The 72,089-nt window shown below is 36.4% G+C and overlaps 2 protein-coding genes across 5 annotated transcripts in view; one reads left to right on the top strand and one right to left on the bottom strand.

The window, feature by feature from the left end:
• Nucleotides 1-21,251: 21,251 nt before the first annotated feature.
• leo1 (LEO1 homolog, Paf1/RNA polymerase II complex component) lies at nt 21,252-50,349 on the bottom strand. The gene is given in 11 exon segments (NM_207067.1): nt 21,252-21,676; nt 26,187-26,284; nt 31,335-31,527; nt 35,885-36,020; nt 40,467-40,601; nt 42,041-42,220; nt 42,304-42,452; nt 45,116-45,210; nt 45,296-45,397; nt 47,693-48,382; nt 50,290-50,349. Coding segments are annotated over 11 exon segments (2,091 nt in total). The 5' UTR covers nt 50,348-50,349; the 3' UTR covers nt 21,252-21,421.
• A 5,525-nt stretch (nt 50,350-55,874) lies between these two features.
• Nucleotides 55,875-72,089, top strand: part of tmod2 (tropomodulin 2) — a 63,470-nt gene continuing 47,255 nt past the window's right edge. For 3 of the 4 annotated variants that reach the window (XR_012393650.1, XR_012393651.1, XM_068214761.2), the window contains exons 1-2: nt 55,875-55,975; nt 70,353-70,528. Coding sequence is in view for 2 of the 4 variants with exons in the window: in XM_068214761.2 (XP_068070862.2) it covers nt 70,403-70,528 (126 nt within the window). In the remaining 2 variants the exon portion in view is untranslated. 4 annotated transcript variants of the gene reach the window in all.

A 72,089-nucleotide genomic window follows, 5' to 3' on the forward strand; every position in this document is an offset into this window, starting at 1 on the left:
TTTAGAAACGGGAAAACATGTTTTATTAACAGTTTATTATTAACAGTATTTGTCATTTTTACTTTGTAATATTTCTCTAATTTTATCCATTTTGTTAAATGACTGCAGTAAAATATTATTTATTTTTAAGTCTTGGTGAATTTTTTAGGATGTATCTGTCGGTACTTGTTTATTTTTACAAATGAATACAAATTAATTATAATTCCTAAAATTGTATTATAGTTCCTAAAAACTTGGGTCGCGGCTTAATGACCATGTAAAAATATGGGTCCCATGGCCAAACCAGCTGAGAACCCCTGCTTTAAGGCATGTAAATGATAATTAACCCCTGTTGCCCTCACTGGCAACTCTAGTTGACAAAGCTCATTGTTGCCATTTATAAGTTATTTTACATGTTATACATGTTTAAATTCTCAATGCCATGCAAGAAACCAAATAAAAGATTTCAAGAAATTAAAAAGGAATTGATTGAACTCCTGTCGCGTGAGGCTTTCAACTTCCTACCTCTAATTCCAGGATGCAAAATAGAGGTAAACACTCCTAAATAAAGGCAACTTTCATATTTATAAAGGTTTTTTTGTTTTTGTTTACAAATATCAACATAATCATCATCCAAACAAAACAAATCTTACAAAAATCTATAGTTTTTCTACACTTTGTCAAAAGTTCATGTGGCAACCAGTAGTATTTTCAAAAGCACAGATTGACTCACCCTAACCACTCCCCTAAACCCTACCAAGAGATTTAAAAAGCCATCCAGAAAAAGAAAAGCCCTCGCCTGTTTTTAACCATGTTTTCAGAATTAACCACATTCCCACCCTGTTATTTACTTTTTTATTTGAATTTTTTTGGCTTCTGTTTTTGTAGTAGCCTTTCTGGAACCATTCTCTCCCTCTCATCATGGTCAACTCCTCTCTGCATCTAAAGTCTGCCGACATACATGGCGAGCTACTGGTCAAACTGGTAACAGCAGAAAAGCCATCCACATTGAGGTAAGTGTGCAGCTGTCAAAAGTTCATGTGGCAACTATAGTTGTCGTTGGGCAAATACCTTGTAAGTACATAAATCATGGGAAATTGGGCAATAATTTGTTAATAACTTAATAAATAAACATTATTGGTTTTGTTTAATGTAATGCTTTCAAAATACCCCATCTAAAAATAACTTAACCCTGATATCTTTACATTAAAGTTACATTTTTGATACACAGCAAAATCCTCAGAGTAAAAAGAACTTCTCCCAATGGTCCCACTCACACAAAGAGAGTTAAAGTAACACTGAAGCAGAGTTAAAGTGCTGATTGAACAGAACTTTACTGAAGAAAACACAAAACTAAAACTGAATTCAGTCACAACCTTAAGCCTTGCTGTACCCACAAACATGGATATTGACTAAATTAAAGCTTTTTCTGCACAGTTTGACTATTCATCCACATAAAAGCACAAACTGCACCCAAATTTTTGAATCTCTTGTAAGGGTGATGATTTCAAAATCGCCAGGGTCTGTGTTTTTTAGAAAATGGAGAAAAATAAACTTTTTTGTTTTCAAAAATAACATGTGGACACGACCTTAGAGGAACTAAACTGAAAACTCATTACATCTCTCAAAATCTCAGCTCATAAGGATCATTAAACAACTCCACAAACAACATCAGCAGCTTCACTTATTACTAACTTGTTTGACTATTTCTGTCATAGGGAGATTTACTAAAGTATTCATTTTGTTTAGACGTCACCATTGTGGAGAGCAGTATTTACTCAGGCTCTTTGAGTCATTATTTGTTATGTTTTTTTTTTTCATATTGAATGCTTTTCTAGTTTAATGAACATAATAAATGTGTTTTGGAATATTAATTAATCTGTTGAAAGCAGTTGTTTTAAGTAAGAATGCCAAATGTTCTCATTCATTCATTCATTTATTCATTCATTTTCATGTCGGCTTAGTCCTTTTATTAATCCGGGGTCGCCACAGCGGAATCCACACACACACTCATACACTACAGACATTTAGCCTACCCAATTCACCTGTACCGCATGTCTTTGGACTGTGGGGGAAACCGGAGCACCCAGAGGAAACCCACACTAACGCAGGGAGAACATGCAAACTCCACACAGAAATGCCAACTGAGCTGAGGATCGAACCAGCGACCCAGCAACCTTCTTGCTGTGAGGCGGCAGCACTACCTATTGCGCCACTGCGTCGCCCCCAAATGTTCTCCTCTTATGCAAATTATACAACTATATAATTATAATAATAAACTATACAAATAATTTGCATTAAACAACTATAGTTGCCACATATTCAAATACAATTTTCTAGAAAATTAGAAAGGTAATAGAGAACATTAATAACAAAGCGACATGCATGAAACCATTTAGAAAAATATGGGCACAAATGGGTTAAAAAATTTATTTTATTTTGACACTATTATAAATTGCATATAAAAATATGTAATACCTTAAGGAAGACACAAATATTCACTTTAATGGGGTTGATTAGGCAAATTTTTATCTCTGTCATGATTTACTCACCCATTACTTGTTCTGAACCTATTTGAGTTTCTTTCTACTGTTGAACACAAAAGATGATATTTTAAAGAATGCTGGTTGATGGTACTCATTGACTTCTTTAGTATGTTTTTCCCTAAAATGGAAGTCAATGAACGGCATTTTTCAAAATATCTTCTTTTGTGTTCAACAGAAAGAAAGAAACTCCTTTATGATTAAAAAATTGAGTAAATAGTGAGGCCATTGTAATTTTGGGTGAACTATCCCTTTAAATAGGCCTATGTGGACTTTTATTTCATTAAAATTATAATATCTGCAAGTATCTTTTTATTTAAAATAATATTTGAAGTACACTATAAATGCGCATTCAATAAAGTTAATCATCCTACTTTTTCACAAGGGTAGTCATGATTAATAACAAACATTGAGCTAATAAAATGCACGATAATAAAACCTGTTCCGCAAATATTTGCAGTGACCGGTGTGTAAAAAACGGTTAATAATTTCTGCTGATAATTGTATGCCTGCAGAACCAATGCTAGCACAGCATTCTTTATCCTCCACAGTCCAAAGGGATAAAGAAATACGTATAAACTTAAATTAAAAATTGACATGGCAGGTTCAGGTAAGTGAAGTTTATTTATAAACTAATTTCCAAAGGATCACGTTTTTATGATTGCTTGCGTCTGGTCCCACGTTATTTAATTTATGATTCACCAATCAAATGATTTCTAAGACACTATAAATATCCTAAGTTCCATATAACAGCCATCTTCATTTTGAAGAATCCCCTCTCCCACCCCTACTCCTCCTTCTTTCGTAGATGGGTGGCACGGTGGCCCAGTGGTTAGCACTGTTGTCTCACAGAAAAAAATGTCACTGGTTCTAGTCCCTACCAAAAGCCAGCCAACGTTATGCTCCTAGTAAATAGTTATCTCTTAAGAGCAATCACTATCTGTTCATTAGCTACTACAGCAGGGGGAGTTTTCGAGATCTACCTGAGCTCAAACTCCCCTCTCCCCTTGTAAACAGAATGGAGCCCTGGGCTCGAGGATCTTATAAGCTTAGGGCTCTCTCCCAGCACAGTATGCCAAACAAGCTTTATAATCAATCAACAGCTAAGTGTGAATTCTTGAAATAAATGTTGGTGGGAATTTCCCACATTTAAAAACCCGAATCTTGGAAAATTTGTGCAATTTAAATGCCCACAACCTTGTGCCAAATGTCTTCATAACTGAGAAGATGAGGACTCATTCAAACAGTATGCGATTTTCCAATCCAATGTGCCACTTTTTCATAGTTTTTCAATGTAAAAACACACTTGTCGGACCTGCATGACCCCTGCACTCACGTCTTCCATCTTTTGAAGCTCCGTGCACATGAAGAACTGGGAGGCCGGGCAAGATTTGAAAGTTTTAGTTTACAGGCACTCAGCCCAAATAGCATACAAATGTGGGCCACTTTATGCAGCTATGAAGTGGCCCACCTGTACAATGGCAAAGGGGGGGCAAAGATTAAATTTTCTATATAGATTTATAGATTTATATAAAGTTGTGGCACTTATGGCAAAATGTAATCTGAATGTGAGCCTAATGTGTTTTGCCACAGTTGGCAAAATTGTGGCATAGTAAGGGTAATCTGGGTCTAATCCTAAAGTGGTTCACACGTGTAGGTGCAAATGTGGCCCAGTTATCTTAAGACATATGTTGCCCACTTTTGGCAAATTTTTGGCACAGTAAGCTCTGGTTATTGCGGCTGTGAGCCTAATGTGGCAGAGAGAAAATATGGCAAATGTGGTCTAGTTATTTTAAAAACATATGTGGGCTACTTTTGACAAATATTTGGCACAGTAAACTCTGGCTAATGTAGCTGTTAGGCTAAAGTGGCCCAGAGAAGATATGCAAATGTGGCCCAGTTATCTTAAAACATATGTGGGAAATCTTGTGGCGAATATTAAGCACAGTAAACTCTGGCTAATGTGAATTTGAGCCTATAGTGGCCGAGAGAAGATATGGCAAATGGGGCCCAGTTACCTTAAAACAAATGTGGGCCATTTTTGGCAAATATTTGGCACAGTTGACTCTGGCTAATGTGGCTGTCAGCCTAACGGCAAATGTGGCCCAGTTTTTTTTAAACATATTTGGACCACATGGACTAAAGTCACCATCATGAAGAAAAGCGTTTGCTTTAGTTGGGCTCATAGCCCTGAACCTCTTAATATAAATTTTCTTTTGGGCTTCTGTAACTTCTTTTAGAACTTTTCTTGAAAAGTTTATACATTACAGCAAACAAAATGAAGTGAGGCACAACCTGTGGTGAAATTATATAATTCACTGATGTTTACCAATGTTTAATCTATTATTAGAAGTAATAGGCCAGATCTGGGCCAGAACAAAAACAAACTGTGGCCTGGAATATGGTCAGTTCTGCTTCATTTGGTTGAATTCTGGCTAATATGTGGTATTGCTATGGCTTAATTGTGGCCCAGATCTGACAAACAGGAGCGGACTGCCCTAGAGCCATCAATCCATTTAGTATGCGGTCCAGATGTAAGTATCTGGTGTGGGCCGGATCTGGGCCGGAATAAAAGCAAACTGTGACCTAGAATAGGGTCAGTTTATGTTCATTTGGTTGAATTCTGGCTAATATGTGGTATTGCTATGGCTTAATTGTGGCCCAGATCTGAAAAACAGGAGCGGACTGCCCTAGAGCCATCAATCCATTTAGTATGCTGTCCAGATGTAAGTATCTGGTGTGGGCCGGATCTGGGCCAGAATAAAAGCAAACTGTGACCTAGAATAGGGTCAGTTCTGGTTCATTTGGTTGAATTCTGGCTGATATGTGATATTGGTGTGGCTTAATTGTGGCCCAGATCTGGCAAACAGGAGTGGACCGCCCAAGTGCCATCATTCCTTGTGGTAAGTGTGCCGGATGTAAGTGTCTGGTCTGGGCCTAATTTGAGCCACATGAATTTTGCCAGCGTAGAGTGGCCGTGTCTGGATACTATCGTGCTCTATGCTGCACTTAAAAAACATTCCTTAGCACTTTTTAAATGTAAAGATGGATTCTGTATAAATATTTCCTAAAACTGGGTGCTATTCATGCAATCAACGACAGTGACACCGCAGATCTACAAATAAGAGCGTTAACCCGGGGTTTAGAAATGTAGAGTGTGAAACTTCTGTTAATGAATACCCAGGATTATTTGTTAAACCCAGGTACTAACTATTTCAAGATGATGACCCAGGAGTAACAATTTCAAGTGTGAAAAGCCCTCTTCAGAGTATTTGTAGTTACTTCACACCCCGGCAGTTTGGTTGCTACAACATGAACAGCCGCATTGCGATTTGGTTTCTTTAAATCCTCATCTTCGAAATGTGAGGTAATGTAATGCCTTGATGGCTGCAAAGTAGAAATGTCTCATATTTGACTTTGAATGGAAAGCAGCAGAAAACCCTTGAAAGTTTCCAGCATTGACGGGTTCTGGTTCCTGATTATACTTTCCTCAGAAGCTTAAAGGGGAACACATGGAAAACAAGACAGATGAGGAAAGCCTGTGCATATACAAAGCTCATATGACTTTCCAAGAAAGCCTGACAGCAGATGACTACTCCGAATCATTATGATGGGAACCTCTAATAGGCACCACAGGGGAGCAGGTCCAATTATAAACATCTGAGAGAAAACAAATACGTGGAAATGTTTTAGGCTCTTGCACATAAGACTGAAGACAGATGCTGGATCAAACCTAGTTTTTTCTTTCTTTCTGCATGTTGTTGCAGCACATTTTTAAGTAAATATTTTTAAAAATGTAAATATTAATAAAAATATGGATATTAAAAATGTTATTTTAGACAGAAAGCCCTTCAGAGATCATGATAAGGAAAAAAGAAGCAAAAGACTAAGCTTTGCTAATGAGCACATTTTGTTGATGGAGAATTGTTGCAAAGCTTACTTTACCCACATAGCAAAATTTCTCTGGCTCAGCTCTGGCCCACACAATAAGGTTTTGCTTGGCCCACATGCCGCAGTGAATTACGGTACATGACTAGACCAAATCTGGCTTCCAGACAAGGGCCAAACACGGACCATATCTGGGCCAAGTCTCAGCCAAGTTTAATATTATTATTAATAACTCATAACTGGGCCTGAACCATGGAGTGATGCGCTTTAGGCACACTATGGGCACGCTTTTTCTCAAAATTACCTAATTGGTAGAATTTTTTTCTTTACTTAAAAATTATTTTAGTGTATTTTAAATGTGGGTCAAGACTGGCCAAACTCACATGGCCCACTTTCAAATTTTTAAATCTGGGCCAAATACTACGTTTTTCATCTGGCCCAAATCTTGTGTGCCCCCTTAAAGACGGTGCCACCTCTGCCAAACCCGGGCCATGTTTGGCCCACATGCTGTATGCCAGTGCCGGATGAATACCTGCTGTGCCAGCTTTATGCCAAATCTGGGCCAGAATTCTTTGCTACTAGGGTAGTGATGAAAACAAGTTTACTCTATTTGGTTAGATAGAAAACATGTTTCCTGGTGGGGAAAGGCTCATTGAAAATTGTTCCACTAAAGACACCCACTATAGTCAGTGAACTGTAAAAGAAAAAATAAATCAAGACAGGTAAAAAAAATAAAATAAAAGAATAGGCTAAGGGGCCGATCATACCGAGCGCGCTTTTAAATTTAAAAAACGCAAGGTGCCCCACACTGCCTTTTTTTTTTGTTGACAAGAAAAAAAGAAGTGTGGTACGCTTTTTATGTCACTAGGAAATGACTAAATCAGCTGCGTATTGTGGGAGAGTGTTTCTGTTGATATTTTTAGAACTGTAATTTTTAAAACATTGTGATATTAAAGATTTCTAAAGTAATACAGCTCTGGATAACTTGAAAAAGCAACCATTAGTCTCTCCTCCATCTTTAAAAGTCTCTGTAGTCATCTTGACAACACAAACACTACTGTCGCCTCAATGGAAACCCCGCCTCTGCTTTCATTTGATTGGAGAAAGAAAGAGAAGCGACTGACGCAACAAGATTTTTTCGTTCAGAGTTTACTTGTTTTCAACTACAAGATCACAGGCAAACGGCAAAAAAGCGAGGCGCAGCAAGTGGTTAAAAAAAGAGGCGCGCAGGGTAAAACAATCACTGCCATTAATAAATCATTCAAAAGAGGTGCCTCTCAATGCAGAAAGCACTACATTTACCGTGCAAGGCTTAAGGTTTTTTTCACACAATAAAAAATAAATACGACCTCATGTTGTGTCAAACTTATTCACACTCTGCCTCCAAAACTTCTGTCTGTCATAAACAATATTGAATTACTTTAGTTTTTTAGTTTTTTTTAATTCCAATAATGCATTTTGAGAGATGTTTTGACAATTCATGGCCACCGTACAAGCAAAAGGCAATAAATTAATGCGCATCGTACTCAGTGTGCAAGGTTTGTGTGTGTGACGCATCTTTCAGATTTGAATACAAAAAAAAGCAAACAAAAATTTCAGACCTCAGTGTGCAAATCCATTTAAGATTTTGTTTTTCGCATCTGAAAATATGATTTTAAAGAGAGATGTTTTGACAATTCAGGGCCGCCGTGCAAACAAAACATTAGAAACCATTTAACGCACATACATTTTTTTTTTTACCTTACATTGTGTCAAACGTTTTGACACACTGCCTCCGAAACCTTCGTCCATCATAACATTTCTTTTATCTTGTTTCTTTTATTTTTTTTTCAGTTTTTTGGCACCTGAAAATGCGTTTTGAGAGATGTTTAAATGCCAAGTAAAGAGCGAGCAATGAACAGGCATCGAACTCTTTGTGCAAGGCTTGCATGCATTATGTATTTTTTGGATTTGAATATGAATAAAATGCATACGAAAAGTTCAGACTTCAGTCTGCAAAGACCTTTAGAGTTCAAATCTGATTTTTTCGCAGATCTTAGAAAAGCATAGCTGCTTGTTTTAAATGTGGCCAATATCAGAGTTTTATTATTGTCAGTAGCCTAGTCAGTGAAGGGGACCTGATATCGAGACCTGACTCCAAGACCTATCACAAATCCTGTCCTGCTCCCACCTCTCTCTCCCTCTCTCTCTCTCTCTCTCTCTCTCTTCAAAGTCACATTCTGTCAGTGTCTATTGTATTATCATGATAAAGGCAAACTTAAAACATACAAATTATTAAATCACACACATACACACACACACACACACACACACACACACACACACTACCCACTCCTACAGGCACATGTACTCTGAAATAAACATGTGCAAAATGATAATACTTTATTTGTCAAAAATGTATTTAAACAAACTGTGTAGATCCCTTGTTAAATCATTTCAACTGAAGTGATAGAGAGGTTTGATTTAGCTAGCTATCTTTATTCCACCAGAAAAAAAAGGTGGGGCTAAAATACAGGCAAAACTATAATAATATTTGACAAATGGTACTGACAACGATCTATTTAGAATTGTAACATATATGAAAATACAGCAAGGAATTAATTTCAACCTCTGGATAAACAGATGAATTTAAATAGAGTGTATTGATGTTCTTTCACTCATGACAAAATGATAGTAAGTGTGCATTAAACACTTCTCAAAAGTCTACATATATGTTTCTTCTCTCACTACAAACATATATAACATATACAAACCGAAGATGCAGTTAAACAGACGTTATGTCTCTTCGTTGTGGCACTGAACAAATGTATAATCCGTATATCCTGCATTTTGAGTTCTGATGGCTGTAAAGAGATTGCCGGCATTTGTTGTATGTCCTTGTTTCTTAGCATTGTATTAATACTGACTCCCATTTTCAAAATAAGAGACCCCATACAGAGAAAGTAAACATAGATACACTTAAAAATAAGATTATCATTGTTGTAATCTCACTAAAAACATTGTGGCCAATCAAACACAACCTCACGTGTGCATATTAATGATTCTGTGTGCAGAGCAACAGTCTGTGTTATGGCTGCCAAACCTCTGCTTCTTGTGCAGGTCCAGCTGATGTAGAATGTGATAGGCTACAAGTTAAATGTAAATGTTGAGGGTGTGCTAATTAATGTGAAACATATCAGTCTGTGTTTTGTTCCAATAGGCCTGATTTATTTTTGGGATTTTACACTAGCTGTATTTAAATAAGATCAATGGAAACAATGATGTTTGAGGCTGATGATATGGCTATTTCCATGTACTGAGCTCTTATTATACAGCTGTGACAGCTATGCTATGCTAATTATGCCTAGGTTTATTTACATTTTTATTACATGGCACCTTTAAAGTTGTATGAAATCCAACATAACTGTTACACATCAGACCTGTGTCAGATGTAATACTGCCAACATAGGCTCATTCTGAAAATGTAGCCCTATATACAATTCTGGAGATCGCGAATTTTGTAGCCAGAGGTACGTATGGCTGCATTTCATCTTAAAAACTAACGCTACGAAGTGGTATGACATTGTTCCTTTTTGCACTTACCAGCTAACTGCTTACTTCTGTATGGGCGGCTTTCCCACAGTTACCAGTTTGTCCAATTAGCTTGCCATGTACGTCAGAAGACTTGAGACGCAGAGAGGAATTGACGTGGTTTGAGTCAGGCAAAGAACAATTCCAGAAAGCTGGTATAAGAAAAACAAAAGCCAAAAAATAAAATAAACAAGTAAATAACGGGGTGAGACTGTGGTAAAATCTGAAAAATGGTAAAAATCAGGGGAAGGCTTTTCTTTTTCAAAAGCAAATCAGTGCTTTTGAAAACACTATTGGTTGGGTTTAGGGAAGGAGGAGGGTTTGTTAGTCTATCGGTCCTTCAGTCAGTGAGTGAGTCGACAACAGTCTCTAGTGTATTTAAATTTGAGATCTGAAAAGGCATACACAGTGGCTTCTGGTGGATTCACAAAAACTGCAAAAAAAAAAAAAAAAGCGTAGCTTCTGGGACATATTTGGCACTCTCCAGAAATGTATATAGACGTACATTTTCAGAATGAGTCTGGGATGAATACTGAACATGAAAGTTGCAGAAATCAGAACTGAAGAGATCAGTTTGTGCTGTTCACACTGTCATAACAAAACAGATCTGTCACTCACATATAGGCCACACTGCAGTGTGAACATAGTCTAAGATCACAGGAGAGCAGTATCAGAGAGATAAGCTGTATAACCCTAATTTAGACCAAGAGTGTACTTGAATTAGCTTGTGCAGCAGTTTATTCCCATCAAAAGTTGCCAAGTTTTGTGACGGTCTGGTGGGAAACTGTAAAATCAATACGCAGCTGAATTTGAGTTCATTAAGTTAAAGCCCTAATTAGTCTGTGGGCCAAATTATAGACCTGGGAATAAATTAATTACACAGTTAAGACACTTTAGTTCACATTTCACCGTATAACCATCTAATTCACAATCCACCCACAGTCCATCTCAACCAAGTCTCATACACACACACTCAAGCTCACACAGGTATATTAAATTAGCCTCAATGCAAATGAGACTTTTTATAGATCATACCTTTCCACAAATGCCTAGGCAATTTGCCTGCCACAAATAGCACGGTGCTATTATTACCATAGCCCACAAAAAGCATAAATACACTGCAAAAAATGCTTTTCTTACTTAGATTTTTTGTCTTGTTTCTAGTCCAAATATCTAACAATTCCTAAATCGAGAAGAATTTTCTAGACAAGCAAAACATACTGTCTTGTTTTGAGAAATAATATGCCAAAATGAAGTGAGTTTTTCCATATCAAGCAAAATAATCTGCCAATGGGGTAAGCAAAATAATCTTACGTCAAAAGAAAAAACAAGATTAATTTGCTTACCCCATTGGCAGATTATTTTGCTTGTTTTACGGAAAAACTCACTTCATTTTGGCATATTATTTCTCAAAACAAGACAACATGTTTTGCTTGTCCAGAAAATGCTTCTTGATATAATAAATTTTAGATATTTAGACTAGAAATAAGACAAAAAATCTAAGCAAGAAAAGCATTTTTTACAGTGTATGATTTTAATTAGGTGATGTTGAAATGATAATCCAAGCATATCAGCAGATATACACTCGCTGGCCACTTTATTAGGTACAACTTACTAGTACAAGGTTAGACCCCCCCCCTTTGCCTCTAGAATTGCCTTAATCCCCCTGCTGAAAAATCCAGCTTAAACCAACCTAGGCTGGTTGGCTGGTTTTAGCTAGTCAACCAGGCTGGTTTTAGCGGGGTTTTGTCCACTTCCAGGCTGGTTTCCAGCCATTTCCAGCCTGGTCTTAGCTGGTCAGGCTGGGAGATGACTAGCTAAAACCAGCTGGTTTTAGCTGGATTTGGCTGGTCATTTTTCAGCCTATCCATCTTCACACCATAGACCATAGCAGTCCATAGTACCATAGCAGTGTTGCTATCAGTGTGTGAATAGTGAGAGAAGAGGGTTGCATGGACAATTCAACACTATGGGCAGCACATTGAACACATTTTAAAAGTGGCCAGAAACTTGTAAATAACTAAGGAAAGAATAAAAAACTAAGCACACCAGTGTTTTTCTTGTGAAATTCCCAATTAGTTTGATATGTCAAATGACCCTCTTTCTATTGAAAAAACAAAAGTTGTATCCAAGATGACCGACTTTAAAATGGCCACCATGGTCACCATACATCTTGAAAAGTTTGCCCCCTCATATATACTGTGCACAAACAGGACGTTAATATCACCAACCATTCTCATTTTATTAGGATGTCTCCATATAAATGCCCCACCCTGTATGTCAATCCAGGAACCTTCTTGGTGAAATCCGGTTGACAAACCCATTAACAAACCCAGTAATCATTCTGATTGCACAACAAATTGGCAATTGTGCTTGTGGAGATACATATTTGTGGGGTTTCCCAATCTCCCTGAATTGAAAATAGCAGACTAGCTTACTACATAAGCATCTCATCTTTTTATTGCAACAGTGAGAGTGCTGTGCTAAAGTTATTCTGAACCAAGCCATTCATTATGGGTAATGGAGCCTTTAATTAGCTGATTAATTGTGTCCTGGTCTGTTAGATTATGCCGACAAAATACTCGATTGCATATTTTAAGTGGGTTTGGTTGACATCTACCCTTTACCCCCTGCTGGTAGATGCCATAACTGTGTTCAAATAATCCAATACGTCTTAAATACAAACTAAATAAATAAATAAAAATCTTGTGCTGATTTGTTTTTAGAGTTTTCCTAAGGTTTGCAATTATGTTGTGGTATTTAGTATCATTTAGATTGTTTAAAAGTGCAAAGATTCAGCAGTCTTTTTCCTGTAGTCTTTAGCCCGATGTTCATAAAAAGATACCTCTGCCAGATTTACAGAGCTAAACATACTTTTCTAGGGTGACCAGCTGTCCTGCTTCTTCTGGGACAGTTTTCATTTTCAATGGACTGTCCCACTTGGACTTGTCCTTCCTTTGTAACGTCCCAGTTTTTTGTTTGTGCACTGAAAAGTTCCTACAAAGTGTAATATATCTAATGTGCTAGATATTGTACAAAATATAATAAACATGTTTTCATGTTGGGGCGGCAAGGTGGCGCATTGGGTAGCACTCTCGCCTCACAGCAAGAAAGTCGCTGATTCGAGTCCTCACTGGGTCCGTTGGCATTTCTGTGTGGAGTTTGCATGTTCGCAAGACGATCTGCTGCAGTTCAAACAGAGCACCAACAAATCTGTAGCAACTGCGTGATGCTATCATGTCAATATGGCGTCAACGTAGAATTATAACGTTCTATCTGACATTTTTGTCAAAATTGAGTTATTGACATATTCTTATTAAATGACAACTTATTTACATTATAGGATGTTTTTTTTATAAGTTGCTTGCATTTTAAGATGTTTTATTTAATAAACAAATGTTATACACATACACATCCACATTTAAATAATGCAAAAACTTTGACGCTCAATATCTCAGTCATTCAGATAGAACCTTATAATTCCAAAGTGACTGTCACAATCACCAGCGATCACTAAATCATAGATCGCTGGATCTCCCTAACAATAACTCATGGACTACAATTCCGCCATTTCTGGACTACATATTCATACATGCACTTCGCCCCGACACACATGCTTTCTCATCTAAACTGATTACATTCACTCCACCTGAGGATTGTCAGAGACTGATTGCACACACTATTTAAACCACACACTCACCCATTCAGTTAGTCGAGTCTTGTTTTCTGTAAAGTAACACTACAAAGTGTTTCCTAGTCTTGTTTTACTGTGTTTTGACCCTAGCCTTGTTAGCCCATTTGTCTTAGTCTGCCGCCTGCCTTTTGACCTCTCGCCTGTTTACAGATTACGATTCTGGACTGTCTCCATATACCTGTTTGCAACTGTATTGACCATTGCTTGCCTAACCACTGATTAAACCTGCACGTGAAACTACATCTCAGTTGTTTGTGTCACTCCCCGTGGTTACAGTGACGATGGACTAAAATTCTCTGGGGGAGATTTCCAGTACATTGTTAAATCTATGCCACAAAGGATTAAGGCAGTTCTGATGGCAAAAAGGGGTCCAACCTGGTACTAATAAGGTGTACCCCATAAAGTTGTGTGTAAGGATATTAAGTATATTTACTTTAGAAAAAAATCCTATATGTCTCTTTTATTTAAGTTTATTCTGTGTATTCTGCAGTGCTATTTTTGATATATAGAGCAGTTTTTCAACTTTGTTTTGGGTTCAAACATTGAGCAAATAGTCAGTTTATTATAAATTCCACAAATCTTTTAATATTGTTAATATTATTACCGTAAGATTTAACTAACCATAACCAAGGTTAGTTCATTTGTTAGGGTTTAAAAAATTTTTTTATTCATTCATTCATTTTCCTTTGCCTTAGTTCCTTATTTTTCAGAGGTTGCCACAGCGGAATGAACCGACAACTGTTTCGGAATGTGTACAGCTGAAACCCAGTACTGGGAAACATGTTTTTTAATTATGTTATATTAATATTGTTGTTTTTGTTGTTATTATTACTTAAGAAAAGCCTTTCCAAGGAGTTTTTAGCTTATTGCTGATAACATTTTTAGGCACTTTCACTTTCTAAATTAACCAGTAAAGTAATAAATGTTCTATTTTAATTAATTTTTTGTTGAAACTGAAATCCCATGATTGATTATGAAATATTATCCACGGAAATGTTTTATTCTGACTGGTCAGTTGTGGCATATCTGCAGTCAAATGTTTATATAATGATCATCAAACCACATGTTTGTGTGAGATGTCTCATCGTGTCTCTTTGCACTCATACTTCACATACATATGCCTATATGTCTATTATGTAATAAAGGAAAAACACATTTCTAAAAGGTTGGTCACTGTAAAGTGCACTGCAGTTTTTAATGATAAGATCATATATATAGTTATGAGGAAAGAGACCACTTTGATGATGATATGAAATATAATGTTAATATTTGTTTAATTCTAAAGGTCCGATTATTTCCAAATTTAAAATAAAAAAGTTACATTTAACTATTTATTTTACATTTGTTGTGATTTAAAGTCTGGGTTATTGCATCAAATATTAATTTCTTAACCTTTAAGTTATGAAACACTGGTAAATGTTTATATAATATTAATATAAATATTTACATAAATATGACTGAAAACATGTTTTTTGTTACACATTTATTTTATTTAGTTTATTTTTTATCAGTAGTTTACAGAATAAAACAAAAAATACACCACACTCAAACACAACTATAAATTTTAAATCACTGTCGTTTTTATTGTGTTGCAAAAATATAATACTTGTATAAACTTTTGAATTTATGGATTTTTATTGTTGTAGAAATTCAACTAAAATAATCTTCTTTAAACATACTTTTTTTGTGTGGGAAAAAATTATATATAAAACAGTCCTGTCTGGTTCTTAAATCTGATTGGCTGATGGCCGTGCAATATTCTGCAATTACAACACTCGTACAGCCTCTTCACCCTTCTCCCTTGTGTATAACTCCACGCAAATACAGCAACAAGCAGAGGACACTCTACAGTTTGACAAATATTGCAGCTGTTGGACAACATAATGTACTTCTGAGGCTTTTCAAGAATGTAGTTGTTTAGATTGCAACTATGCAGTTTATTGATAAGGACAATGCCTATTTGAAAATATTTATAATTTCGTAGATTCAATGCATCGGCCACCATCAGCCTGTCTTAGCAGACCAAAGAATGTGACGGTTGTCATTCCAACACAAGATGGCGACAGAGACCGCTTAATAAGTCCTCAGAGGGAGAAAAACTTAGTGTTTTCTCAATGTACGTTTCAAACTAGAGCTGAACAAATCATTATAAATCAGGTAAGTAATATTCTAAGTCGATCTCTCTGTCTTGTATTTTGTTGAGCTGTATTTATACCACAGAAACTGGTGGTGTTTGCTTTGGCTTTTTCAAGGTTAATTATTGCGGTACACCGATTGCAACAGAAAAATACTGGGTAATGTCTCTAGACTGATGGCATTTCATGCCGTTCAGCCTTATAATCTTAAAATGTGAGCAAAATCACCAGTTTTGTCATCACTTTAGATATTATGCTAGAGAATCATTCAAATACTAGCGCTAAAGTGATGTTGGTGAAGTAGCCAAGATGTCCTTGCTGCAGTCTGCAACCATAATGGAGTACTGGACTAGGTCCACTATGTAATGGATGATCACCTACACCTCACTCTACCTTAGCCCAACCTTCACCGTAGCAAGGAGGTTACCTTAGTGGGCGGTACAGTGTCTACTATGTGGTTGACCTGGTTCAATACGACATCAAGCTGCAGGCTGCAGTGAGGACTGTCTCAAAGTAGCAACGGTTTCTGCTGTTCTGACAGTCAGCTGCAGACGTAAACGAGTGGCTGAAGAAAGTAGTTCCTCATACAAAGGGGTTTTTGATATTCTCCGTGTTCGATTTTCTTTTTTATGCACACGATTATGCAGTCGAACTGTTGTACAAATGCAACATCACACTCGTAGCAGCGCAATATGGCTGTCTATTGTCACTGGTGGAACACTAAGACACTGCCTCGAGGTGATGCCTCTCACCAGTGCTGATATACAGCCACATTGCAGTGCTACTCGTTTGATGTTGCTTATATATATATATATATATATATATATATATATATATATATATATATATATATATATATATATATATATATGCCTTATTGATTTTTTGTTTGTGTAAATATTTTTTTGCAGTTCATGAAAAATGAACAGATTTTGCCATCTATAATGTATTATTAGGGTCTTTAAAACATAACTATAAATCATAAACACACAGACATTTTTAAGCGGTCTCTAAATTTCTCAAACTGTATGCATACTGTGTCACAGTATAAAAACAGGCCTTACATTCACGCACTCTGCGGTAAATTATTCCATCCTGAACACTGCTAACAACTGCAGCACTGTCCATGGGAGATACAGTGGGCCGAAAGATGGAGGGATTGAAGAGTGAGCTAAACACTGCAGAGGTCCAAACCCCCCCTCTGTGTCCCCAGCCTACAAACACTGGCACGCCATTACATAACACTACTGCAGAGAGAGAGAGAGAGAGAGAGAGAGAGAGAGATATGGAGGGAGAAAGAGAGAGAGAGAGGGGTAATAAATCATACAGACTCACTGCAGGATCCTCCACACCTTCATCTGCAGCACAAGCACCCATTTCACACTGCAATCCCCACAGCAAGCGCAGACTACAGTACACTCAGCAGTCTCAAACTGATCATTTATGAGACGCAGCTGCTGACTAAGGCTGTATTGAGTGTGTGAGCGCTGCACTCAAAACAAAAATTATCACAATGAAGTTTATCATTACCTGTTTGTAGCCTTTTAATATTATTTAGTTTGTCAGATTTAAAAAAATAATAATTTGTCAGGTTCCTTAAACTCAGTGGGGGAAATAAGTATTGAATATCTCACTTATTTTCTCAGAAAAAAAATAAATAAAATTCTAAAGGCTTTGATGTTTTCTGACATTTTCAGTCAAAACAATGAAAGAAATCCATATATGCAAAGAAAACTAGTTTACGAATGAAGGCATGTGTGATAAAATGAAATGAAACAGGGAAAAAAGTATTGAACACATGAAGAAAATGTGGTGAAATCAGCTGAAATCTCTCAGTAATCATTCAGCAATCCTCTGCCCTTCCTCATTGTAAATTAATATTAGCTTCTTCAGTCCAACATGGATGATGAAGATGAAACCAAGATGGAGATTTCATCAAGACGATGATCCAAAACACAGCCAGGGAAACTCTCAAATGCTTTCAGAGAAAGAAAATCAAGCTAGAGAATGACCCAGCCAATCACCTGACTTGAATCCAATGTAAAATATGAAATAAAGCTTAGATTTGACAGACAAGACTCATCTAAACAAGTCATGTGACTTCATTCTTCATATGAGAAATGTCTTTAAGCTGACATCACCAAAAAAAGCCTTTTATATAAAGTATTTAACACATTTCAGTAGTTCAGTAGTTTATCCTTGTGTCATTTCATTGTTATTAATACTGTAGATTCTACAGGAAATTCTTAAGTGTATTTGTTCGGACTAGGTTTTTTTTTTTTTTTTTTTTTTTGGAGTGTAGGGCACACCTGAACAACAGCTAAATCCATTCATTTGAAAAATAAAAGTCTAGTCAGCACATGCAGTTTCTGACCACTTGGAAATTGACAGTTTCTCTTGATATATTAGGTAAAACTATTGAACCAGATTTGACCAAGGAGTAATTAAAAACTATTTCTAATAAATCGAGATTAAGGTTGTGAACTGGAAGTTGCTGTCACTTTTAATTTTAGTATGTTGATGTACTTGCAACTGATTAGTGAGTAGGGGGCATGGCTTTCTTTTTGTGTATCATAACCTAATAGCAAACTAACGGTAGGAGCGGCGTGGTTAAGAATATTGTTTCTAAAAACGTCAAATTGACATTAACAGAGAAAAAAAAAGGTCAGACTTTGATTGAAGATTACCAACTCTAATTAATTATTAAGGAGTATAATTGTTTCCTAAATATACCAAAGTGCTTAAGGAAAGTAATCATTAATTTTGATTTTACACTGACTTTGAAGTCACTATTTTGTGAGATTTTAATCAACTGAATCAAACTTATTTAAATAAATTAAATTTTAATTAATTTTATCTCATATTATAATCACTATTTTGCGAGAAAATTAATTATTAATTTTAATTTCACACTGACTTTAAAGTCACTGTTTAGTGAGATGAAACTCCTTAAATTTCAAGAAAATGTATGAAACTCAATTGAAAAGATATATAAAAAAAATTCCTTAAGTGTAAAAATCTTAATATAATAACCTTGATTTTTCTCGAAACATATCAACCTTTAATCTCAGAATTTATTAGGTTAATTCTCAACATTTAATTTTGACTTGTTTTTTTTCTAAATTTAACTAGTTTTTTTTTCTCAAAACAGTCAAAAAGCTGATTTTTGCTGTTTGTTTAAACTACTAATTTAGAATGAGTTGAAACAACACAATTCAGCAGTTTTCTTTCAAATAACTTAATTGTTTTATGTTTAATTCACTTCAATGACAAAGTAAAAAACTATTAATTTAACATAATTTGTGTTGGGACATTTTATTTAACTTTTACTTTCAATTCAACAAGTTTTTTTCTTAAATCGCTCATTTTTTTTTTTTTTTTGTTTAGTCCCTGATTTATCAGGGGTTGCCACAGTGGAACGGACCCCAAATTTCTCTAGTATATGTTTTATCCGTCAGATGGCCTTCCACCAGTATTCTCAAACACAAATTTCTCAATTTAATGACTTAATTCTTAACATTTTACTTTGTATTTTTTATTGAAATAAATATTTAATCACATTATAATTACTTAAATCTAAAATCTTTTTTATTGAGTGGCCTTAATCTTCCCCATGAGTAAGATTTTGAGTAAAATATTAATGTTTGCTATATATATAAATGTATTTTACTTAGAGAATTTTATTTTATTCAGAATAGCTAATGTTTTAGTTGTTTCTACAAACACTCAAGAAAATGACATTTGCGGTTTGTTCAAACTACCTAAAATAAGCTTAAGGTTTTTGCTATTTTTGTGACTTATTTTTTTTATGCCCAATCCTCTTATATTTGTAAAAACTAATCAGTTAACTTAATTCCTTTAAGTTGTCCCAACACAAAACGATTGTGTGAAACCCAGCATTTTTTACAGTGAATGAAAACCACGATTATTTCACTAAAAATTGCCTTATTAACTCTTTTTAGTGCAAAACATTAATATTGTGTCTAAAAATTAACATAAACATCTGAAACATGACACGAAACCCACCCGTCACATTGCGAGTGTGTTTACAGATGAAGAAGCAGGTCTTGAATGTGTGTGACAGCCACAGCGTGCGATTACGTGTTTATTTGATTTCGTAACTCCAGCCAGAACAACCCTGAGGCGAAATGAAGATGAAAAGGGGAATCCTCCGTGTGCTGATGAGAGTGTTGTGGAATGAATTACAAGTGAAGTCATTTACGCAACACTGCCTGGATGCCGAGTTGAAGCATGCGTAAAAATAGAAAAAGGGATTAAGTCTGTCGATTTTCTGAAAACATACATCTCACCATGGATGAAGAGTAGTGGGAGGTTGGCAGGACATTTATATGCTGTTGCTAAGGTAGTTTATTTTTAGGCTGCATTTGATTAAACGTATATATCCAAGAAAGAAAATTGTTCTATTTTAAAGCCCTTTTAACGACAGTCAACCCTGTGACGTCTAGCATATAAACATTAATTAGATTTGTGTAATACTGATTTTTTTTTATTTGTAAATTAGCATAGAGTACACCAAATTTTATTAGCAGTTTTGAAAATAAATTTAGGGACATTTTTTTTATTAATTACCAAATATTTATATATAACCTATTGCTATAAATCTGAACACTAATTACTATATAAAACTGTATTCATTAAAAAAAAATTAAATTACATATGTATATAATTACACACACACACACACTCACCGGCCACTTTATTAGGTACAGCTTATTAATACCAGGTTGGACCCACTTTTGCCTTCAGAACTGCCTTAATCCTTCATAGCATAGATTCAACAAGGTACTGGAAATATTTCTTAGGTATTTTGGTCCATATTGACATGATAGCATCATGCAGTTGTTGCAGATTTTTCAGCTAAACATCCATAATGTGAATCTCCCATTCAACCACGTCCCAAAGGTGCTCTACTAGATTGAGAACTGGTGACTCTGGAGATCATTTGAGTACTGTGAACTCATTGTCATGTTCAAGAAACCAGTCTGAGATCATTTGAGCTGTATGACACGGCACATTATCACGTTGCTGGAAGTAGCCATCAGAAGATGGGTATGCTGTGGTCATAAAGAGATGGACATGGTCAGCAACAATTCTCAGGTAGGCTGAGGCATTGGTTGACACGATGCTCAATTGGTACTACTGGGCCCAAACTGTGCCAAGAAAATATCCCCCATACCATTACACCACCAGCACCAGCCTGAACCATTAATACAAGGGAGGATGGATCCATGCTTTTATGCTGTTGACACCAATTTTTGACCCTACCATCCTAATATCGCAACAGAAATCGAGACATCATTTTACCAAGACGTAATTTAAAGTGCTGTTCAAAAAAGATCGCCCACACGCACGCACGCACACACACACTCACACACAGTCTTATCTTTCAAGATACACATTTTAAAAACACACACACAGGTCTTACTGAGGTTATTGCTCTTTATTAACCTGTTGAATGATGAGCATCTTCTGACATTATAAAATATACAATCAGTTAACTGCACAATTGATTTTCTGGACTAAACACGTACTTAACCAACAATTAGCCGATCAAAACATTATGTAAAAAAAAAAAAATAAGAAAAAAAAAATTACTCGTCTTCCTCTCCGTCTCCCTCTCCATCGCCATCTCCATCTCCATCCATATCTCCGTCTCTGTCCACATCTCCATCTCCTTCCATATCTCCATCTCCGTCTCCATCCATATCCCCGCCTCTCTCTCGGTCTCCATCGCGTTCTCCATCTCCGTCCTCGTCTTCTTCATCACTAATGACATACTTTTTGGGCTTTTTTGAAGCAGATTCCTCATCTTCCTCTGCCTTCCTCTTTCCAGAGTTCTCTCCCTCCTGAAATACAAGACAAATATTAATCCCAAGTATATGTTAGTTCCCTAATGTCCACCTATGATGTTAATCAAAGTGTCTTACACAAAAAAACAATCAGAGTTTAGTTTATCTTGAATATTTCCAGCCCCTCAGACCATCATTTTTTTTTAGCTCTGTAACAGTATTCTTGAATGACTATATGGAAATGGTCTCCTTCATGAGTTGAGAGTCTATTAAACAACTAAAGAGAACAACTCTCATTTATTTTGTCTCTTTACAAATTATGGACATCGATATCAAAAAGGTAACAAGCAGTAATTTGCACAGTCACGCCAAGAATCTCAGAGTAATTTTTGATCCACTTTTGCAGTTTGACAAGCATGTAAATGCAGTTGTGAAGAGAAGCTTTTTCCAACTTAGATTGGTGGCAAAAGTTAAACCGTTTCTTTCTAAAAAAAAATAAATAAATAAATAAAATTTAGAAACTGTAACCCACGGTTTAATTTCCTCTAGGTTAAACTCTGTTAGGTCCCATGATTAAAATCTTTTGTCGATCCCTCTGTTTGCAAATCAAAAGGTGATCGAGCTTTCCGTGTTGCGGCCCCAAGGCTCTAGTCTCCTGTTGAACATCAGGAATTCTCCATCCTTGGATACTTTTAAATCTAACTCAAAGACTTATTTCTACTCCCTTGCCTTTGTCTGTATTTTAGTATTACATATATACATATTTCCTTTTCTTACATTTTTAATGCAAGGGTTATTTTATTTTAATAAATATTTTGTTTCATTGTAAAGCACTTTGGATCAACTAAGGTTGTATAAAATTGTGCTCTATAAATAAAGTGTGCCTTGCCTTGCCTAACATCAGGACCATTATATTTTAATAAAGAAACCGAAATCAAGACTAAAGTCAGATGTTGTAATTCATCCTAATGGTGTTTTTCATCCAAAAAAGAAACCCGTGCGACTTTCATTAACCTTCAGAATATAAAGAGACTTCCAATTTGCCCATCAAGTCAAAGTCAACCAGATCTTTCAATTTCAAACATTTCCAAATAAATTAAAAGCTGTCGTCAAAGACAGTAAGTCTTCAGAAGAAAAACATTGGGTCTCATTGACTAACAATTTCTAAGCACAACTGAACTTCTCGCTTGCTCTTCAACTCGTTCTTCCGTTTATAAATTTGGAGTCTTCTAGAGCACAATTTGCATAATACACACCCAAACCACCCTCATATAATGCTTTCCACAAAAGCAGCACTTGTTTTGACAAAGACTATGATGGCAATTACACAACCATGTCATCGATCACAGTTCGATAGAGCAACAAATAACAACATAACTTCTAGTTGATCATATGGAAATATGGCAGAAGGTAGATTTCTCAGATGAATAATCTGTTGAGCTGCATCCCAATCATCACAAATACTGCAGAAGACAAATTGGAACGTACATGGCCCCAAGATTCTCATAGAAATCAGTCAAGTTTGGTGAAGGAAAAGTCGTGGTTTTGGGTTTTACATCAGTATGGGGGCCTGTGAGAAATCTGCAGAGTGGATGGCAACATCAACAGCCTTAGGTATTAGACATTTGTGCTGCCCATTACATTACAAACCGCAGGAGAGGGCAAATTCTCCAGCAGGATAGCGCTCCTTCTCATACTTCAGCCTCCATATCAAAGTTCCTGAAAGCAAAGATGGTCAAGGTGCCTTAGGATTGTCCAGCCCAGTCACCAGAGATGAACATTATTGAGCATGTCTGGAGTAAGATGGAGTAGGAGGCATTGAAGATGAAAACAAAGAATCTTGAACTTTGGGAGTCCTGCAAGAATGCTTTCTTGGTCATTCCAGATGACTTTATTAATAAGGTATTTGAGTTGTTGCATAGGTGTATGGATGCAGTCCTCCAAGCTCATAGGAGTCATACACAATATTATTTATTGTTTCACTGCACCATGACTTTATATTCTATACCAGTGGTCACCAAACTTGTTCCTGGAGGGCCAGTGTCCTGGGGCCTCATGTATCAACGCTGCGTACGCACAAAAACTTTGCGTACGCCAGGTTTCACGCTCAGAATCGCTCACGTTTGGATTTACTAACAATGAACTGAACGTGGGAATGTGCGCAGCTTCACGGCAGCTTTCTGGCTGGCGTACACACATTTTTTGTGCGTGTCTGTTTTATTTCCATTGGCGACTCCTAGAGGCAGTTGTGTTAAATTGCTCTCTACAAAGTGTCTGAGCCTTGCAATGGCAGCTGTATGAGACGGGTTCAGCAGGTATATGAGGTTTCCATACCATACATTTGACCAGCTAAACATTAAAGCACAATTTGCAGCAGTCGCCTGTTTTCCCAATGTAATCTGAGCGATCTACCGCACGCACATTGCTATAAAGACACTATCTGAAGATGAATTTGCATGCGTGAATCAGAAACATTTCCATTCAATAAATGTGCAAATAAAATATGATGCTTATTGATAGGAACTTATTGATGATTCCTACTTGTCTTTCTCGTGACAAATAGTTGGCAAAATCTGATATGTAGCGGGGGAAAAAACAAGAAAGAGTTCATCAGACGCTGGATTCGAGCCGAGATCATGCTTGAACGTATCAATTCATGATCACAAGCGTCTTACGAGTAGCGCCACTGAGACTGTTAAGCGTCCTGCAACATTTTACAGATATAAACCACACTATTTCTTTTTTTTAATGCACTCAGTGCGATGTTCAAACCCAACTGTGTTAACCGCATCAGCTAAACTCTCCCATTCTATTTTTTTCTTTTGTTGTTAATTCCGGAGAACAAACTTGCAAATAACACTGCTTTTCTCCGGTCTACCTCCGAAAGCAGCACCTCCAATTCACATTCTGTTCAAAGTTTCTCTTTTTGCTTGCTTTTGCAATTGCTTTTTCGTTGGGTTTTGCCATTAGCATAGTCATTAGCATATTCATACGGGGGAGGAGGCAGGGAGGGGTTTTGTGCTCGTGCATGTTGCCCTCAGTTTCACGTTCATTCAGATGTACAAAAGAATATGCGTGAGATTCGGTGTACGCAGTGTTTCATACATCTGAATTTTTTTCTGCGTACGCACATTTACAGCTTTGTGCGTACGCAATGTTTTAGTAAGATTTCCACGCAAGTCTTCGTACATGAGGCCCCTGGAGATTTTAGCTCCAACCCTAATCAAACATACCTGAACAAGCTAATCAAGGTCTTACTAGGTATAGTTGAAACATTCAGGCAGGTGTGTTGAGGCAAGTTGGAGTTAAATCCTGCAGGGACACCGGCCCTCCAGAACCGAGATTGGTGATCCCTGTTCTATACTGTACATTATTTCTGTTAAGTTAGACCTTTCTGTTCTTATTAAATCATTAAAAATCAATGATCATATTTTATTTTGGTAAAATAAACAATCTTGAGGCCTTTCATAAAAGCCACTTCCACTATTAAATAATCAATTAGAAGTCAAGTTTTTATTTGTTGTTTGTAATCGGATCGGCAACAAGACTTTCGTCAGGTAGTGTATATCGCAGAATAACAGAATATCGTATTGGAGGAAAATTAAAGAAAATCATATATACACCTTATGCTATTCATATTAATCTCAAAGACATTATATACGCCTTATGTTACTCACATTAATCTCTTCATATTTTTGGAACATATACATATATTAATCATGGACTAATACACTAATACATTGAGAGTGTTCATTAGAAAAAAAGGGTTTGACTAGCAACTGATTAACCAATCTTTTTCTCGTTATGTGATATGTTATACTAACTGAAGTTCTTCTTTTATTATGGGGTCATGTACTGGAACATTTTGTTCAAGTTCTGCTGATGAGGGAAATTGGCTGCAAGATATTGCAAGAGGGGGGCCTTGGTCTAGACTTCCTCTCTACCAAAAAAGATGTACAGGGTCACCAGAAGAGTATGGTGGTCACAAGTGAGAAATATGTTAAAGGTGCATTTAACTATACAAATTTTCTTTTCAGAAAGAGAATGGTAAAGGAGGAAATACCAAATATGCAGAGGAGCAGTCCGGAACTCACCCCTCTTTACTCCTTCTGTCTATAAAACTGGGTTTCTAGACACCGGGTAGTGCAGAGCACCTTGACGTTAGTCCCGGTTAGCATTGTATAACGGCTGGACTATCTTGGTGTATGCCCAGAGCTCTGAACATCGAATTATTCATTTGTATTCAATAAATTACTAATCTTTTAGACATTTAACAATTTCTCCTGAGTTTGAATTGAACATGCATGAAATAGAGATAGATATTCCAACAATCGCAATGTTAGCTTTTTCCAATATCATGCAGCCCTACTTTGAAGTCCTTTAGTTTGTGTGTTTGTTCACATATAAAACCTTTATACCGAAAATAAACACAAGACAATGAATTAGAAAAAAACCTTTTGTAGATAAGGCTGCTGAAAAAGCTGGCGGTCACAATCGTGCATATGATATCACAACCATTACATTCTTTATTTCCCAATAATTGGTCTGTTTGGACCGAAAGTTTCACCTCATCGCTGTCCAGTCTCTTGGCCTTCATCAGTCGCTGGGCCTTGTCTTCATCAGAACCTTCATCGCTGTCTGACGAATAGATCCTGGCTCGTTCCTCTATGACCCACAAACAAACAAAACAACATTTAAGCACAGCTCAGAATTCAGCACTCCTTTCCAAGCATTCCAGAGAGATGTTCTTTCAGTAAATAAATACCTCTTACTGGCACAAACAAATCAAACTGAGCAAACTAATCTAAATCTCAGTCGGACTCCGGCATAATGCAGTATTAAGGAGCCGGCAGGTAATCGGCTAACGGGCTGTAACAGTTACTGTCAGCGAGAAAGTGTGTGCGTGAGACGTGCTGTTTTGGGAACACAAGCTGTTGTTGAAGGGCAGAATGTTCTGGCTGATCGCAGCAGGTCCCAACCTCACTCAAAGAAATCCGTTGTGCAGAAACATTGACCCAAGAGGGAGAGAGGGAATACAAAATAAACGACAGACACAGCACCCCACCGCAGTTCAGAGGCCATTTCGACTGACCTACTTCCTGTAGAGACCATCCTTTTTGTGTTTATCATCACAGCTATTAGTGCAGATGAGATTTGGATTGGTGTCAGAGTTCAGTTCTATTGGTTTTAAGGGGGATTTTCAAAAAACGAAGTACTGAGGTTCTGATTCCACCTTTTGTTAATCTGACTAAAATAGCTCAAATATTTTGAGCTTATCAACTTTCGACCACTAAAAAACACACTTTTGTTGACTAGACGCTTACATTTTTTAATTCATTCTCTTTCCCAATGGGCCCAGTAGTCATAGCGTAATGGGTAGAGAGTTGGACTCAAAACCCGAAGGTTGCTGGTTCGTGTTTTAGGTCCAGCAGGTATTGTAGGTAACTACCATTTTTTTCCACTCTTAAGCCTGCTTTATACTACTGCGTTCAGCAATTGGCGAGACCCACGGTGTATGTTGTATATATGTATGTATGTTGCCCTTTTATTATACTTCTGCATGCTGTTTGTGTTGCTCTGCATTTACACTTCCGAAAGCTAGATGGCAGTGAGGTTTATTTGTTCTTCTGTGTCGATTTCTTCGCTGGTGTTTTGTTTTTTCTGAACGCTACCTTAATGTACAAGTGGTTTAAACCCGCTCATTTTGAGCAGGAACCAGCAGACGTGCAACAACTTTAATCATAAAGTAAACACAAGACAACAGTTTCCATTTGGGGCTCCTACACAGGATTCGATAATTGTAAACACTCACTCCAACGGCATTGCATGGCTCTCGGTTCCATCCACACTTGTTAAAGCTACCAAGTCGACCTATCACAGAGCTTGCACTATTCATCATTGCGACATTTTTTGAGAGGTGTGCGTCAGCGTCAGCCAAAGCAAGGGCTATGCGACCACGCGAAGGGTGCGCCGGAGCAAAAGTGTGCGCTTGACGCAGAAGTATATATCAGCCTTTAGGCCCAATGCCAATTCTACCCCTTAGCCCTTACCCCTCGTTACATCTATTCATGTGTAGGAGTAGGGGTGTCCCAATCCATTTTAGCTTTTGGGCCATATAGCCCTTAAAACGATGATAAAGATAAAGATTTTTCAGGACCATACAACAAACGAAGAAGTATTTTCTCTGACTACACCACAGCAACAGCAACATGGCTGCAAAACCGAGCAAGGACAAATGTTAAAAAAAATGTAAGAAGTGCATTAATAAGGATTTATTACATTCATAACGTTATCTTTAAAGAAATGTTTTGAAAGAATAAAAGTTAAATACTACATTTCAACATGGCTAGCCCATTAATAACCGCTGCAAAATATTGCACAACATATTAAAAATTCTGGCAACCCTAACCGATGACTTAGAATAGTCCAGTCTGTTAGAAAAGTCTGGTGGCAGTAAAATAGCTTTTTACAGCATGTCTGATTTAATGTTAATGTTGTTTCCTTGTGGTTACATCCATGAATATGAGCACGATATAAATGCACAGAATAGTTTTGTGCTTCTTGCAACACTCTGAGGTTCATATGCGAGACGCACTGCACTGCTCTTTTGTTGATGTGCGCTTTTTGTTTTACTCTGCAATCAACGGTCTCGGTGCTGACATTAAAAACACAAGTTTTTCAGTTCATTAATGCAGAAGATTAGCGTCAACACTCCTAAATTATTTATTTATGAATGAATCAAAAACATTTGCTCCATGGAGCTCGCAATCTGTGCAAATGACGACATGATAAAGTGTGCGTGTATAGTAGTGGTGTCCCAATCCATATTTCCACCTCTTACCCTTAACATTCTGTTTCTAGAAACAAAGGGTTTAAAATAGAATTAGAATTGGGCTTTAATACCACAACTGAGAAGAGACTCTTACCTGCTCCCTGGACACAGTCTGGATCCCTTGTTCAGTAATTAGGGCACTGATTAGGGCGTCAGCCATTTTAAGGGCTGTCTCAATAGCTATTTTTTTTTCAGTGCATCGAAACAATCACTCCATGAAAAACAGGAAACATCGAGGTTTACTTAGTCCCCTTAACGGAAGTTCTGACATGTGAAACATAAATGACATGTAGAAACTCACCAAATAAAACGATAAATTAGAGACTTAAAATAAAATTTAACTATTATCTATTAATGGGGCCATTTTTAATATTTTAACCGTTTTGCCTGTCCGTTTAGATGACAATGATGAATTGATTTTAATTGCATTTGATAATGCTATGAGCAAAGTATGGATTTACTTAACATTTCAACCTGACAAAATTATACATGCACACCAGCTCTGAGTGACCGCCAATTCATCTTCACTTCCTAACAGGTACTGCTTATTATCAAAGTGACAGTGCCAAATACTGGCCGGGCACGTGTAATACATCGTTTTTAACTGTTTTCGTAAATGTGTAAATGCATAGGGTAAAAATCTTTTTCATTTTTGACTACATGGTCAATTAAATGCAGCCTACATCCAACCATAAATTAACATTTGTTATACAAGTACAGAACAGTCTGGCAAACATTTATAAATGGTAAATTGTTGAAATGCTGCTGGTATATCTAATTATTTATCTATCATGGAGTTTTTTAACACTTTATAACATTAATATGTGAAAAACAACAGTTATGTGTTGATGTTGTATAGCAAGTACGTCCTCATATGTCACCATCAGTGTCCCAATGTGTAGTGAACCAAGCTCCTTACTGTCCTTACCAGTGGCCAAATCTGTTTACATGACCTACTGATTCATGACCTCGGGAGCTGACTTAGATGCACCAAGTGTGTGTGAGTGTGTGTGTATGTGTGTATGTGTTAAGTTATGTGTGCATGCACAAATGCGCAGTATGGGTCACCACGTGTAACTTAACTTTTCACTTTCATAAGTCACATTACATCTGTTCTATAGTATTAGTGCTCCTGTAAAAGTGATGTACAGAGTAACGCAATAAAAGAGATGGTCAATCCAAACACAAGTGGTCAAAAGAGGCACATCTTAACCTATGCTAACGGCAGGTGGGGTGGAGGGAAGGGGGTGGGTGTGAGGAAGGAAGGAAAAAGGAAAAAAGTAACAAAAGTAGGAGCGAATGAATGAAGGAAGAAACAAAGGAAGAAAGGAAGGAACTAACGAAGGAAGGAACAAAGGAAGGAAGGGGTGAACGAAGGAAGGAACGAACAAAGGAAGAAATGAACAAAGGAAGGAATGAAGGAATGAGCGAAGGAAGCAAGGATTGAAGGAACGAATAAACGAAGGAAGGAACAAAGGAATGAACAAACGAAGGAAGGACCAAAGGAACGTATGAACGAAGGAAGGAATGAAGGAACGAAGGAAGGAATAAACGAAGGAATGAACGAAAAAATGAAGGAATGAATGAAAGAAGGAAGGAACGAGCAAACGAGCGAAGAAACAAGCAAACGATGGAATGAGCAAGGGTGCTAACAAATGAGCAGGCAAAGGAATCAGCAAAGGAAAGAATGAACGAACGAGCAACAGACAAACGAGTGAACATGTGAAGGAGCGAGCGCGCAAACGAAGTAACGAACAAATGCACAAACGAACGCTAAAACAAAGGAACGCATGCACGAATGAACGAAAGAACGCACGCATGAACGAACGAAGGAACGCTTGCATGCATGAGTGTCTGTGACGGAACGATTAAAAAAACAATATAATTCGGCAAACAAAAATGGTTCCAGAGGGATGAAATCTTTAACAGAAACAGTGACATTTTGTATAGCGTTATTTCTGCAAGTAATGTGGATGAAGAAACAACAAGTACACGATTAGCATGTCTCAAAATGCGCAATATACTGACACTGAGAAGAAGAAACTGTTGAATAAAGGAGCGTTTTTTGTTTCTTGTGCTCACAAAAGTATTCTCGTAGCTTCAAAATATTCCGATTGAACCATGGCAGGACTGATTTGAGGATTTTTTTAGGTAACTTTCTGAACTTTAAATGAGTCATTACTGACTATGGAGGATCAGTGACCTCTTAGATATCTCCTAAAAGATTTTCATTTATACTCCTTAATTTTAATGAACAAAGGTCTGGGATTTGTTGGAAATAAACTTCAACAGTTTGTTTGAGAGCGCACAAGAAAAACTACGCTTGAGCAGTGTATATTTGAGGATGTGCAAGAAGTTTTGTGCAGAACCAAAGGAAATCGACATGCAAACAAAGAGATTTGCATTGTTGTATTACATAAATGCGATCTCTACTTGTGATACTGTGCTAACGACATTTGTCATAGGTAGTTGGTAAATCTGTGTAAAAGGCCTGCCGCCACAGCTGGAAAAAAATACTGTATGAAACACTGTTATAAATAAGAAAAAAGCATATCTCTAACATTCAATGGAATTAAATTGGATATATAAAGTTATATACAAAATCGGTTATTACAACCAGTGTTTAAAAGCTTTATTTCAACACTGAACTAGTAAAAACTGGTAAATGTATTAAAATAGTAGTATTTTGGGGGTTTCATTAAGAAATTTGTTTTTAATAATTACTAAATAAGTAAAAAAAAACACATCTCAGACATTCATTTAAGCTAAATATAAAGTGATCATTCTTCGGAATGAAAAACCTATTACATATTGAATCTGAAGATTTCCTGTCTTCATTCGTGACTCTCAATGGCTGTATGTATGCTTTTGCACATCCCTTACCCCTTAGACCTCCTCCACCCTTATATTTGCTCTTGATTGCAGCCAGGCTGATGGACTCTTCACCCTCTTCGTCCTCATCGTAGCGGTCAGGCTCCAGGTAGCCGGCGTTCAGACCTCGCTGATGCTGTTTCTCTCTCATGCGCCTCTGCTGGGACTCGCGCCGGATGGACGCACGTAACCTCTCCTCTTCTTTCTGCACAGAGACAAAAACAAATTAATAAGCTTTGATGTCGCTGCATGATTACACCGAATGAACGCATCCACATCCTAGTTTGCCAGCCAACGTGGAGATAAATATAGATGCATTAAATCTGAGCAATGAAAAAGGACCCAGAAACTAAACCTTATTGGATTTAATAAATCACCTCATTTATTACATTTTAATCCAGGATTTATGACTTTCCCAGGACTTTTTTTCCCATCAATCAAGATTACGAGGCTGTAAAAGGTTTCTATTTTTATTAAAACAATTTTACAGGGATTGCTGAATACTGTGCCGTACATACTCTACCGTGCTAAATACATTTCTTATGATCACTAAAAGGCTAGTTTATACTTTTGCGTCAAATGATCGGCATGACCCATGGCGCAAGCCTTGTGCGTTGCCGTGCATTTATACTTCTGAATGCTGTTTGTGTTCCTCTGTAATAACACTTCTGAAACACTAGCTGGCAGTGAGGTGTTTATAGCCCCTTTCACACAGTGATACCGGTAAATATCCGGAAAATTTCCGGAAAGACTTTACCGGTATATTCAAAACAGCGCTGTTCACACAGGCGAGGACGTTACGGAAATTTTCCGGAAAAGAGCATTCACACATCCATTCCAAAATACCGGTAAATTCTGACATCATTCACCACAAATGAGCTTTAAACGGCTGCGCTTGTATTTGTAAACATTTGACTAAATTACAAACTCTGTAGATGATCAATATTGTGAACAACTTTCTCAGGATCACTTTCGCATGTCGAGATGTTCATAATATGTACGTCTGCTGGCGCTCACAGGCTGTTTCACAGGCACACGAACGTAAACAAACAACGGCTTATCATAAGCATCTCATCGATGATTATTTACACAGTTGGCATTATGAAGAACATATAAACGTGATCTGACTAACTTCTAGCAGCTAAATGTGTCTGGAAAAATATTCAAAGGCTTTTATCTTCACAAACCGAGCGGACGTAAATGCGTCTGACTGTTGTGATTGGCTAAAGCAGACGTCTCACGTCAGCACGTTCTAGACGTGCACGCGCTTATTACGGGAATCTTCCTTCTGCGTTCACACAGCGCAGCATTCCGGCAAATTGCCGGTAATGTTACAACTTCTCTTTCCGGAAAATAGCCAGAACGAATTTACCGGTATTTTCAAAAAGGACCTGTTCACACATACAACCTTTCCGGAAAATTGCCGGCAATTTTCCAGAAAGGTCTGTATGTGTGAAAGGGGCTATTGTTCCTCTGTGTCGAGTTTCTTCTGAATGCTTCCTTGTGTACAAGTGGCTCAAATTCGCTCATTTTGAGGCAGGAACCGGCAGACATGCAACAACGTTACCATAAGGTAAACACAGAACAAAACTTTCCATCTGGAGCTCCTTCACGGGACTCAACACTTGTAATTACTCACTCCAGCGGACTTTCACGGCTCTCGGCCCTGCACACACTCATCAGCACTACCAAGTCCACCAATCACAGATCTTGTGCTATGCGTCGTTGCAACGTGTAGTTACATTTTTTGGGAGGTGTGAGTAAAAAAAAAAAAAAAATTGGTGAATTTTCTTCCTATTTCAGGCTGGATTTCAAAAAGTTGGTTTTCTGAGCACTGATCCCTTTCTCCAACTAGTCAAAAGCGGTTTCGAAAATTGCTTATAGTGTTTGTACTATAGGCAGTTCATTATATCAAAAACAGGTTGTTTATTTTATAAATAGCTTTTTAATTTTTTTTATTTTATTAGTATTTGGGGGGGGGGCACTTTTTGACTTTTTGATGGCCGTACTCACACTAGGTACAGTTGCCTCGAACCGGGCCAAAGCACGCTTGTCCCCCCTCCCGTCTCCCCCGACGGCCCTCGCTCACACCACAAACGGGCTTCAGGACGCTTACGTCATTGACGATGCTGTGCTGTTCAGTGAGAATCACTCTCTCACTCAGCAGCACAGTGGAGATTTCTCTAGTTATATCGTTTCAGTCGTTTGATATGCCGTCAAATATTTCGCCAAACAGTCCTTAGGGATGCGGGGACACGCAGTCAGATATTTCGCCGAACAGATCCGCCACTTTTGGTGCTCATAAACAATCATAAAGCCCTCGTGCTGCAGGAATGAGGAGGTCTGCTGAAGGAGCGCAGCTGTCATGCAGTGAGGGGTTTGCGTCTTTAATAAACTACGGCAGTTTGCGTTCACTGAACAGTAAGAATTATTAATAAATCCATATGAAACAGTGCCTTAAAAGTCAAGTCTCGCTTTCAGTTTCGGTCTTTGGCGCGTTTTGCACTCACACACAAGCGTACCACGCCAAAGCCCAAGTGAACCGCGCTCAGGCACACCTCTTCCAACCGGAACCAGGGCCGGCCAAGTGAACCGTGCTTGAGCCCGATTCAGCGCACTCACACTTCTCAAACGATCCGGGAAACGGGCCTGGGCACGGTACGGATGGCATAGTGTGAGTAGGCCCTAAGTGTATGGTATTGTTTGTATTGTTTTTGAAAGTATATAGCATTTAAAAGAACTTTTGAAAAATATTTGTAATAAAAGTCCTTCCAGAATAAAATTATTATTTTCTTTTTCTCTTTAAAAATAATAAAAATCCTCCTGACGCCACACATTTGAACTCCAGTGTATATACACAGTAAATTGAAGCACAGTTAAATCATAAATGGGTCCAGACAGCATAAACATGCATTTATGGATGATAACTACCTCTATAAAACACTTTCAGGAAAACTTGTGAAATAATTGAATAGCTTTTCATTTACAGCAGTTATTATCCAGAACAATTCAATTCAATTCAGCTTTATTTGTATAGCGCTTTTACAATGTAGATTGTGTCAAAGCAGCTTCACATAAATGGTCATAGTAACTGGAACAGTGTGGCTCAGTAACTGGAACAGTGTGGTTCAGGTTTTAGTGTTTAAGTTCAGTTCAGTTCAGTTTAGCTCAGTTCAGTGTGATTTAATCTTTACTGAGAGTTCAAACACTGAAGAGCCAATTCATGGATGCGTAGCTCTACCAATCCTGAACCATGCGAGGCAGTGGCGACAGCGGAGAGGGAAAAAAAAAAAAAGAACACTATCACCACTCCAACTCTAGCAGGGCTGTCTAATGGTGTCTGTGTCTGACTTATGGCTGTTCATCTGATATCAAATCTGGCTCTTTGGACATTAGACTTCTGGTCAGATAAACGAGAGAGAAGAAATTGATAAAAAAAAAACACACACATTTACAGTACTTCAGTTTTCAGACAATCTGTTTAGATAACAGGGCTCAAATCATAGGAAAAACTGCAGCCAAGATCTACTCTGTGTGTATGTGTGTATGAAAGTGCTGTGAACCGAGATGGCCTGATCTTCAGACTCTGATAAGTCTGTTATATGCCTGCTGTCTTATGCAATAAATTATCAGGGCCCGTGTTCACAAAACATCTTAAGCTTAAAGTAGCTCCTAACTTGCTGGTTTAGGGATTTAGGAAAAAACAATCTTTAAAATAGCGACCATGTCAATCCTAAATTTAGGACTCCTATATTTTGCTTTAAGAGTATTTCACAAAATATTATAGTGCTAAAACTAGCTCCTAAATCTGTGAAACATCAGAGTGAGAGCAATGTCATGCGTTATGGGCATAAATCACGTCATGGAAATGTCATTAAAATACAGACTGGTTTAAAACAGCCTTGATTTAGATTGAATCTAGATTAAAAGAAGATGGCCAAATAAAAACGTTTCCGCCATAAACTATAGCAAAACAACTTTTAAAAAAATGAAACCCTGCGAACAGATTAAATAGAGGAATGAAAAAAAAGAGCGCTCGTATTATTAGCCGTCAATCAGCGCCCGCTCTTTATTTCCCTGGTCATTGCATCTTTGTTGCGTACAGTGTAAATGCAGTCAATTGAATAGGAGTCATGTTTAAAGATGACGTAAGTGGGTCGTCAAAAAATCAGATATAGACACAAAATTGGAATTGACTGTCAAGATCTGCAGAGTAAATGCAGCCCAAGATAAAGTTTTACTACTAGTTAGGAGAACTCTTAGTGGTATGATAAACTTGTGAATGCAGTTTCAGATTTTTACAAGAGTATTTTCAGAAATGAAATGACTAGAGCTGAGTGTGTATGCCTGTATGCAAGGTTTTCTTTGAAGTTTCAAAACATACTGCTTAAAATCCTTCCCAGGACATCTTTATGACCTAGTTCCTACCCTAAATCTCCAGCTTCTCAGGAAGGAGATTATTATTAAGGAGAATATAGTCTTACAGCGTTTCTATATCTGTGTTTCCATCAGTCTTGCGGTAAGCTCCAATGAGAAAAAGGAAAAGAGTGTGTGTGTTTTACCTTGATCATCTCATTTCTCTGGGACTCTGGGTCTCTGCCAGCCATGGGCAAAATTCGGATCTTCTGTGTCTTTGAGCAGCGGTCGGCAAGAGAGAGCGTCATCTTCCTGTGTGTGGCGCTGTCTGTGGAGTGAGGTCTACAAACACACAACAAGCAGGTCAGAGACACACAATCGCAATAGAAATACACAATCTTGAATAATTTAGAATTTTAAAAAAATGTTAGAATTACCACAATGTGTATTATTTGTATGCTTCATGTATTTTCTTGTAATTCTGAAAAACTGAAAAATATGTACTTTCCATTCAACACACAAAAGAGCCCTAAACTCAAATCCTGATGCTCATGTTGTAGGAAATGGTGATGTCCATGTTATTTGTGGATCCTGAGAGACCTCTGCTGGCAGATTTGTGGCTGTTCAACAACTCACCTGACTTAAGTAATCCATCGGGATATATCCAGCTGCAGAACCACACACGTTTTAGACACACACAATCTAGCACACACCATTTAGGCGAACCATATATGATAACTAACTAACTCCTATAGCATTATCACCACCTATTGAATTTTACAAATTCCATTTCAGTCATTATTATTATTATTATACCGTAAAGATCATTTTAACATCTCTGCCGTTTCTGAACTCAAATATGTAAATAAAAATAATTGGTTAAAGACACTTATGACTTTATTCATGTGTCCACATAAACAAAGAACACATAATAGACTGTCTAATTGTAGCATTAAGCGTAATAAACTAATTCAGGATCTTAATCTGATCATACTTGGTTAAAATCACTTTGTTGTAAAATATAAAAAAAACAATAATGTCACATTAAAATGAATTAGCCTACTATAGTTAATCATTTAAACAATATATAACATAGTTAAAAACTGATTATCTTAACTGATTATCTGATTATAATCTATTATCTTATACTAAACTGTCACAGCAGTTAGTTATATATACACATTTACTTTTTTATTAATTATTAATAGTTAATTTGTTTCTATTGCTAAATTTTGGTTTAAAAACAATATATTGCTTACTATAAACTACTACAGTGTTTAATGTGGGAAATCATTAATTAAAAAGTTATTAGAAAATTAAGCAAATAAACACTATTAAATCGCTTGAGTAAAATATTAATATAGTGTTATGCATGTTACATGTAAAAAGATGTTTATTACATATAAAATGTATTATTGCCTATATTAACTTGCTATTATTTCATTCACTATAAATGAATACATTATATAAATTAAACCTGTTCAATTTAGATCATTCAGCAAGGCCAGCAAACGAGTACCTGCCATATTATTGTCAGACAATGACTGATCGTCTATTATGACTGATAGAAAACTGTTCAGTCAATTATATTGAATGTCGTTCGGAAACAACGCTTCCCATTCACCCGTCTCAATCGCTATATTTGTGAAATAAAGTGAAGTAAACACTATTGTTTATTGTTTACACTATCTATTAACCATATGTATCAAAAATATATCAATGACGATGTTCATTTTATTTATTTTCTTGTCGGCTTAGTCCCTTTATTAATCCGTGGTCGACACAGCGGAATGAACCGCCAATTTATCCAGCAAGTTTTTACGCAGCAGATGCCCTTCCAGCCACAACCCATCTATGGGAAACATCCAAACACATAATCACACACACACTCATACACTATGGACAATTTAGCCTACCCAATTTACCTGTACCGCATGTCTGACTGTGGGGAAAACCAGAACACCCGGAGGAAACCCACGCGAACGCAGGGAGAACATGCAAACTCCACACAGAAACGCCAACTGAGCCGAGGCTCCAACCAGCGACCCAGCGACCTTCTTGCTGTGAGGCGACAGCACTACCTACGGCGCCACTGCTTCGCCCATGACAATGTTCAAAAAGACTTTAATAACATTAACAACCGTCGTAACCATATATGGTTTGCCTAGATTGTGTGTGCCAGATTGTGTGTGCCAGATTGTGTGTGCCTAAAACGTGTGTGGTTCTGCGGGCCTGCAGCTGGATATTATTGAATCCCATCAGCTACAAACTGGATTTAAAGCAGGTTTTAAAGAGACAGTTCAACCAAAACTGAAATGTTTTCCCACCCTTTCACGCACACTCATGTGGTTCTAAACTTTTATGATTTTTGTTCTTCTGTTGAACAGAAAACAATATATTCTGATGAATGTTAGAAAAAGCAAGCCATGGACATCCATAATAGGAACAAAAATACTATGGAGGGAAATAGCTGCATTTCCCAGCATCCTTCAGAATTCAGTTTTCTGTTCAACAAAACCTCACACAGCCTAATGTAATTTAGTAAGTAAATTCAAATTTAAACCAAGTACCTATTCAAGTACTACGTGATTTTTACCAGAGCTGTTCTGTTTCCGTTTCATTTGAATTAAAATAATAATAAGTGCTGACAAAGAGTTATTCATGATTAACTGCACTAGGGGTCTGTTCTTCATACCTCGCTTGTTGTGATGAACAGATCTATTGTTCCTCAAAATCATGACCAGCAATCCAACAATTGGCTGATGGCACAGCAGCGTAATGACATCATCTGATTAATATTCAATTATCCATGTCAGCAAAATTACATAAAATTGTTAAATATGAAACACAATAACTTTACACATTTGTTATGGGCTGCAGGGTTTAACTTAAAATTTGTTATGGGCTGCAGGCTTTACACTTTCATGTGTCAAGAGTATTTAGCAACTTTTTAAATTTTATATTTAGAGCGGATTTTCTGTATAATAGTAGCCTATTAAAATTTCTTAATCGGCGTAAGAATTAACAGGATGTTTAAATTAATGATGCATTACAAAAGCATTTTGATATCGGTAAAGGTGTCTGCAACTTTTGTCAAGCATCAAATCACAGGCATATTAGCTGTCATAACACGTGCATGACTGCATAAATTATTATTCTTTAAAAAATAAAGGTCGAATATGCACACTATTATCATACACAAATTGTACTAAAGCTGGGACAGTATCTAAAAATAGTTTGTAACTAAAAAGTCCATATTAATAAATGTTATCTTTGAACCCTATGGGGAGAACAACCCTGTGACAGTTGTTGTACTTTAATTGCAGACTGCAGATTGCATAGGTTGTAAGTATATACATATATATATATTTTACTTTATAACTTAAGCTGAAACTATATTTAACTACTATAGTAAGAAAATATCAGCATTTGGTGCATAGTTTCAGTATTACCTTTGCTTGAAAAGACCTGATCTAATCCTGTTTATAGAAAATAAGCCAGCTCCTGAGCAGGTTTGAGCTACCAGAACTGTTGATATGACATCAACTCTATGATGAGTGTCAAATCGTCAGCTAATTGAGTAATCTACGTACAAAGAACGGCCCCCTAAAATTAAAGTTTGTTTTTACATAATATAAGTGTGTGCGCTGTGTATATTTATTATGCATATATACATACAAACATACTTAAAATACAAAATTGTACAAAATTAAAATTATGACATTTATATTTATATATAATTTGTTTAGATAAAAATGTTTTACACTACCGGTCAAAAGTTTGGGGTCAGTTGTTTTATTATTAATTTGATTTAATGATTTAAATAAAATTATTCTGTTCATCAAGGCAGCATTTATTAAATGTAAAAAAAAAAGAAAGATAAATTAATAAATACTTATTTATGAAATATTTATTTATTACTTATTGTATGTAGTTTCAAATAAATTACTCCAGTCATTATTGCTTTTATTACTATTATCATTAATAATAATAATAATAATAATAATAATAACAACAACAACAATAATAATTTATATTAGAGTGATTTCTGAAGGATCATGTGACTCTAAAGACTAAAGTAATGAAGCTGAAAATTCATCATTAAAATCAATTAAATAAATGATTAAATTAAATTAAAAACTATTTTTAACAGTTATTTATTTTATAGTGCAATAACATTTCACAATTTTACCATATGTACTGAATTTTTGATTAAATAAATGCTGCCTTGGTGAGTAGGATAATCTTATTTTAAAACATTTAAAAATCCTACTGACCCCAAACTGTTGACCGGTAGTGTATATATAAAATACAGAGTGTGTTTATTTATTATTTTTGGATGCAATTAATCACGATTAAATGTTTGACAGCACTCATAAAAGAAAAAGGCAAAACAGCATTTCTGTGCAACAAACTGCTGCCTAGTAAAAAATTACCCAACAGCCCCATCTAACGTCCAACTACTGATACATGACTTTTACCAATACTATACACTGTTGATAGTAGTCCAACAGCTGCAGAAAAAGAGGAAGTGTGAAGTTTGTGTGTGTCTGTGCAGTGAAAAACTGAATCCACACAGACTCGTGTGTACTCGTGTGAACCTAAATTGCTAAGAAATCATACAAAATATTGTTTTTTAATTAAATATGCAGATGTGTCCTGTGAGAGCTGAGTTTAGGGGTTGGGAAAAGAATATACAACTTGTACATTAGAAACATCATTACTATGTATGAAAGTCCCCACCGGGATATAACAACACACTTGTGGATATGTGTATGTGTGTCGCACCTGAAGGTGAGTTTAGTCTTGAACACAGCCTGACCCTGCAGTCCTGTGCCCTGGCGGATGAACAGGTGATTGTGGTCACCCTGTAGTGGAGCTTTATACACATCAAACACTTCGTTCCCCAGGTGCAGAGACATGCTGTGAAACACAAAAGTGATGCTGATTTCCACAGTTCTGTTAATTTTTTTTTTAAATCATTAGAGCATTTTGAGGCTGATCACACAGATTATCAGATCCATTCTGAAAACGCAAGGCACACTGCACTGCCTTTATTTTTGGTTGACAAGAAAAGAAAAAAAAAAAAAAGAAGTGTGCTGCGCTTTTTTTTGTCGCTAGGCAACGCAGGCCCGGATAAGGAATTTAAAGGCCCCTGGGCACAATGTCCTTTAGGCCCCTACCTGACTGCTATAGTTGAATGGACAAATAAGATGAATATAATATTGTTTTAAAATAAAATTAATCTACAACATATTGCCCAGATTTTTTAAATAAATGATATACAGTACATATATTTCTAATCCACAAAGATTTAACTTATTTTAAAAGCTTTAAAGCAAACTTAAAAAAAAATACCAATACAACTAGTGAAAATTAATGGATTTTAATATACTAGTTTAAGTTCACTGAAGCAGCACTAAAAACGGATATTTAAGGGTATTGTTTAATGTATAACTTCTACAAACTTATAATGCATATGATTTGGATATAACACCTCTCCAATCCAGTTCTATGAATCTGAGTCTTCTATAATACACACACTTATTCATGATTCCTACTTGTCTTCCTCGTGAGGAAGAGTAGGCAAAATCTGATATGTAGTGGGGAAAAAAATAATAACGTGTTAATCAGACGCCGGATTTGAACCAGGTTCATGATTGATCGTGTAAAAAACGTTGCCATGCGCTTTACGAGCTACGCCACTCATGCTGCTGTCTATTGTGCTCTTTAGTTATGTTGTCTCTGTCAATCAAACGGTGATGGGCATGAATCACTTAACTAGTTTATTCCAACAAGGTGTGCTATTTGCACTTAGCCTAAATAGACACTCCAAAATCTGCATTTTCCCCCCCTCCACCTCGCAGGGGCCCCAAGTGCGCACGGGCCCCTGGGCCTGTGTCCATAATGCCTGCTGGTTAATCCGGCCCTGAGGCAACGACTATATCTGCTGCGTATTGGGTGCGAGCGTTGCTATTAATATTGTTATAATTTTAATGTTACATAATATTGTTAAGAATGAAAGTTTTGGGAAGTCATACAGCTCCGGATAACTGAAAACAACGACCACTAGTCTCTTCTCCATCTTTAAATGTCTCCTTAGTCATCTAAACAACACAAACACTGCTGTCACCTCAACGAAAACCCCGCCTCTGCTTTCATTTAATTGGAGAATGAAAAAGACGCAACTGGCGTAGTGCGCTTTTTCCTCTCAGAGTTTACTTTTTTTCAACTGCTTACACAGAGCGCTCAAAACACTAATTTCCATTAGCAAACCATTCAAAAGAGGCGCCTCCCAACATTAAAAAGCACATTTGGTGCGATCAAGGCCTTAATCAGCATCTGCCCAGAGGTTTCCTCACCTGCCGTCAGACCATTTAACAATCCTAGCATTGCTCTCCTTGACTTCATTGCCCTCCTCATCCCGTCGAGAGCGCCACCTGATGGTGTTCTCCACCTTCAGCTTTAGACGAGTTCTTCCTTCCTCGTCTAACATCTCCTCATCCTCAAACTCATCCTCATAGTACTGAGGGTCGAACGGCCTGTGAAGATACAGATGCTTGATTTACTGTTTGTTTAGAGAAGTTAGTGACTGCCTCCAGCTCTTAGGTAGATTTTCGCTCACCTGGGCTCCACACTGAGAAAGTTGGGTAATTTGACGAAATAGAGATCGCTGCCCAGGTCTGTGCTGACTTTAGGTATCTCCACTTCAATCCTCGTCTCTGGAGCTGGCTCTTCCTCAGGCTGATCTCCCTCCATTCCGTCATCTGCATCCTGTGCAATCAGTTCAGCAGATTCATTTAAGGGACATTTCAGCCCAATATTAACATTTCTCATTATTTACTCACGCTCAAGTGGCTCTAAACTTTTATTCATTTAATTCTTCAGTTGAACGCCAAAAAAAAACAAAACAAGATGTTCTGAATATGGTTGGATTTCAGCAGCCATAAACATCATTGTGAAAATACTATGGACGTCAATGGCTGTTTGTCTTTTCCAAAACATTGTTTAGTATATCTTCATTATAAACTATAATGTATAACAGATGAAAGAAACTCAAACTGGTTAAAAATAAGTGGCACTTGTAAGTGATAAAATAATATAAATATTAGGGTGAAATATCTCTGTAAATTAATGTATAATGTAATTAATGTGCATTGTAATGTATAACTGCAAATTGAAGGATTATGTTACTTATGCTGTGTTCTCACCACACGCGGATGAAGCGTCAAGCACGAGTGACTTAAATCTTAAGTCAATGAAAAAATGCGTTTAGAAAGCCTGCGTCACGATTTGCGAGAATGATGCAATTTGCGCGAATTAAGCTGCGCAAGTTGACCATTTTGTGCGGATGAAGCGACGCGAGTTGACCGTTTTGTACGAATGAGGTGCCGTGAGTTGAGCATTTTGTACGAATGAAGCGGCGTGAGTTGAGCGTTTTGTACATATAAAGCGCCGCAAGTTGAGCATTTTGTGCAAATGAAGTGGCACGAGTTGAGCTGTTTGCGCAAATGAAGCGATGCGAGTTGAGCGTTTTGTGCGAATGAAGCACCGCAAGTTGAGCGTTTTGTGCTAATGAAGCGCCGCAAGTTGAGCGTTTTGTGCAAATAAAGTGGCGCGAGTTGAGCGTTTTGTGCGGTTGAAGCGCCGCAAGTTGAGCGTTTTGTGCAAATGAAGTGGCGCGAGTTGAGCATTTTGTGCAAATAAAGCAGCGCCAGTTCATCGTTTTGTGCGAATGAAGGGCACGAGTTGAGCATTTTGTGCGAATGAAGGGCACGAGTTGAGCATTTTGTGCGAATGAAGGGCACGAGTTGAGCATTTTGTACGAATGAAGCAGCACGAGTTAAGCGTTTTGTGCGACTGAAGGGCGCGAGTTGAGCGTTTTGTGCAAAAGAAGCGTCGCAAGTAGAACATTTTTACGACCGAAGCAGCAGGAGTTCAGGGTTTTGTGCAAATGAAGTGGCACGAGTTGAGCGTTTTGTGCAAATGAAGCAGCGCCAGTTCAGTGTTTTGTGCGAATGAAGGGCTCGAGTTGAGTGTTTTGTATGAATGAAGCGGCGCTAGTTCAGCGTTTTGTACGAATGAAGCAGCACGAGTTGAGCGTTTTGTGCAAATGAAACGGCACGAGTTGAGCGTTTTGTGTAAATGAAGCGGCGCGAGTTGAACGTTTTGTGCGAATGAAGTGGCACATAAACCACAGCTACTCTCTCAGTAAAATCCATGTTAGCCATTTATCATCAAAGCTAGAGTCACTGGGCACTAGTCTATTGTAAAGTGAATTTGATGCAGGAATTAAACAAATTTGACATGCAAATGAATTGAGTAAAGTCAAAATGTTTACGCATCTATTGATTCAATTTATTCGCGCGTGCGGCAGGATGAATGCTAATACTTAGGTAAACCAAGTTTTATACCAAGATATTTCATTTATTAAAATATCTGTGTAAATCTAAAGCGCGTGTTAGGAGCAGGAATTATTATTGTTGTTGTTATTGTTATTATTAAAAATATTTGTATTAATCAATTACTAATCAAGATGCATTTCTATAGTCATAAAACTACTGTGCGGTAAAGTTACAAAAAAAGCAATTTAGACAAACCATTGGATGGCACAATTTGCACAGGGGAAAAATCTATTCACACAGAAATTATTTTGGCTGGAAATTCAATAATATTTACATATTACATATTGTATAATAAGATATAGTGCTTGAATATACAATTTGCTAAATCGTTATGGTCCTGCACTTTGGTCATACAAGACCAAAACAACCACTTTTCACCCAAAATCTTAGTATTGTTGTAAAATTCATTCACATTACACAATAGTTTTAGGGCAGAGTATTTTTCTGTATAGGCCAGGGGTGTCCACACTCAGTCCTGGAGGGCCGGCGTCCTGGAGAGTTTAGCTCCAACCCTAATCAAACACACCAGAAGCAGCTAATCAAGCTCTTACTAGATATACTAGAAACTTCCTGGCAATTGTGCTGAAGCAAGTTGGAGCTAAACTCAGCAGGACACACAGCTGACAAATACAATGTTTGAAGCGTCTGTCACTGCAGGAACATGTTTCAACACACTTTTCTTGTCATATTGTGTCTTGATTTCCAATTATAAAATAAATCATATTACAATCTATCTACTACATAAGATGGTTTAGTTAGGGCTTGAGCTACACTAAAAATTGACATTTGCTGTTTTTTCAAACTACTTCTTTAAATGGAGCTGAAGCAACACAATTCTTGAGTTGTGTTAAATGTTTGATCCACTGAAATTCGTAAAAACTAATAAGTTAACTTAATTCCTTTATGTTGCCCTAACACAAACCGATTGTGTGGAACCCAGCATTTTTTACAGTGTAAATCTTAAAAAAATGTATCAAATTTGCTTTCCAGCAGATTAAATTGAATCAGAAGTTAAGCATGTAAATGTCTCACCAATGGTTGGCCAGGTGTGAGAGGTTTCTCTGCATCGCTGTCTGACGAAATATCATCTGCCTCCCCAAAAAGATCATTTGCTGCAGGCTTCTTGCCTACAAACACACAAACAGTTCAACAGAGCTGCTGTGTGTAGTGTATGACACTGCGTTTTAATCATAGCGAGCGTCTGTCACTCACCACCCTGTGTTTCAGCATCAGAGTCTGAGTCCGAGTCCGAAGCAATTTTTTTCTTTTTCTTGCGCGTGAAATCATCCTCGCTGTCACTGCCCTTAATCGACTCTGAAATAAAAAACAACTTATGGCTTTTACATTATTAATACAAGCCTAAATCAGAAAAGTTGGGAAAGTATGGAAATTTCTAATAAAAAAAGAAAGCAGGGATTCCTTAATGTACTTTGACTTGTATTTCATAGCAAACAATATGAACACAAAATATAAACAATATGAACACAAAATTTTTCATGTTTTGTCTGGTCAACTTTGCTGCCAGTTAAAAAAGTTGGGACAAGAGCAATTTAGGGCTAGTAATCAGGTAAATTAGTTAAATGCCCCAACTTTTTCTGATTTGGGGTTGTATCTCTTTCTCAGGTTTAGCCGTGTTTTCGTTTTTAATAACTAGATGAGAGCATTTGAGGTGCAAATCTGTGAAGTTTGTTCCGTTGTGTTGTTCTGTCACAATTTTGTTATGTTGTAGAACAAAATGTCCAAGTATTGTCACATTGTTTACCACAGATTTTATTTTAATTAACTATAATAACTAATAGCCCTCATTATGAAAGCACATAGGAAAATCTCAAAGGGACATCAAAGCAAATACGTCTTCTAGGTTTTGGTGTCAATCCTGCACCACTTTTAGGGTGCTTTTTTACGAATTGATTCAGTTGGTCCAAAACAGGGATTAAAAGTGTTGCATTGTTGCTCTTGGTGCGGTTCGCTTTCACACAACAAAGTTTCTAAACGGACCAAAAGAGCTTAAACAAGTCACGTGTGAGTAAACTCTTCTTACATTCGTCAGAGTGTCAGGGTTTATTTTGCAGAGTCTCGTTTAGCTTTTAGGTTAGGTGGTGGTTTGGTGGTGTTTAACAAGGTGTGCGCGACGTGTCTGAAGAGCGAGGAGAGATGCGATGGGGAGGGGTGAGAAGGGTGTGCGACGTACTTGAGGACCGGGAGGGAGATGCGATATTATCAGGAGATTATCACTCATTTGCGGGCATCCGGGAGACTCCCGAAACTTCCCGTCCTACTCATAATTCTCTTTTCATATAGCCATATGCCTATTACATATCCATAAAACATTGTGATGTAACTGCACTCGGATCATATTGTTTTCTCACTGCAATCAATCCGCTCCAGAGTTTGTTTAATCGAGCCAAGACCACCTCATTTAAGCGAACTCGGATCGATTGATTTGGCATGGATCCTAGCGGGATTGCTGGTTTCACATATGCCAAACGAACCGCTCTAACTGGGCAAACGAGACAAACGAAACAAAAGTGTAGGTGTGAAAGCACCCTTATTCTACAAATTTATATCCCACTTTATGTATTGTGGAAGTCAAACATTTACAGATAAAGGTGATTCAATAAATCAGAAAGTTTATTATTTTAGTTATAATATTGTGTAAAAGCCAGGTGTGATGAAATATTGCACAAAATTGGTCGTAAAGCTGTAAAATAATTACTATCATCTAAAATAAGTGCTTTAGCTAGCAGCTACATGACATTTTAAAACAGAAATAAATCTATGTTAAATGTAAAACAATATTAAAAAATTATCATTTATATTACTGTTGTATTATTTATATATTACAGCCCATAACATTATGCAACTTAAAATACATAATAAAATATATATTATATAAAACCACATAAAATTAAAAATTCACCTAAAACATAAAAGCAAAACTATCTTTGCACTCTATGTATATTTGCATCTAGCACTGATCCTGATACTTGGATGTCTTGAGCATTTAATTTTTTTTCCTCTGAGCTGATGTGCTTTCATTTTCTCCATCTCACAGCGAGTTTGGGCAAGGGAATGTTCATTAGGTAAACTGGCCTAGTTTATTAAAATATTAGGCTTTGCTAAAAGGATCTTTTTTTTTACTAACGATTAGGGTCAATAGTGGTAGCCTACTAAAGATTTCAAAGAAAAATCTTAATAATAAAAAAAGAAACATAAGCTGGACCACAACATATCATATCAATGTCATAACGGATGCTCAAATAATGTAGCCTAGTTTACAGCAAGCATCATGTTTTTAGTTAGATTGTGCCGTCTGACATTTAAAGTAGGCCTATAGGTCTGTTATTGTTACTAAAGAAGCTAAATTATTTGATTATTATGTTATCAACAGAACTTTAGAAACTGTATTATGTCAAAAAATGTAAAAATATTGCAGTATCAGGATCGGATCTATATCGGTCGATAACCATAATGTTGGTTTCGAGATTGGATTGGTAAACAAATGGTATCAGTGCATGCCAACTAGTATCGGTACAACTGTATAAATAGCCTTGCATTTACTAACACAGACTATATTTGAATTATTTGGATCATTTTAATAGACCTCACCTGATTTCTGCCTCTCCCCTTCTTCATCAGATCGCTCCCTCTCATCATCAGAGTTCTGCTGTTTGTCCTCGTCCTCCGACTGGTCACTTTTTCCATCTCCACCCCACTTCTCATCTCCAGAATGGGCATCTTTCCCTGACCCCTCTCCATCTGTATGTGGGGTTCCAGGATCCGAATGACCACTTCCAGCTTCTGAGCGTGGACTTCCCGCCTCTGACCCTGGACTTCCACTTCCTCTGTCCGACCTGCGGCTTCCTGCTCCTGAGGCTGGACTGCCTACGTCTGACCTGTGGCCTCTGTCATCATCATCCTCATCATCCTGCTCACCACGATGGGCCTCAGACCCGCTGTGTTCATTGTCAGAGTGCATGGTGGCGTCTGATTGGTTGCCCGATCGCTCTGATTGGCTCCCGCTGTGCTGGCTGCCACTGTGCCTGCTGCCGCTGTGCCTGCTGCCGCTGTGCCGGCTGCCGCTGTGCCGGCTGCCGCTGTGCTGGCTCCCGCTGTGCTGGCTGCCGTGCTCATCTTCACTGTCGTCTCCAAACAGCTCTTTATTGCTAGGCTTTCCGCCATCTTCATCTTCATCCTCATCATGATCTTGGTCACTTTGAGCACTCTCACTTCCAGAAGCGTTACTGGCAGATCTTGGTCTCTCATGATCCGAATCAGAGCCAGAACCAGAGCCGGAATCTGGAGAAAACACATGAATGGATGTAATAATTTACTAACGTGTTACTTTGTTTAGTTATACACAGAACGCAGACCAAAAAAAAAGTTTTTACTAAAATGAACATTTCCTCACTATTTAATCTCCCTCAAGTGGTTCTAAACCATTAGAGTTGCACGTTTTACCGGTACTTCGGTAGCACCGCGACACTATGGGTCCAAAATACAAGTGGTGCCTCTGTAGTTTGTAAACAATAGTATCGTCATTAACGATTTTACAATAGTTAATAATGCATGGGGAAAAGTCACTAAATGCTCTCACATTTGTGCCGGCAAATAATCAGTAGACCATCATTATCATCATCATCATCATTATTATTTTCATTCGCTTATCCGGGGCCGGGTCTCGGGGGCAGCAGTCTTAGGAGAGAACACCAGACTTCCCTTTCCCCAGACACTTCCTCCAACACCTCCGGCATAAGACATAGTCCCTTCTAGCATGTCCTGGGTCTTCCTCGATGCATCCTGCCGGCGAGAGATGCCTGGAACACCTCCCTAGGTTGGCGTCCTAGAGGCATCTGGAACAAATCCCCAAGCCACCTCAGCTGACTTTTCTCGATGTAGAGGAGCTCCAAGCTCCTCCCGGATGACAGAGCTCCTCACCTAGTCTATAAGGGTGTGCCCTGCCTGCCACCCTGCGAAGTAAACTCATTTCAGCTGCTTATATCCGAAATCTTGTCCTTTCGGTCATGACCCAAAGCTCATGACTATAGGTGAGAGTAGGAACGTAGATTGACTGGTAAATTGAAAGGTTTGCCTTTTGGCTCAGCTCCTTCTTCACCACAACAGACTGGTAGATCGAAAGCATTACTGCTGCCGCTGCACCAATCCGCCTGTCCATCTCACACTCCATCCTTCCCTCACTCGTGAACTCCTCCACCTGGGGTAACGACTTTCCTTCAACCTGGAGATGGCAAACCACCTTATGTTGGTGGAGCACCATGGCCTCGGACTTGGAGATGCTGATTCACATCAGCAGACCACTTAATTTTAAATTAATCTTAACAGTCCGACACTTCAAACACTGATCTGAATCAGTTCATTTTCATTCCTGTGAATATGATTTAGCTACAACTACCGCACCACAATCTCTTAAAAAAAAAAACAACTCACTAAAATGACATTTGAAATTAGAACAGGAAACAATAAATACCTTATTTGTTTTTACTTCATATTTGTCACAAACAGTAATAAATAAATAAATAAAACTAAAATAAATAATAATTTTATATATATATATATATATATATATATATATATATATATATATATATATATATATATATATATATATTAAAAAAGTATCTACATTATAATAGTAAGAATAGATTATGTTACATATGTGTGAGTTAAATCACTGATAGTTAATGATTTATTTGATTACTTATTTATATATTTTCTGCCATTGGTAGAACTGTATGTCTTTAAATAAGAAACCATATGTTTATCAAATATCAGTTTTAACAATAAATGTTGTTAATGTTTGTTAAAACGTGATATTAATAATACAATAACGTTACAACGCAAGGTAACATTAGATCTATGACGTTACATTAAATAAAAAATAATAATTACACGAACGTATCTAGACTACAACGTAGCAATTTTATAATAGACACTGTAATAATTATTGCTACTGCTGTACGTTACAGTAACAAATACTGATTATCTGGAGTGATAACTTTCCATACCAACGTTAATCTGGTAACGTTAAGAACTAACGTATTTACCAGATGTGATGGCATTGCTAAAGGCCGACAGTTACATCTAACGTTCACGATTAAACGCAAAACGAACAACCTATTCATAGAAACATACTAAAAACACACAAAAGTAAAGCTTTTCTAATGCCAAGTGTTATATGAATGTACCTCGTTGCTCATTGTCGCTATCGCCATCGCTCCCGAACAGTTCGTCCATATCCGCCATTTTCACCGGCTGTAAAAATATGATAAACATCCGGGTGAAGGCTTTTAAAACTTTACAAAATAAAAGCCATTGTAGTTTTTTTATATACAAAAATTTATAAAGTAAAAGCCCTTGAAATATATATATTTTTTTTTAAAATAGACCCTTAAATGTGACTCATGATTTTGAGATCCATTTTTACACTGATGACAGAGAGACTAAAGACTGAAAGACAAAGGTATATTACAAAAACTGACAATAATTTACTGATCCCCAAGAAGGAAAAGCAAAGTATACTGTATCCAGGAGGTGTACTGTACACCGTTTGTATTGGATGACTGAGGTTAAACTGTAGCCTACTTATTTTGTCTTTTCCAAAACAAATATTTCTGCTGGGCAATACTGAAAAAGCATTATATGCAACAAGAAAGGCACATATCATTATCATTCATTCAATCATATTCTTTTCGGCTTAGTCCCTTTATTAATCTGGGGTTGCCACAGCGGAATGAACCTTCCAGCGACAACCCATCTCTGGGAAACATCCATACACACTCATTCACACACACATACACTAAGGACAGTTTAGCTTATTTAATTCACCTATACCCCATGTCTTTGGACTGTAAGGAAAACCGGAGCACCTAGAGGAAACCCACGCGAACACGGAGAACATGCAAACTCCACACAGAAACGCCAACTGACCCAGGCAAAGCTCGATCCAGAGACCTTCTTGCTGTTAGGCGCTACCCACTGCGCCACCGTGCGGCCTACAAAGTATAAATCTTAGAGCTGTATTTAATTGATTAGTCCAAGTCTCTGGATTTGTGGTAACTTACAGGTTTAATAATGTAATCCTGAAAGTATTTTGGCTGTTTCAATTTTTGTACAGTTGAAGGACTTGAGGTTTCAGCTCGTAGGGGGAACAGATGGGCGCAGGTTTTCCTTGAGAGGGATTGGCAGGCACAAGTGATCCCTGTGTGAATTCAGTGGGTACAGGTACAATATTTCCTGTGGGCATGAAAGCTCAGGTTTTGGTTGAGAACAGGTGGTCACAGGTACTCCCTGGGAGGATTTTGGAGAAGACATGATTCTCCTTCTGTCAGAAGTGACAGAAGAACAGCCACACCTCCCCTTGTCTTCTTTGGCTGCTGGTGTGCAGCTGAAGCTTTTAAGGCTTCTGCATTATAGAAAGCCAAACAAGTGAAACTATAGGCATAGGGGAAAACTTGTGGAAGTTGAGTTTTCTTTCTAGAAAGAAAAACACATCACTTGCTTTTTAGACAAGACTCACTGAAACAACATCCACCACTTTGACACTTCCTCTTCAATGTTGAGGTGATAAGCAGTTCTCTTAGAGATAAACCAGCAGCCATTGATGTTCCCTGTGAGAATAAAATGGGCATGGGTTCTCTTTGCGGAGGAACAAGTACTTCCTGTTAAAAACTGGCAGGTTTGGGCCAATTTTGATGATTGACAGTTGTTCATCCATGATCAGTATAATTATTTGAAGTTGTGTTTTGTCTACTTAATACTCTATGGTAAAAAGAGGAAAGAGATTATCTAAGCAAAGTTTAACAGTATATTTCCTTTGCTTGTACACCACTCCTGATCACATGACAGACTAATTACTACTGTTGAAGGTTGCTGATTCGAGTCTTGGCTGGGTCAGTTGGCATTTCTGTGTGGAGTTTGCATGTTCTCCTCTGGGTGCTCTGGTTTCCACCACAGTCCAAAGACATGCGCTATAGGTGAATTAAATAAACTAAATTGGTTGTAGTGTATGTGTTTAAATGAGTGTGTATGGAAGTTTCCCAGTGCTGGGTGTCACCGGATGTCAAGGGAGCGAAGACAAGAGGTTGGATCCAAATGCAATTTTTAATGAAAAAGATTATTCGTGCAGGCAAAAACAAATTGGGTCAAAAAACAAGAACTCAGGTATCATGAAGGGCATCAAAAATGCAAAAACAAAGCAATGATCAAAGTACAAAAAGTTACAAAACAATCATCAAAACATAACTAGAAAAACTAAACATGACGACACTCACTGAAACCATACAGGTACTGACAAACAAAGATTCCGCATAGACTGGTGTGTGCAATGTGTATAAATAGTCCAAACAATTGATGATGACGATATTCAGCTGTGTGTGATTAATGGTGACTGGTTTGTGCAAAGGCATGCTGGGATATGTAGTTCATGAATGACATGTGTAGTATGCCAGCGATCTTTCAGGAACAGATTGCTGGTTATGTGACAGCTGGGTTGCAGCTGGAAGGACAGTTAAAACATATGCTGTATAAGTTGGCGGTTCATTCCGCTGTGGCGGCCCTGATGAATACAGGGCTAAGCCAAAGGAAAATTAATGCATGAATGACTCCTACAGACAAAACCGCCAAATGGCCATGGACGTAAAACTTAAACAAGATTTTTTTTGCCTTAAAATTATGAATATGCATTGGTGTGTGAATGTGATGTAAAAATATTGTAATACAGTACTATCATATTTTGTACATTTATATTTATTGTAAATTAGGGTGCTTTTTTTGTGACTCATGCATTCTGTTGAAAATGTCTTTTGTGTTCAAGGTTAACATATTCTGAGTTACTCCCAAGAGCAGTTTTGGAATTGGCGTTTACCTTGAGTAAACAGGTTTGGGGTAATCAATCTAAAGTTCTCGATTAATGTGATGGTAAGTTGCTTTCTGCAATACTGCCTTGGTTCTGTTTAAAATCCCTAAAATATAGCACATTTTAACGTCACTTGGTGAAGGGTTTGTTAGCTCTTTATATGACAAGCCATTAGCATTACATCATGTTATCACTTAACAAAGACTATCAGTGCCAGGGACTTTTCAACAATGTGAAGGGAAATGATGTCAGACACTGGAGAAACAGAATTTGCTTCTGAAACTCATCTGTTTATCAGCTTATACTCAAACCTAGTGTCTGAACATTGAGCACTCAAAAGCAGAACATGTTACACATACATAGTTCACTCAACAAATAAAATTACATTATATGCCCGTTACCACTGAGTGGGACAGTATGGTACGGGTCGGTACGGGTCACCTTTATCAGGCTTGCATTTCCACTGCCCCTTTGGAACCCTTTTGGTGGGTTTATCGTACGACAAAAGGTTTCAGTGGACGTCATTCTTGCTTCAGGAACTGTCAAAGTAAAGCTGTATGGGTCGTTCACATATCATATGAGAAGCACTTCTCACAAAACAGATGCTTTATACACATAAATACTTGTGTATAAATTTTCATTACTAACCTTTCTATGAACATTATTTGATCATAACTGCAGATCAATGAAATGAAATAGCCTACCATAAAGTCTGCAATTATATAACATAAATAAATAAATGCAACATATATGAACACATACAGACCCTTACAGTCTCCGATATGTTACTAATTACAGTGAAACTATACATACAGCATACATTTAGTCCTTATTTGGCTTCAAAAACAACACAACACATAGCTCACAGTCAGTGGTAACCTCTCGTCTGTATCTTTAAACTTCACCAGCACCTGTAACCTCTTTTTAGAAAGTAATTCCTTTATTTTAAGTTCATAATAGTCCAAAAGATGACGATAATAAACTTGTTTTTTCGGCTTCTCCTTTGCTTTTTTGCGCTTCACCCTCATGTTTGTCCATTTCTGAAAGGATCGGATGTCAAAAGCACTTCAATAATCACGCGCATGTTATTATCATAAACTCAAGACGTTTGTTTTGTTCAAATATAGATGCACAGCGAGCGCTAGCGAGAAAGTGAAACCGATCGTGCTTTAGACGGTCTTGTAAACAACTACGAGGAATAGAGTAGTTCCGCTCTACAACAACAATGACAAGGTTTGTTTAAGCTCGGGTTAACCATGGCTCGTTATGCATATATTATTACAGTGTAATATCTCGGCTGTGTTTTTGAAAATGGTGGTTGCTTTGTTTTCATTCTCCTGGCTTGTTGCACGAGTGAGTGATGTATCATGTAAACCAATAGCATTCAGCTGCGCATCTTGCGCCGCCTTTTGGTACCTTTTTGTTGTGCTAGGTATACCTTCCAAAAGCGTACCCAAGAAGTGGTACGGTATGGTTTGCTTTTAGGTACCTTTTGAAAGTGGAAACGGCCATAAAAGCGTACCAAGCTGTACCGTACAGTACTATACCACTCAGTGGAAATGGGCCAATAGTGTCAGCAGATAAATTTAGGAAGTAAAATGAAATGAGGCTGAGTATGCAACATTATAGGCTGCACCAATGGCTATTTAAAGTTTGACAGGTTCTGTTTAGAAGCATATCGTTCTTTTATCCCCTAAAAAAATTTATGTGCTAGTGTTTTTTGTTCTTTCTATACGTTTATTAAAAAAAAAAATCAACTGTTAAAGCTTATTCGCACAAACTGTCAAAAATCCCTCAATGGCCAAATATTCTTTCTTAAAATGTCTGTATTGAGGAAAAAAATTAAAGTCATTCCACAATGACTTAATAGCTCTGTCTTTGTAACATTGGGAAGGTGTCAACCTGCTTTTCTTGAATAGCCCCAAATTCACCCCAAAAAATATGAAATCCAATCAAATTTTGAAAATGAATGTCAACAAGTCTTGTTTTATTCGGAATGAAGATTGTTTTGGGCGATGTGGTGGCGCAGTGGGTAGCACAATTGCTTCGCAGCAAGAACGTAGCTGGTTCAAGCCTCGGCTGGGTCAGTTAACATTTCTAGGTGTTTGCAAGTTCTCCCCGTGTTTGCGTGGGTTTCCTCTGGGTGCTCCGGTTTTCACCACAAGTCCAAAGACATCTGTTACAGGTGAATTGGGTAAGCTGAAATTGTCCACAGTAAATGTGCCTAAATGAGTTTATGTGTGTGATTGAGTTTATAGATGTTTCCCAGTGATGAGTTGCGGCTGGAAGGTCATGCGCTGTGTAAAACATATGCTGGATAGGTTGGCGGTTCAATAATAGAGGGACTAAGCTGAAAATGAATGAATGAATAAATAAATGAATGAATGAAGATTATTTTTAAAATGTATAAAAAAATACAGGATAAATGTTACGTATTTAACAGCTCGCACTGATCTAACCAGTTTACAACAGGTTTTCAGTTGTATCAAACTTCTTCCTCTTTGCAAGGTGGGTGTTTTAATGTAAATTATTATTCAGTTTTAATTATAATATATTTTGTTGTTAAAAAAATAAATACATTTTTTAGCACAGGAGCCTATTGGAATTTTTTATACTTACAATTTTTAATAAATTTCTAATTATAAAAAAATACAAGAACAATATAATGAAAATGCAGCCCTTCTAAATAAACCAATAAATATAAAAATAGTTTGCATTCAGTTAAATAAACAATGACCGCATCTGTGGACTTCAAAACCCATGCTCCTTTGTCTCCCCGAAGCTTTATTCCCTCTGATTTGCTGCATGTCACAACTAGGCGGGAGCTGCGCTTAATGGGCGTCCTCTAACATTCTGATTGGCCGTTACACACGTCAATCATCAGCGCATTTCTAGTATCTGGTTTCCTGTGTTACCGCCCTTGGGCTGAGACAGTGAAGACGGCTGCGGGAATTTCTTAGCCTTCCGACCAGGAATAGGACACTAAAGAGTAAAACGCGTGCAGGAATTTCTCTAAGGTAAGAAATATGCTTCATCCTCCCTCAGTGTGTTGTCATATATTAAGGTAGAGGTCATAAATGTGGAGGTTTGTGTGGTTGAGTGGTTAGCTCGCTAAGCGCTCGAGCGCTGATAGACATCCGTACGAGTGTAGATGGGCCAACAGTTTACGATAATACATTGATCAATGAACTTTAAAGTTATCATTTAATCATTACACACTTAGCCTATTTATTTCGATAGCTACTGAATGACATACACAAACTGGAACAAAACTAATTAGCACATGCTTCAATGAATCAAGGTAACTAACACTAAAGTCCATATGTGATACGGACACCCAGTCATAGTAAATCATAGGTTAGATGTACTGTCAAAATTCAATTACGTCTAACTGAACGTTAAGTCTGATTTACATATGTATTTAAAAGCTAACTATCATAAGGCATGTTTGAATTATGTGTATTGTATCCTAGTATTTCATTAATGACTTAATTATAAATGTTAGTCTTTATCATATTGGGGTTGTGTAAATGAATTCATATCCATGTGATGTACATTAAATGAAATATTAGCAATATATAAGCATTGCAGACGCTGCTCTTCAATGGAGGATGCCTAATAATCTGTTGCTTATGCAGATCATAGTTGTGCTTAATTGTATGTCTGTTATGATGACGTATTATTATTGGGAGTCTCGAGCGAGCCCAGATGTGTATGAGCTCATGTGTCTCTTCATACCGGGTGTGGTCTCCACCCGGGGCGTGACTCTGCGTGGCTTTACATAACTGACTCTTGGGGTTTTAATACATAGTTTACGATAACACAATATAGTGCATTGTGAATGTATGAGAACGAACTGTTCCCAAACTTAGCGTGTTTATTGAGCTCCTGAGGTCATAATACTGTTTATTTCTTTGTTTTTGTCAATGAAAACATTCACTATTGATGATAATGCTGATGATGCTCCTGTCTGACTTCTGCTTTTTGTGAAATGGCACTTGTCTAAAGTTATCTAATGGATGCTTGATGATGTGCTGTAGCTCTTACTCAATAAACATTTCAAAACCCTCCATCTGGGTTCCATAAGCCTCGGTCTCTGTCTCTCAGAGGAAGTGCTGGATGAGAATGATCTGAAGATTCTCAATGTTGTCACTCTCAGGGGTCCGGCTAATTTTAGATGTTTTTTTTTCTTTTCTAGAGTAATGAAGCAGATCCCCTCACTGAGTTTTATTGAGTACATTCTGATCTGAAACCAGATAACCGTTGTTTTCTTTTTCTGTTCGTATAATCTGTTAATGTTTTAAACAAGCAAGGATGCATTAAATTGATGAAAACATCAAGACATTTATAATGGCAGAAAGGGATTTACTTAATAAAAAATTAAGAGGCGTACTTTGTAATCTTTTAGCGATTTGGCCTAAAATCAAAATCTCGATTAATTGAACATTTCAACTAGATTACGATTAACGAATGATTATTTTACTTATTTATTAATTTTTTTTGCCCTCTTAGTTCACTGATTAGTTTTATATGCCGTCTAAAGGCATCTCTGGTGCAGCTTCCAATTCGTCAATGTAGTGCAAAGGAAGGCTTAAGAATAAGTCCATCTTCTTACTTGACCAGAGTAGGGTCTAGGCATGGGCCGGTTTAAGATTTTGTATGATAACCTTGGATAAAAATATCATGGTTTCACGGTATTGTGACAGTAAAATGTACTCTTTTTAAATGTCTAAGTTGCCCTTTTTTAACACTATATATTCCATTTTGTGAAACATTTAAAATATTTTTAAGCAGTAAACATGTCAGGCTAATTAATTCAAATGAATCACTGACTTCTGTCTTTTTTTAGTTTCAAAAACACAGATTTCTTTACAATTTAAAATGGCATCTTTGAATATCTTTTCTTTTGGAGATTCTTTTTTTAAAATTTTTTTTAAGCAAAACAGTATCTGAATAAAAAAAAAAAAAAAACAACATACACATACCTTGGGAACAATATAGCAGAAAATTTTAAAACCTTGACTTTTCCAAACCAAGGTATACCTTAAAAGCTGTTATCCTCCAATGCCTAGCGGGGTCATGTGACACGTAGAGAAAGTAATTGAAAAAATCGTCCTGGAAAAATTATATTGATTTTAGGTTATGAATGTCGATTTCAATTACTTTTCAATTAATCGTTTAGCCCTAGCTCAGGGCTTTTAACATTGATAAATATTTCTTTGGCAATAAATCAGCATATTTAAATATTTTTTGTTCACTAAAGTTGTTGCTTCATCTTTGAATATTTTTTTCAGTGATTCCTTGGATTTACTTAATTTCTTTAAGTTGTTATAAACTGTTTATTGTGGCTGAATGTAAACAAACAAATTACGTTGATCATTACTAAATTTAATTTGTTTGTTTAAATTCAACCCATATAAATTGTTTGCAATTGTTTTGGAATAAAATATTGGCTGTTTTTCATATTAATAAAAATAAAATAATAATAATATTCTGAATGTCGTTCTTTGCTGTCTATGTTATGAATTACGGCTGCACAATAAAACGTTTCAGCATCAATATCGCAATGTATGCATTTGCAATAGTGCAAATCTGCAATGTTAAGTTTTATTTAGTTGATTATAATCAATGCAGAGTTGAATTATAATGGAGTAAAAATGGTAGTTCACCCAAAACTTAAACTTTACTCACTATTTTCAAACGTTTAGGAGTTTTTTTTATTTTTATGTTGACCACAAAAAGAAGATATTTTAGTAACTCATAAACGTTTCAAACAAGTGCAGGGTGGGTTAAAAGTGAGTAAATGTTCATTTTTGGGTGAACTATCCCTTTAAGGCATGTGACTGTGTGAACATTATCTTTGCTGTATTTTATTTAGCCATGCTTGTAAATTATGTTATATATTATTAGAGATCCAATCCCCTACAAAATCACCCCAATCAATCTAAAAGGAAGAATTCTTTCCAAATAAAGCCATGTTTGCAGCGCAATATTGCAGAAATACAAAATATCGCAATGTAAGATTTTCCCAGTAACGGGCAGCCCTATTATAAATATGGCTGTTTTTAATAATAATAATAACAACAATAATAATAATAATAATAATAATAATAATATTAAAGTGTATATTAATAAAAATTTGTGGTTTTATTACAACTCCATTGATTAAAACCATATTCAAGTTTCATATTCAAGCATTAAAAGTTGCATTAGTAAAAGTATAAATTATTGTTTAATCAAGGTTTGAAAAAATTCAAACTAATATCATTTGTAACCATAAAAAAAAAAGAAGTCGACTGGTGTAATAAGTGACATCTGTTCATTCTGAACTCCAGAACATTCCCTGATGTCTTGTTTGTTGTATGTGTTGTGGTTGTATGACCCTTTGCCCTAAGTCTTTTCATCCTTATTATGGATTTGTCCTGTAATGCACTTACAACAGACAGCAGAGGAAGGAGCAGGACTGACTTCCACTCTATTTTGTCTGTCTGTTGGATTAAGTTGTTGAGAATGTTTAACACAGCGGCAGAAAATAACTATCATAACCAGACTTTATGGGATCTAAAGAGAAGAGTGGTGCAGAAGGCTTCATGATGATGAAACCTTGTTGTGCTTGTTTACTAGGTTGTTCTAATTTGTCGTCAGAGGGTTGTCATAAAAATACCCCCCCTACATTATTATAATATGGTTTTATCATAATCAAGAAGTGCACACTGATATGCAATACATACAGTTGTGGATTCCTAAGAATGTGCCTTTTTGCGACTGTATAAAAGAGGGGAAAACGTTGAGAAATTGATTAGTTAGAAGATAGAAAGAAGGTAAATTAACCAGGTATAACAGCCTGATCTCACGAGGAAACTTAACTATTTTATGTTTTGTCAGTTTAGGGGCTAATTCGTGTTCAGCCGTATGAAAATTTATGGTTTTTAAAAGGAGGCGTGGCACCCAACTCCATCCTTAAACCGCCTTTCCACTGCACACGACATTTGGAAACGACTGTCGGAATATGCCCCCTTGTGGCAGCGGCACAGTATTTTCAGTGTTGTCGTGCACCATGGGGGAGATGATGATTCTCACGGTGTCCGAAACAAAGGAGGGCAAAAGCAAGAGCCTTTTTTCTCTGTGCGTTTACATAGTTTAATGAATGAATGAATACTAGAAACTCATAGACCGCTAAAAAATTGTAGGGAATGTAGAGACAACATTATAAATATATATTTTTATTACTTTCTTAATTACATTTATGAACAGGAGAGTTTTTTTTTGTTAATATAGACTTTTTATAATTAAAACAATAACCAAATAAACTCCTATTTCTCATCTCGCCCGCACGGATCTGCTCGGACAACACTGGAATACATCATATCCGGTCGGCAGGTCGCATACGGTCTTGTCGCAGGAGTTCATATATTTTAACGGATCCGCAGCTCAATTCGGATCCAAATTTTCTGCATACAGAGATGATCGGAACCATTAGAAGTAAATGACTTCCGGTCTGTCGCCTTTTGTTTGTCTTGTGCAGTGGAAAGCAGGCTTTAAACCCAACCATCATTGGTGGATGAGCAAATTGTACCAAATTGTATGAATGAGATTGTACGATTTCATATGAATTAGTCACTAAATAAAAAAGTTACGAGTTGCTGTGAGATATCGTTGGGTGTAAAGAGGAATTACAAGCACTCGCAAACCAAGTTTTCTGTAATTTAATGCCAGGGTAACACAACACAAATGTGATATAAATGGATGTTGTTTGAAAGTGAAAGAGTATGAGTAGTTGACAAATGGACAGTAAAGATGTTGTTTTTGTAAAACACCGGGTTGAAGAAAAAATTGTTATATAGTTTGAATTAGTGTTGTCAAAACTATTGGCTTTACTGTTTTCAGTAAATTTCTCAGATTACGTCTGTCTGTGTTTTTGGGCGTGGTTAACATACTTAACCACGCCTCTCCAACTAGGGCTTGGCGATATGGCAAAAATGCAGTCATGATGATTATTTTGCATATTGAATGATACATTTGACACATTTTTCGATATAAGTTCTTAATGCTTCCAGATTTTAAAAGAGTACCCCAACAATAGGGCTGCTCAATTATGGGAAAAATCATAATCACGATTATTTTGGTCATAATTGTAATCACGATTATTCAAAACGATTATCAGTTGAAGTCAAAATTATTCATCCTCCTGTGAATTTATTTTTATATATAAATATTTCCCAAATGATGTTTAACAGAGTTTTTTTTTTTACAGTATTTCCTATAAATTTTTCTTAAATTAATATTTTTTACTTATATTTTTAGAATAAAAGCCGGTTTGAATATTTTGAAACCTATAATTGCTCGATATTATTAGCCCCTTTAAGCAATATATATGTTTGATTGTGTGCAGTGTTGTACAATGACTTGTCTATTTACCCAAATTAAGTCTTTGAATGTTACTGAATACTAGTGTCTTGAAGAATATCCACAAATATAATGTGTAAAATATAATGTGCTGTCATCATAGCAAAGATAAAAGTAATCAGTTTTTAGAAATGAGTTATTAAATCTGTTGTTTAAAAAAACAGTCGGCAGCAGCAGGAATACCGCACGCTGTCACTTTAAGAATAGTGCGGCTCTGAGTCTGATATGGTTTCTCTTTCACGTGTCTTTTGATTCTCAACTTGTTAGTTTATTACACAAATGGGGGTTTATATGAATAATCAATAAACACTGCGCTCAGACACAAATGTGCATGTATTTGACCATTAAAGCGGTGACGTGTGTGTGCTCTGCTGCCCGAGGCTAAGCGCGCCGCGCGCAAACACACACACACACACACACACACACACACACACACACACACACACACACACACACACACACACACACACACTCTACCTGTCCGAGGCCAGACACGGCGCGCACACACACAACAGCACGTGCTCTTTTGCGCTTTTGAAAATATGAATGATGCGCATCCCGTGCTGCAAAAGTTACATTACAGCACATGCATTTAGTCATTTTCACGTGGAACTGAGCTTTGCAGAGGCAAAGAGTTTTCTCACGTGTACAACTGGAAAGGGGTGATGGAATGGAATCGGTTATCTTAATGGTTTTTCATAATCGTTAAAAGCCAAAATCGTAATCGAATTTTCGATTAATTGCACAGCCCTACCCAACAATGACTGAAGCCCTAAAAATTAGAGGGTCCATTAAATGGCATGACATATTTTTAGACGATACATTTTTGGAGATTTAAAATAAAAAAATGTATTTGCCTATTTAAAATAGCATATAGTGTCACACTAGAAGAGATGGTTTTCTGTGACAAGTTTTTAGAATGGATGGAAAAAAAATGGTCGCCATTTACTAAAATAGCCACTTGTAAAATTATGCCGGAGAGTGATTTTTACAATTTATTTGTAATTTATTAACGTGTGCTTGAGTTGGACACAGTTTTGTGATTTGGCTCGAAAGAAAATGTATATCAAAAAAAGTTATAACAGAGCTGTTTTTATTATGAGGTCCATGGAACATTATGTTTAACCATTTGCTGCATTTTTTTTTTAAACGATGACAACACTAATACTATTCATTTTTGTCATGTGTTGCAGTGAAAATGCAATGTTAACCCATATGCAATAACTTTGGAAACACACTAAAGGGTTCATTTGGCATGTGTAGAACAGCACGATCGACTCTTTTTAAGTGTGAAATCTCTGAAAATGAAGTAAGTTCCACGAGCTTCTGAAACATGCAAATCCCCTCACTTTGGGTCAGTTTGCATTGGGATGTGTTTAGGAAAAGGAAAGAGGTTTGTGGTTTAGCATCCTGGTTGGATGCAGGTTTGGTGTGAGGGGCAGTTCAGAATCAGCATTCGTTCCAGTTTTAGCACCTTTAAACCCGCTTAAGCCACATTAAGCCCAGTATTCTCCTGGTTTAACTGGTCAGCAGTGTTTCCTAACACTGTTCCTAGAGGCACACCAACAGTACAATCTGGATGTCTTCCTTATCTGACCCATTCATTTCAAGTTTTGGAGTCTGTTCTAATGTTCTGATGAGCTGATTCAGGTGTGTTTATTTAGGATGAGGTTAAAAATGGGTACTGTTGGTGTGGGAAACACTAATCTACAGTAACAATTTGGGATGAGGGACTCCTTCCAGTCTGCTGCTAGTGTGTAACACCCTCAGCGCTGCTTTTATTTGTTAAATTTTATGTTAATAAGGAACATTAAGGATATTTTTACCCTATGAGGGTCTTAAACACCTCCCCTCAAGGCTACAAGTTAAGCTGACGCCAATCCTGCTTAGAAGCCCAACACCATTTTCCTGGATTTACCGCAGCTTTTTCTTAGCCTTAGCGAAAGTGTAGTTTACTTATCCATTAAGTACTCATAAGTTAGATTGAGTTGAACCAAAAGTCTCACTGTGATTTAGTTATTGGCTTTGGCTCGGTGTTCGGAGTTCTAGATTTAAAGCTCTTCATGGAAAACACTGATGCCTTTTCACTGATGGAACGACGCTCAGCTTGAATTCTCTCTCGGTTTTGGCACAGACGCAGGTTAAAAAAGTCTGTCCAACAGTAATACGGTGTTTCATTCTGATGCCACAGTCTGATTTAGTGCTTTTCTCCAGCTTCAGGTTTGCTATAAACTCTGCAGCGTTTGTTATAAACTCCTCGACTGCGTGGTTTAGGGTTATTGCTTCTCAGAGTAGCTCAAGAAAATGAGCTGTAATCGAAGCAAACAAAGAAATGCTGTAATTGCAGGAGTTGTGAATAAACTATAATTTTGTGCTTTGGTATTCCTGTGGTTTGTCATTTAGATGCTTTGGCAATATCTTATTAGACTTCATTATTTATAGCCTTCACGTCATGGGCCAGAAATGACAGTGTATTCATGCTGTGGTGAATAAATGACATCAGCTATTCCTGCAGTACTTTTGGCTGCTGGAATTTCCTCACAATTTATAGGTCTGGCTGACTTGAGCTGGCAGGGATTGATTCAGGATACCCTTTAGAAAAACCGCAATTTAGTCACAACTCCCATCCCAGAAATCAAGACTTATTTTGCTTCGTTTAGTTATTTTTGATTGCATCAATGTAATACATAAATGTGGGGTGGCTCGTGGCTGTTAACTAGGACCTAATGATTTTTATTATTGTTACTTTTTTTAAAAACTTTTTTTCTGGAATACAAATTTTATGTTGTTTTTTTCCCATTTGATTTAATGGTGAAAATAAATGGTAAGTTAATCATAAAAAATGTGTACAATTTAAAATAAAAATTAGTTTTAGTGGTCTTATAGAAAGCTTTAATATGGTTGAAATTTAAACCTAGAATAAGCATATAAATATTTATATAAAAATACAATAATAATAACAATAATAAAATAATATTAATAATAACATTAATATTGTAAATAGATAATAATAATAATAATTTCAACATTATTATTTTGTAATGATAATGTTTGAATAATAATATACATTTAATAATAATACTAATACAATTATTATTATTATTATATTTGTATTACTATTTGTATTAATATTATTATTATTATATAATATTATGAATATTTTAATAATATGAATAATAATTGTGATAAACAATTCTAACAACAATATTAATATTAATTATAACAAGAATATTAAAAAAATAACAACATAATAATAATATAATCTTAATATAATAATAATAATAATAATAATTTAATAATATTCATATTATTAATGTTGATAACAATATTATGATTATTATGATTATTATTAGTAGTAGTAGTAGTATAATACAACTACAATAATAATAATTATTATTAATGATAACATTTTAATAACATTAACATTAATAATAATAGTAATACAATTCTTAAACACAATAATATTAATCTAATAATAATAACAATAATAATAATAGCAATAATAATAATTAAATAATATTAATATTAATAATAACATAATGATGATAATAATAATAATAATAATAATAATTACAATAATAATTACTATTATAAAATATAATAATAATAATAATAATAATGATAATAATAATAATAATAATAATTATTATTATATAATATAATTATAATAATTAGTATTATCAATGGCAATATTTTAATAATATTATTAATACTAATTAAAATAATAGTAATAATAAATCAAATCTAATAACAGTAATATTAATATTAATCATAACTATAATAATAATAATAAAATAATAATAATAATAATGCAATACTTTTTTATTTATATTATTATTATTATTATTATTATTATTATTATTGGTTTAAATTTTTTATTTTGGTTTTTATTTTTTATATTTAATATTTTATTATTATTAATGATAATATTTTATAGTAATATTAATAATAACAATACTATAAATATTATTAATATGATAGTAATAAAAATAGTAATTCTAATAACAACAGTAATAATAATAATAATAAAGACAATATTAATACTATTCATATAATAATAAGTTTTAATAATAATAATAATAATATTAATAATAAATATTATTATTGGTTTAAAAATTACATTTTGTTTTTATTTAAGTAATAATTTACATAATTTTTTGTTTTGGTTTAAATGTGAAACAGACAAAAATGTAAAACACAAGCTATACATACCACAGTAATCTAGTGTCATACTAAAAAGAATATTATTTAAAGACAGTAGTCCAAACCGTGAATGGATTGGGTATGCAGTACTACTTTTGATTTATCCAAAATTGGCCAAATCCTGAGCCATTTTGTACCAAAGTCTTTTTTAATGGCAGCATTTTACAGTTCTGTTGCATTTCTGCATCACACAAGTCATAGGGCCTGCCAAGTACCTTAACTAGCATAATTATACAGTGACAATACACAAACTAATGGATTTGAAAAGTATATAGTTTTCCATGTCTGGAAACGATATACACTACACTTACTGCATCAACAATCCCCCAGGAGTGAGTGTGTACAGAAGTTGTTATTATGATTCATATCTTTGCTGAAACACCGCAGCTTGATGTAGAAGCTGAGGAATTTGGAGATGGTGCAGTTCTGCAGGGGAGTGAAGTTCAAAGGTCACAGAGTTTCCAGATGGGAATAAATTGTTGAGAAATTAAGTTTCAGCCTAAGGTTACAGGTCGTGAGGGAGGGCAACATCTGTCATATCACACAGAGGACATGTAGGATCAGTTTAGTAATCTCTCTCTCTCTGTGTGTTATTCTCTCTCTATCACTCTCACTCTTTCTCATTGATTGGTGGAAAAACTCATCTTGTGTTTGTGAAGTTAGTTATGTAATGGTAGTAAGTGGACTTTCAGGATGCGCACGGCCACTGCAGCTTACGGGGACGCACTTTTTGTAGAAATCGTGAAATTTAGAACAATTTTAAATCGAGGAAGTTTTGAATGATACGAAAAGCAATATTTGTACAATCCACCATACACACAAACACCATGTACTAACTATACGAGTTGATCTGAGGTGAACTATCAGCTGTTGCGTTCAGTATTATGGCAATAAATCTCACATAAAATGGTATTTAAACTCTAATTACAAATATCTAATATAAATTCTTCAATTTCAATCAATCAAGAAGCAGTTTCTAGACAAGTGAAAAGCATTGTCTTGTTTTCAGAAATAATAAATCAAGTTTAAATCTTTTTTTTTCCTAAAACAAGCATAATAATCTGCCAATGGGGTAAGCAAAATAAACTATTTTGCTTGCCTCATTAGCAGATTATTTTACTCATTTTACTTGATTTTGACTTATTATTTTGGAAAACAAGACATGTTGTGTTCTGACCTAGAAATTTTGTTTAGATATTTGGTCTAGAAATAAGATGAAACATTTTTTTTTTTTTTTTTGCAATGAAAGATTGCAGAAAATATGTTGACATTTATTTATAAAATACAGTTAAAGTCAGATCTATTGCCCCCCCCCCCCCTCCCCCCCTCCCCCCCCCCCCCCCCCTTTGATTTTTTTTTCTTCTTAAATATTTCCCAAATGATGTTTAACAGACTCAGGAAATTTTCACAGTATGTATAATAATATTTTTTCTTCTGGAGAAAGTCTTATTTGTTTTATTTCGGTTAGAATAAAAGCAGTTTTAAATTTTTTTAAAAACCATTTTGAAGTCAAAATTATTAGCCCCTTTAAGCAATTTTTTAGATAGTCTACAGAATAAACCATCATTATACAATACCTTGCCTAATCACCCTAACCTGCCTAGTTAACCTAATTAACCTAGTTAAGTCTTTAAATGTCACTGTAAAGTCTGGTTTATACTTTTGCGTCAAGTGATTGGCGTGACCCACGGCGCATGCAATGGGCGTAGCTATGCATTTATACTCAGTGACGCAAAAAGGGGGTATGCAGTATATGCGGCGCATAGGGGCGCCACACATGGGGGGCGCCATTGTGCCAAAACTATTTTTGAAATTATCCATATTAAAAGTTTCAAATAATATATATATATATATATATATATATATATATATATATATATATATATATATATATATATATATATATATATATATATGTATATGTTAAAAATGTTTAATTAGCATTTTATACGCGTATAATATTGTATTTTATTAAATTAAAAAATCCTTTAACACCCCACCCCCCACCCCCATTTTTTATACCATATACATGTTTTTATGAATTTATTATGCATCATATTGATTCATCAGGCCTTTTGGTAACTTCTTAGCTCAAAAATATTCTAATTTTAGCTACAAACAAAGTTATAACATTTTTTTATAACATCAAAGTCTTTTTTATTTAACTTTTAGCAGTTTCAGTCAATTGTTCTTGCAAAGACAGACCTTACACTTCTCACAGTATGCATGTGAGAAGTAATCACAATGTTCTTTTGCCCTTTAGGACTCCCATGTCTATCATTTTGTTTTGACAAATGTAGTACAAAAAGTCCAAAAGCAAGGCTAGTCAAGGGGATATAATCATTTAGTGAGGGAAAATTAAACTGAGATGAATTTTGGGGTGGTATGAGATGCATTTCTTTGCGACTTAACATGCTTAATGTAATTATACCTTTTTACTTCATACTATTTCAGTTGTGTTCAGAACTGCGAAACTGTATTTTTTAAAGCATATTAATATCTTTATGAAAAAATATCTTTAATTTATTGATGGAAATATTTTCCACATTTTATCACTTGCCTGTTATAAAATATAGTTGGATTGAAGGGGGGCGAGCAAAAGTTGAAGCCGCATACCCATCAGTAAATGGGCAGTTGCGCCCCTGTTTATACTTCTGTGCGCTGTTTCTGTTGTTCTGCAGTAACACTTCTGAAATGCTAGTTGGCAGTGTGGTGTTCCTCTGTGTCGAGTTTCTTCGCTGGTGTATTGCTTATTCTGAATGCTTCCTTAATGTACAAGTGGCTCAAACTCGCTCATTTTGAGGCAGGAACCGGCGGACGTGACAACTTTAACCATGAGGCAAACACAAAACAAAGCTTTCCAGTTCCTTCACGGGACTCCACACTTGTAAACAATCACTCCATCGGGCTCGTGCGGCTCTCGCCCAGACTCGTCAGCGCTACCAAGCTGACCAATCACAGAGCTTGCGCTACGTGTCGTTGCGACATGTAGTTGCATTTTTTTGAGAGGTGTGCAACAGCGATGGCCACGGTGTAGGGCTATGCGTCAACGCGTAGGCTGCGCCGTAGCATATGCGTGCGCTTGATGCAGAAGTATAAATCAGCCACAAGCTGTATAGAAGTGTCTTGAAAAATATCTTGTAAAATAATATTTATTGTCGTTATGGTAAAGAAAAAATAAATCAGTTATTAGAAATGAGTTTTTAAAACTATTATGTGTAGAAATGTGCTGAAAAAATCTTCTCTGTTAAACAGAAGTTGGGGAAAAAATAAACAGGGGGCTAATAATTCTGACTACAACTGTGCATGATAATAGCACAATTGAACAACATCGTTCGAATTACCATTGTTTTCCCTAAGCTAGGAAAAAAACAAAAACAAAAGCTAAGCAGAATTTATGTTGCTTTATAGACCTTTTTCATGGCTGCTGCATGGAGGGCGCCATAGCGACCAGCGTCTTCCGGTAGAATGCTAAAAACTTCCGTTTACAGCGTTTACAACTGGTAATTTGCGCTCTGAAAATGGGTTTCAATAGCGTTTTTAATGGATAACAGAGTGTTTTTGTGACACACAACTTAGAAATGTATCCGTTAAAGCCGTTATAATCTGTCACATGTGGTTCAAGCGCGTCAGAAATATGAGAAAAACGTTCTCCTAGTTCACGTGTCTGCCGTCAGAAATGCAGTGTGTTCCCAGCCTGTCAGCTGTTAGCTCAGCGGCTCTTTAACACACGCACACACACACGCATACGCACACACACACGCATACACACACGCATACACACACGCATACGCACACAGACACACACACACACGCACAGAGAGAGAGAGAGAGAGAGAGAGAGAGAGAGCAAACCAGAGTACTGGCATGAAACTTAACAGGTATGAAAGTCGTGCAATTTACAAAAATGACCAATAAAAGTCTGTTATTGATACTCTGCTGGCTGATTGCTGTTCATTCTAATCGCGAGCCGTTTGTGTTTTATTTCGTGTGTTGTTTCTGTCATTTCTAAATGACACTAGCCTATATTTTCACTTTGTCACAGTTATTAAATCAGTGTGTCAGTGGGACAGTACAGGCTACAGGTGTGTGTCAAACATTTTGGTGAATTACATTTGTTTGGGCTGGTTATATATTTGAAAGAAAGAGAAACTGTTGACTTTAGCGATGACGAGACTTCATTTAAACTGCAGAAGATGCCGTCTGACAACGAGGGGAAAATGCCTCACAGCAGCTGTTTTCCATCCTATTAGATCGCATTTCTTTAAATGATCAGTCCAGGAGATGGTGCTGATGGACAACAGTATTATTTCAAAGAGGATAAAAGCAGGTAAAATAGATTAAAACTATCGTTTCAAAGCTGTCCAAATGTGACTGTTTACACGCATCAGCTGCCGACCGGAAGTTCTTCGCGTTCTCCTTGCGCATACACGCAAAGCATAATGGGTAATTTTGCTAATCTTGCGTTCCAAGAAAAAGGTCTATAGAGCTTGACATTTAAAGTGGTGATGAAACGACAGTGCTTCCTTGGAAAAATATAAGATTATCACCCACTGTTGTAAACACTAATATATAGTTATCATTATATATTTACTGTATTTTTATAGTGTGAACAGATCTTGGAGGTGGTATCTCAATTGGCCAGTCAAGAACAGAGGTTTGTTACTGACAAACTTCACTTCTGCGTTGCAGCGTGTGCTTTTTTTTTGGCCAATCGCATACGTCAGTTTATTACCCTGTCATGTTTACCTTAAACATTTCAACATTGTTTTTTTGTGTATGCAGGTGCTCAATCAAACTGGACTGCAGTCTCTCCTTGACAGACAGTGTACATCATGGCTCTTCCTTTTAAGAAAGATCTGGAGAAGTATAAGGAGATCGATGAGGATGAGATTCTGAATAAACTGTCAGAGGAGGAGCTCAAGCAACTAGAGAGCGCACTTGAGGAGATCGACCCAGAGGTGAGAGACACGGACACACTTCTGACTAAATCACATCTACTGAAGATTTTACCACCATATCAAGAGTTAATATCATCAATGAAAATAAAGATAAATGATGTTTGCTGATGGCCTTTTTTTTCAGGACTAAGATAATATGAAAATGGCACAGCATATATATCATTAGATGGCAACAGTGACTAAATCAGCGTAAAATATTGTTGGTGGAAAAAAAGACAAGAATAAAATGCATTCAAAAAAATAAAAACAAACAAATATTAATTTTTGTTACCGATACAGCAAACCTGTCTAGTTTCTGTTTGTTTCAGGCCAATCAAAATGAACATGTAAGTTCCTAAAGACATTTAATTATTTAAAATTTTGGTCCCACTTTATATTAAGTGGCCTTAACTAAGATGTACTTACACAAGAATTAATAGTTTGTTACAATGTACTTATTGTGTACATACATGTATTTACTGTATACTTATGCTTGATTAAATACATGTATGTAATTATATCCGTAATTAACTTTTGTAATTACATTTGTAAATACACTTTTGACCATCCCTTACACCTCACACCCCCCCACCCCCCAAAACCTAACCCATAATACCAAACCTGTCTATAACCCAACCTCTATCCCAACTAAAAAGCACCACAAGTGTATTCAAATACATCATAAACACAGTAAGTGCATTGTATTTTTTTTTTTTTTGATGCAAGTACATGGTTAAGGACACTTAATATAAAGTGAGACCAAAATTTTTACCTTTAATTTCTGGAAAATCGCTGATGTCAGTGTGCTGGTGTAATTCACAGTAATGCTGTTGTTATTATGATGATAAGTGCGCCCATAACTGCAATGATAAGAAGTGCTGAGAAATTACTATTTTGCATTCACTTATTCTGCCTTGAAGAATTTGTGTTTTGACCTTTCACGAACAACTCCGTGTCTGTTTGTTTATGCATAAACAGAGCTCAAACTTGCTCCAAAACTCATGAGCTTCTTCGTGAATCGCTAAATATCTCAGCAGTTGTTCTTAAAATCTGTGTTCAGGTTCAGATCTAACAAGTAAACACTTAAATCTAAGGTGCCCAGACTTTTGCTTATAAAGAGCCAAAAACCTAACTTGATTGAGGGCTGTGGGCCGAAGTTAAACATACCAAACTGTATTACATTTAAATTTGCTCATTTGTTTGCTTATTATTTAAAAATAACTAGAAAAAGTTGCTTTAAAACGTATTAAATGATGATGCAATATAATTTGTAACGTTTTATAACCAACTTATTATAGTAAAACATAAGCAATCCCATATATAACACAATGGAGCTCAACACTAAACAGACTAGTCGAGCTGCTCCTGTCTTTGCCTTGATTGGCTTGATTGGTCTTGTGCAATGTCCTCTGTCAAGTGACATTATTTACATTTTAAAAGTGATTTATATGAAAAGTTTAATTTTATTAGTCATTTTTGTAGCTCCACGGTTAAACAAAGTAACAAAAGGTTATACGTTAAATTCGAATTGATGATCTCTGTCAAAGGCATTCGCCCCAAACAACTCCCCATCAGTCTCCCT

The sequence above is a fragment of the Danio rerio genome, chromosome 18, assembly GCF_049306965.1.
Source record: "Danio rerio strain Tuebingen ecotype United States chromosome 18, GRCz12tu, whole genome shotgun sequence".
Classification (NCBI taxonomy): domain Eukaryota; kingdom Metazoa; phylum Chordata; class Actinopteri; order Cypriniformes; family Danionidae; genus Danio; species Danio rerio.